We start from the raw sequence: 72,089 nt of genomic DNA on the forward strand, positions 1-72,089 counted from the left end.
TGTTTCTCACTGTTATTGTGTATGATACACTTTTGTAATGATTCTTTACTTTCAGCAATTTTTAAATCTAGGAGAAAAAAACTTTATGGCAAAGAAAGCCAAGAAATTGCTTACGTTTGTGAGTTCTTATTTTTGGGTTGCTTTACTTTTTTGTTTTATTTTATTATTTTTTAAGTTTTTTTTTTTATCGTTGACAGTATTACAGATGTCCCCTATTTCCCCTCACTTCCCCTTCCACCCAACACCTTCCCCCCCCCCCCCCCCCGGCCTTCCCCACACGATTGTCTGTGTCCCTGGGCTGTGCATCTATGCACACAAGTTCTTTGTTAAATGAGGTTGTACTTACTTTTCCATGATCACAACAGAGGGGCTGGCCCTTTCTCTTCTGAATTCATCAATCCTGTTCCCCGAAAGTCTGAATCTGTTCGACACCATGGCCGTGCGCTTGGAGTTTCCATGAAGCTGCTCATCTCACAGCAGGAATTATGCTTTTTCTGAGAAAGACTCTACTCAGCAAAGCTAATGGAAACTTTGATGTCGTGAAGCTCTGAGAGTGTTGGCAATGAAGCGCCTCTCATTTTTAATAACCAAGTGTGCTAGTCTAGCAGTCATTTCCGATGAAGTCCGAAGTGACCACCCCTTCGGTCGACTTCAGAATCTGTTCAGGTGATTTTGAGAGAACGCTTCCCAATCCGAACCAAGTACGCTGTATTCGCAGTGACGACGCAGTGCTAGCGCAACAGCACATCGGCGACCAACATTCTTCAGGTCCAGCTTCTTCACCGATAGTTACAACCGCTCTTTTCACCGTTCTCCTCCGACCCCTTCCCAAGGGAAGTTTTCTCTCGTTAATTCCTTTCCAGTGCAATTCAGTGTTCAAAAACAGGCAGTGAAGCAAACGCTGCTATGATTAGAACTGACCGTTTTCCCTGTCACCCTACCTGTGCAAATGGTGATGAATATTCGTGAAGTTATGGGATGCATTAAGCTAGGGCGTTGAGCTTGACTTTAATGCAGTCACTTAAAATGACTTATAGAAGATGCCATCTTATAATTGTACAAGCTTTAATTTTACTTCCCGTCTGCTGAGCTGTAGGGACCTAGATAAAGGCTAAAGTGTTACCTGGGAGATCAGGAGACCTCTGTTCTTCTTGGAGGAAAGATTTCAAACAAGTGCGCAGGGGGGTGGTGGGGAGGCAGGAGGGACCCTTTTTCTGCCCAGGGCCATTCGGATCTTTATAACATCATCGTGTCATATGCAGAGTTACCAGCTTAAACATGAGCCTGCTGTATTTGGTCAAACATTTAATTAACTCTCCCCAAATGCCTTGGCAGGGCCAGGCCAAAGGATTTTAAGGGCCTTATATGGCCCAAGGGCTGGACCTGCCCAGCCCCTGATCAAGAGACAAAGTGCAGCAAAGTGAGAATGTATCGGCCGCAGCAAAACAATACTCAGGACAGTGAGACAAGGAGGGGCATAGAAGCATCAGGAGAGCGGGCTGGGCTGATGGCTCTCAGGGAGGCAGGCTCAGGGGGGAGCCTGGGACCAGCTGCCGCTGCCCATTGCTCCCCTGGTTGCAGGTCGCCTGGGGCCCCTCAGAGGGAAGGGGGGTGGGGAGAGGGAATGGTGTGTCCCTGCTCCCCTGGGGGAGAGCCCTCACTGGCCCTTCATGCTGAGCGAATTTCTCTCTTGCAGATGTGAATCTTGGGGACCTCTCAGGGGAGGGTCTCAGTAGACTATCCCTCAGCTCCCAGGGGTGCTCTGTCAGGGGCGTGGTCCCCACTGATTGGTCGGCGCCAGGGCAGGGGGTCACTTGTCAGGGCAGCTGGTCCTGAGGCAGCCTTGGGTCACCTGGCTGGTTTTGCTGCTTTTCTGGGCCTGGAGCTGAAGTGCAGCTGAGGCCTCGATGTTATCTCCCGGGAGGAAAGGGCGGGGGGAGGGGGGCATCTTAACTGCATGACGAGGGCATGACGAGGCCACCCCGCATGACCAGGGACATGCTCGGAGGAAGGCACCCTGTGGCGAGGTCCTCGCTTTCCCAGCTCTGCTCCCGCTGGGCACCGGGCCCTCTGCCCTGGGACCTTCTGCACCTGCCCCTCGTCCTTGCTCTGCTCACGGCTGTCTAAGTGCCTATAACAAAAGTTTTGTTTTGGTTTTTTAACAAAAAACGATTTGAAGACTATTTGAAGTGGGCCATACCTTATGTTATAAACAATATAAATATAAATGGGGTGCCTTATCAGAATCCTATCTTCCTTATAAAAATCTGCATTACATTTTTGGATATTAACATATTTTAATTAATTCTGTGTTTCCTTGTGATGAAATGTTGACAACATTTAGACTGAAAAGAAATACGCTCGCGTGTGGTAGAAACATGTTCCCTGCGTTTACTGAGCCATCGTGCATTTCAGGTTTTCTATTCCTCAGGTAAGCCTACTCCTACATTTTAACGGATTAGCCTGAAAGGCACAAGCTGAAAGTTTAACTGTACTTTTCTCTGTGCTGCGGAGGGAGAGGTGATAATTATTTAAAGTCTGTGCAGAGCCCAGGAGCTGGGAGGGCGGCGGGTCAGGGGCGGGAGCTGCGAAGAGTGGGCTGAGCCCAGGGCAGCGTTGATGCCCCCGAAGGCCCTCCCAGCGCTCGCAGGAGAGGCGCTCCCAGGTGGTGTGTGTGGTGTTGCTGTGCCTGGTATTTGTTTGGACCCCAAGTGTTAATTATGAATAAAATCCAAATGTCAGCTAGCGCGTGTCATGGTCAGTCTATATTTAGCCGACCCAGTTTTAAAGAATCGCGTTACTTTTTCATGTTCTTCGTCACACTCACATAAAATGTTGATTCGAAATTTTATATCATCGCAACGCAAGGACAGCACATCGATTGGTGAAGAAGTCTCGAGTCAGGCCTAAAACCGCATCTCTGCCTTCAGAGTGTGGCAGAAAGGCACACCCACCGGGCTGACTTTACGGGGCCCTTACAGTTGTATTGATGGCGTTGCCATTTGCATTTTCACGAGCAAAAGCGCGTCTTCCCGTCCTCCTCCCCGCCTGCCTGCCTGTGGAGGGACACTCACCCCGGAATGCCCGGAGTGGACGTCCTCCCCGCCTGCCTGCCTGTGGAGGGACACTCACCCCGGAATGCCCGGAGTGGATGTCCTCCTCCCCGCCTGCCTGCCTGTGGAGGGACACTCACCCCGGAATGCCCGGAGTGGACGTCCTCCCAGGCTGTCTCGGCATCTCAGTGCCACATCACAGGAGTTACCTGTGCTCTTAATGAACTGTCTGTCTTTGGCGATTGCAAAGTCTCTTCTCATGCACTGAGGTTCATAAGATATAACCGTAAACATCCCCGAGTCGCCGCCGTGTTGTGTTGGAAGGACTGGGTTGCACCCAGGACCCTGGCTCCGCATCCTGTCTCAGTCCCTGTGACTTTCCGTAGTGACCAGCTCTCTTCTCCAGGCGCCTGCGGCTCCCAGAGCCCGGGGCTGGGCCCGGAGTGTCCTTGGTCCCCGTGCACAGTCAGCACAACAGCTGGGCTATCGCAGCCCCGGCTCCAGCCCAAGCACCTCCGTGCAAATCCTGGATCTGTTTCCGCTTCGTCTCTTGGAAACTTGAGGAAAATACTTAACTATACTGTGCCTTATTTATTTATTTTTTAAAATATATTTTGATTGATTTCAGAGAGGAAGGGAGAGGGAGGGAGAGATAGAAACATCAACGATGAGAAAGAATCATTGATCGGCTGCATCCTGCCCCCCCTCCCCCCACCCCGGGGATCAAGCCTGCTACCCGGACTTGTGCTCTTGACTGGGAATTGAACTATGACCTCCTGGTTCTTAGGTCGATGCTCCACCACTGAGCCACACCGGCTGGCGGCTGTGCCTTCTTTTCTGCACTGACGAAAGGAAGATCCTAACATGGAACTCCCCTTCCAAGGCCCCTGTGGGGACGGGCGGAGTTAATGATGTAAACGCTGGGAAGGGAATGAGGTTGTGATGTCAGAGACCCTGTGGAGCTTATGTGGTAAAGCACTTAGAGAGCATTGAGAGGTAGGACACATCAGGTAAGTATTCACCTAAATTTATCTTAGTTCACAGATTTACAGACGATTTTTATTGAAGAATAATGGGCGTATAACGTTATACTAGTTCTTGCTGTACAACGCACTGAGTCAGTATTTGCACATATTGCGAAGTGGTCACAACAGGACGTGAAGGTAATATCTGTTGCCCTCCCTGGTGACAAGCATTTTTTTAAAAATCACAAGTTCAAGAAAGCTCTGTGGGCCTCAGTTCCTTCATCTGCAAAATGGAGACATAATCACCGGGAAAGGGGCTGTGAAGATTGAAAACGATATTTAGCAAACGGAGCGTCTGCCAAGCACGCAGGGTCCCGCCCAGCAAGGGGGTTCGCTTTCCCGATTTGCTTCCCACAGCCCACACCCTCACCCACCGCCTGGCGGGCCGCAGCTTCCTTCCTGCCCTTCCCCGGGCACCCCTCTTCCCACCCAGTCGGACGGGTGACCTGCGCGTGCAAACCCTGGTGGCACAAAGGGCACTGGGTCGTGGTATAACGGAAAGTTGGCGCTCACGGCCTCTCCGCTGTGACTATCGTCACGCCTGGTCCCTGACCATCTGTTTTTCTCTAAATGTTCTCTCACTCCCTTCTCTTGTGTGACCTCAGCTCGCATCTCTCCAGACTCTTGGGCCTGACATTTTCGTCTCCCAGACGCCTTCCCTCACTGTTTTCATAATTGAAATCTTGCAAAATGTTCCAGCTCTTCTGAGGCAGTTTTTATTTCATTGGGTCCCTTCTCTCTAGCCTGGTGGGATAATTTCTGGTGGGAACTTGAGTTAGATCATGCAGTGTTCTTGCAAGTAAGTGCTCTTCATTTTGGGTCAAAACCCTGCCCCTCGCTGTAGATTCTCTTGTTCTCGAACGTCCAAGTTCATGACTGAGGACCTCAATGTCCTCAGTTCCTCCTTATCTACATGGCTTTTCTTTTTCTCTATTCAGCACACACTCATTTCTTCTTTAAATCCCGTTAAAAGTGGAATAATTTTTAAAAATTTATCTTTATTGTTGAGATTATTACAGAGGTTCCCCCCCACCCCCCCCATTGCTCCCCTCCACCCTGTTCCCACCCCGCCCAGGCCCTCACCACCCTATTGTCTGCGTCCATAGGTACTGCATCTACGCATATATTAGTCTTTGTCTAATCTCTTCCTGCACCCCTCCGACACCCCGTTCCCTCTGAGAATCGTCAGTCTGCTACATTTCCATGCCCCTGATTCTATTCCACTCACCAGTTTACTCTGTTTATCAGACTTTTTATTCGTTTGATTTTTAGATTCAATTGCTGATAGACACGGATTTGTTGCCACTTTGTTGTTCATATTTTTTATCTTTACTTTTTCTTCTTCTTCCTCTTCTTAAAGAATACCTGTCAGCATGGGAATAATTCCTAAGTTCATTTAACTATTCATTTTGAATAGTAAGACTATAAATATTATTGTAATTTATATTATTGAATTAATAATATTGTTTTAAAAATCGAGCAATATAAAACCCAACAATTTTTTATTCCTTCCAGTTTAGTAAATTCTAACTTGAGACATAATAATCATTATAACATCATTTTACCATGTCTTAGAAGCTGTTATCAAGTATAAATGTGCATAGACATATTTACAATAATGTGAGAGCCATTGTTGTCAAGCAAAAAGAAGCTATTATTTTAATACACACGAAGAGCCACATATACAGAAGGAAACATGTGTTTCTTTAATTTGCTGGACAAACAGTGGCTGGGAAAGTATCACACGACCTGTGACTCCTTAAAAGTGGGAGTGACCCCAACGTGATGAGACAAGAAAGGGCAGTGGGGAGCGGGGAGGAGGGAAGGTTCAAAAACCTTATTCACGCGGCATCCGTCGCCTTCGCTCATCTCACCGGTCAATGTTGCTGTGGCAGGTCCATAACCGTGTGACATCTGAGCTGGGCTGACCCCAGCTGTTCGGAGGAAAGCGGGTGACTTGTCCTCCGGCCAACATCCCAGCGCACCCATGTGCCCGCCGGGAAGCGGGACCGGCGCCTGGCAGTTACTTGCTTCCTCGTGTTGGCTGCTCGTCAGGAAGGGGCTTAGGGACAGGAGCTGACACCCCTTTGCGAGGGGAGCTCGGAGCCTGAGAGGGGAGGCGCGCGTGCTGTGTCCAAAACTGCTTTCCAGATCGGTGTCCCTGGGTGTCCGTTCCCTTCAGTCTGACCAGCACGTTCTAGTCATGGTGGAGAGTAAGGTCTCGATGCCGCGGGTGCATTTGATTTTTAACCTCATGGTTTTCGTTTCTGAAACATTGTCATGATCGATGTGTAATATCGAACAGCAACGGATATAGGTTTTTTCAATATTTTTCCCCCGTAGTAAGTTTAATGATGATCTAGATGCCAATGACAACTCCAGGCTCCTTACAGCAGGGCTCGGGGTCGAGTTCACATGAACAACCGAGCACAGGGCCTGGTGGAATGATTGACAGCTGTCGCTCTACCAGCAGGTCCAGAAGGGAGCTGACGCCCGAGCAGCTAAATGACCAAGCACTGCTGTTTTCGTTGCTCCTTTATCTCTTCTAAATAGTAAGAAGGAATGTGCGGCACCGTGTTTGAAAGTTAGTTATTTTCAAAATATCCTAGATTATTTTAGACTCTATCAACTTTTCTTTTTATTTTGGCCCCCAAAAGTATTCTTAACTTGCTTTGGAATTATTTCATTTCTGATCTCTCCCTCTTTCTCTCTCTCACCCCCCGCTCTTTCTCTTCCCCTCTCTCTCTGTCCCCCCGCTTTTGTGTTCTTAAACTTTTGGGTAATTATAGGTCCCTTGGAAAAGCTAATGAATGTTATTGACTCTTTCTCCTAAAAAAAAAATGCTGCAAATCATTTCCTGTCCTGAAGCCCATTCATGGTGCGTACATTACGAGTCCTTGCTTCTTCACCTCTTCTTTCTCATCTGTGAACCTAAATGCATCTGAGGAGAAAGAATACTATAAGCCATAGTGTGAGGGGGCGTGGAGATCACGTTCATGGGAATTGACTTGGAAACTGCTTTTTAAGGGCTCTGTTCACAGCCCTGGGGTAAGTTTCACATGTATATTCACACCGTCATGGAGCACAGTACTGGGGGGTAAGGAACAAGGAAAAGAAAGTCTGTTTCCCTTTCTCCAGTTCCAGTACAAGGTTATTGATTTGTGAAATTGGCACTTGCTTCGCGATGGACACCGTGGTGGCGTAACTGCAGAAATAACTCCCTCCCAGCCGCCGCCCTCCATCCTGGGGAGCGTCACACCCACGGCGTAGCTACTTCAGCTACGGGATTTCCTAACTCCTTTCGTTCTTATTCTACACAGCGCTCTGGGTTCTCTCTTTATCTAAATGTTAATTTGTTTGCTGTAGGGATTTCCATGACGCGCTTTTAGAATGACAGTGCTTTGCAGATCTCTTGGCGAATAGCGACCCGGGAGTAGACTGTGATGCTGACCCGGCAGGAACAGTGGCGATGGAGGAGAGGCCGATCGCAGCCGCTCCTGGGAACGTGAGTTCCCGAATGCGGCCCGCACACTGGCCAAGAGCAGAACAGACAGTGAAAACGCCTGCAGTACCTTCCATAAAACGTCACTAAAGCTCTAGATTTTATTCTCTAAGGGAGGCCCAGCGATCCTTCCTTGAGGGGTATTTATGCTTTAAAACACAATTATAACATGCTTATGCTTTTCAAGCTAAATCATATTTTAAAATTATACACGAATAGACTGTAACTTGTAGACTTTGCAAGAGCAGGGGAGAGCAGACCAGTGACCGGTGCTGAAGGCTGGCAGCTGAGAGGAGGCAGACCTGGAGTGGGAGCTGGCGTTGCTGGCGTTGGTGCTGATGAGGCCACCACGCGTGCCTGTGAGGGTGCACGCAACTTATTTTAGTGGTCATCGTTTTTGTTATTCTCACTGAGGATATTTTCCCCCATTGCTTATTAGAGAGAGTGGGAGGGAGGGAGGGAGGTGAGGAGAGAGAGAGAGAGAGAGAGAGAGAGAGAGAGAGAGAGAGAAACATCGATCTGAGAGAGACACATTGATTGGTTGTCTCCTGAATGAGCCCTGACCTGGGCCAAGGATAGAACCTGCAACCCAGGAACGTACCCTTGACTGGGAATTGAACCCTTGGCCCTTTGATGCCTGGCCACACTCTAACCACGAAGCAACACCGGCCAAGGGTGAGCATCACTATTTTTAGCATGTAAAATGTTATTGTTAACATTTAAAATTATATTAAATTTCATAAAAACTTTGAGCCAGTATCACACTGACCACTGTGAACTGATTGTGAAAGGATTTGTGCATGAACTTTTGGCAAACGTTCCCTTATGCATGCATCCACTCCAAGTGCTGTGCAGTTACTGTGTCAGGAAGGGAGGCGCAGATGAACGACACTGTGCAGTGAAGACAGATACCAAACCAGTCACTGCTGAGGTGTAACCACTGACCTCAGACACATGACCTCACTTTCAGGTCCTCGTAGGTAAACCAGGAGTGGCAGGTCCTGCCTGGCAGTGTTATGCATTAAGAGAAAATGAGTTAATATAAAAGAAACTAGAAGCCCAGTGCATGAAATCGCGTGGCCCCGAGTACTCGCACGTGTCCCGCCCACTGCCCCACCGGGCTCACAGCCCTGCCCACCCGCACCGGTCTTTGGTCGTTACAGCGTTAGGATCACTGGGCTTTTATAATATAGATAGCGAAGGAAGAGCTTGGCACATGGGGCCGTCATAAATAATAATTACTGACATAGCATGGAGTGTCCAGCAAAACACATCACACACAGCAGCTGTTTCACAGTCCTCAAACTGTGCATTCACATGCCCTCCCTTCCTAGGGCCACGCTGGATGCTGTAATGACCTTCACTGACCTAGTTCACACACAGTCCTCCATGCTGTTACGCTGGCCTTCTTGCTGAGGAGCAGAAGCAAAGGCGATGAGACGAGTGAAGTGACGTGGCTGAGGTGGAAGGTGACAGCAGCAGGTTTGGGCACTCGCCTTCTGACTCAGAGCCCTGAGCGACTAAGCGTTTTCTATGCCCAGCCCCTCTGCAGCGTCTCCTCACTCTCCCTCCCTCTCCGGTTCATTCCTTTCCTGCTGTTTCCCTTCCTCGCGCACGGTCACTTCTTTCCTTCCGTCTCATTTGCTCCCCAGTTCAGCTCCTGGGAAGCCTCGCACACAGGTTCACAAAGGGACCCCGTGCTGTAAAGCCCCTCTAGCGGAATCAGTGACTTTAAAAACGATATATTTTTACTGATGTCAGAGAGGAAGGGGAGGGAGAGAGAAAGAGAAGAGTAGGTGATGAGAGAGAATCATGGATCGGCTGCCTCCTGCACGCCGCCCACTGGGGATCGAGCCCGCATCCCAGACATGTGCCCTGACCAGGAATCCAATCGTGACCTCCTGGTTCATAGGTCGATGCTCCACCACTGAGCCACGTGGTATCAATGACTTTTATTAGATTTATTAAGATTTTATTCATCTATCAGTTCAACTATTTTTCTGATAGACACACTGAGTTATCTCTTCACAGAAAGCAATCACTCTAAAAAATGCGTCCCATGGATTGGAAAACATGACATGATTATCTGGCCCTTGTTTGTAGTGTAAGTTTCAGAGCTGCCTTATCTGTTTCTTTTCACATGAAAGGGAACAATATGCAATGAATCACATGACGGGCTGTTATCTCCCCTACTTAACTGGTGCTCATCCTCCCCGTGCACTTAAGGAGATTACAGAGAACAACTGTCCAAATCCTCTCTGAGCTGCTTATTCTCGGAAGGAGAATAAATCCTGGAATGCCTTGGGGATCCGGAATGCTAATGAAAGCTTTCATCTATTTTGATTTAAAAAAGGGAAACGAAGAAATCATTTTCTTTTATAGCTCGGCATCTGTGTTTTAATCGTCCTCCCGTTGCTTTTATTTCTCTGTCAGTAAAAAGAAATAACGTTTCCCAGTGCAATGACCCGGCCTTATCCTTGGAGGAATCTAAGTGGCGTCTTCCTTAGGATTCTCGGCTCTAAGTGCCTGTGGTCAGACCTGGCAGGGTTCCTTCAGTCTGACTTACTAACCCCGCTTGGTTGCTGATTTTCCCACATAGTTAGAGATGTGGCTCCTCTCTGAGCCTGCAGCTGCCTCCTTCCTGGAATGTTTGCTTGGACGCATCTCTTTTGGCCGAACACACACAATGCCGGTCTCCCAAACCTTTCCTCCCTCTCACCCCCCGTCTGCGCAAACACCACCTCTTCTTTTAACATATAAGCTGAGCGTGAATGGAACGGCTGTGTAGGTAGAGACCCTGTGTACACTGGGGCCAGGAGAAGGCGCTGATGCCAGAATTCAGAACTGGGCATCCATTTCTAGAACAGTGTGTAGGGAATACCATGGGTGCCACCTTTTTTCTTTTTTAAAATTTATCTTCATTGTTGAAAGCATTACAGATGGCCCCTTCCTTCTACCCTCATTGACTCCCTCTACCCTATTCCAGCCCCCACCCCTGGCCTTCACCCCAATATTGTCTGTGTCCCTGGGTGATGCGCACATGCATACGAGTTCTTTGGTTAGTCTTTTCCCTGCCCCTGCCCCTGCCTTCCTTCCGAGGTTCGGCAGTCTGTCCGATGCTTCCATGTCTCTGGATCTATTCTGTTCAACAGTTTATTGTGTTCGTTAGATTCCACAGATGAGTGAGATCATGTGATACTTGTCTTTCTCTGACGGGCTTATTTCACTCAGCATCATACTCCCCAGGGCCCTCTCTGCTGTCTCAAAGGGTCAGAGATCCGTCTTTTCCACTGCTGCATCGCATTCCATGGTGTAGACGTACCACAGCTTTCTATCCACTCGTCTGCTGATGGGCACCACCTTTTTTTCTTTCAACTTTGATCTGTGCGTCTGTCCCTTTCTGCTAGGAAGGGCTGCTAAGTGTGTAATCTAATCCACTAACACTTACAGACATAACTCAGGAGCGACTGTTAATGAAAAATCCGCACTAACGGGGAGAGGCTACGAAACACGAGAGTTTATCGCAGTACAACTTTCTTGTAATACTTTTGCCCAAGAAGAGGTAGACATCTTGTGGAGCAAGACTAACTCTCAGTTTAAATGCAAAGTCAACCTTCAGCCTTTAAATTAATTATAGACATAAAGATCCCTTCCCTATTCATCAGTTCATATCAAATTTACATAATTGGATCACAATTTCTTTCTTTCCCAGCTGGTGTGGCTCAGTAGTTGAGCATCTACCTATGAACTAGGAGGTCATAGTTGGATTCCTGAACAAGGCACATGCCCAGATTTTGGGCTGGATCCCCAGTGTGGGGCGTGCAGGTGGCAACCGATCCATGATTCTCTCTCATTGTTGATGTTTCTCTCTCTCTCTCTCTCTCTCTCTCTCTCTCTCTCTCTCTCTCCTCTCCCTTCCACTCTGAAATCAATAAAAATATATATATATTTTAAAAAGTCGATCTTGAATGGGTTTCTGAAAAGTGACCTGGGTGGGAATATGAGGAATAGAACGAGTTCTCTGTCGTCATGCATCACTGGATCATGCATCACTCTGAAGCGAGACTTCACATGCCTGGTAGACTAGGGACACGTTGAGTTTTAAGGATGAAAATATTAAAACTAGACCATCTATCTACCCTGCAGTGGTTCTGAGACAGCATCCTGACTCCTTGCCAATTTCGTTCCTTAATCCGGGGAAGCATGTGTTCCTCTTTGATAACGGGGCTGGTGGTTCCTATTGGTTAGTATTGTTATTGTTATGAGAGGGGACTAGTGGTTTAAAGTATAAATCTTCATCCAGGGGGTTTGCCACCTGAGCATCTATTTTGAACGTTTGTGATCCGTAAGTCCCTCTGAAGGGTGGCCTGATAACATCCATGTGAGACTTTGAGACAAGTCTAGGCGTTGAGCCGCCCATGCTTGGCTCCAAGCGACGCTGTCGTGGCCATCCACAGAGGGTAGTCCCTGGACCCGTCGCATCCAGACCACCTGGGAACTTGGTCCAAATGCAAGTTCTCCGGTTTCCCAGACAAGCTGACCCGGGAGCCCTGGGGAGGGGCCTGTGCTCAGGGTCTCACAGGCTGTCCCAGGGATGCGGACGCACACGGCTTTGAGAACCTTTGCTCATCTCATCCATGTCTCTCCACATCTGTGACCCCTTTGGCCGTGTGTTGAAGCCTGTGGATCTTCTGTGAGAATAACATTCTTAAAAATCCACGATGGAATTGCCAAGGAAGCAGGCGATATTTAATTTCAGTTGTCCAAATATTAAAAAAACGCACTTGTGACACAGTAGCACGTGGCCTTCTTTTTAAATCCATTTAACTTACAGGATCCAGGGGGAGTCTAATAACTACCATCGTTATAAAATATTGGCGATCAGGAAAGTTACTTCCAGATCTGGGCCACCAGCACGGTGCCATGTGACTGTGGCTGTGGCTTATGTGTATCGGTGACGAAGTCCCGGATGTTACTAATGCTGCTGTGGCTTGTGCCTACATTCTCCGTTCAAGGAGACCTTGCCCTTCAGCCAGCAGCTAGTGACAATCAAATGATGAGTTTTCTTGGTGCCTAAATTCATGCATCGCTTGAATTCTCCCCACAAGCCCCCGGGGAAAAGGAAGCCTTACCAGATGGGTGATGTCAGCCCACCTGAGAGAGGCTGCTCTTGTCCTCGGATAAATGCGATGCATTGTAACAGCCTGGGAGGCAGGATGTGAATCAGACGCGTTCTGGAAGCCACAGAGTAGCTGGTTCTCCTCAAAGCACTGCGTGGCCGCACACCTGGGACAGTGAGGGGGGCTGACCTAGCCGTTTACTGGAAATGAGCAGCAGGGCTGCTTGTGTTCCTGCTTCATCACCAGCCTTCAGAGCCACGGCCCTGTCACCTCTGTTAACGTGCTTTGCGGATCCTGGCTCCACTTCATCCATTAATGGACGCCTCCGAATGCTTCAGGTCCTCTGAGAAGCACAGCGTTTGCAGCGATTCTCCTTCCGTCCTCACGACTAGCCCCAGTGAGAAGCGGCTCTTCAGAGATCATGTGAAGTCCAGTGGTTCTCAACCTTCTGGCCCTTTCAGTACAGTTCCTCATGTGGTGACCCAACCATAAAATTATGTTCGTTGCTACTTCATCACTGTCATGTTGCTACTGTGATGAGTCGTCATGTAAATATCTGATCTGCAGGATGGTCTTAGGCGACCCCTGTGAAAGGGTCGTTCCACCGCCAAAGGGGTCGCGAGCCCCAGGTTGAGAACCGCTGATAAACAAATGGAAGTCACGGAGCACAACGCGGGGCCGTGACTCCCACTCACGTCCACGGTGCCGGCCTGTGTCCCGGCCGGGGCGGCGGGCGGCAGGGAGCCCGGGGGACCTGGCCTGGCCGCCACCGAGAGGGCTGAGTGGGGATAAAAGTTGAAGGAAAAGAACCAAGCAAACAAAGAAAAGGGTTCTTTCCATTTCAGCCACTGATGGCAAAGGACTCAGACAGGAAATGATGAGCAAATGAAAGGCTGCGTTTGCTGTCATCACGAGACGGAAGCGGCCGGAGACTGTCCCAAACGGAACGCGTCCCTGCTGTGTGGATGGGACACTGTGAACAGGAATTGTGGCCCAGGCGTTGTTTTAAAGCATCTCCGCCTTCCGCTCTTTTCTTTGATTTCTCTCCCCAAACGCTGATTGCCCAGCGGCAGTCGCCGGCCTTCTGCGGGGCTTTCTTACCAGGCGGCTCCTTCTATGTGGCCTCGTTGTGGGGGCCGTTCGATGCTGCTCCTGCCGTCCGACACGGACCCCGATGCCCAGTCTTCACTTTTGTAATTTGGAAAGTGTGACATTGACATCCATTTTCAAAGACTCCATTTTATTGAATCAGGTGCTGATCACATTTGCCCTCCTGATTCAAATACCTATCTCTGTGCAATAGATGAGGGAAGAGGATCAACTTTTTACTGAGCGACTGCTATGTGCCACGCGCTCAGCCTGCAGAGGAAGATGCAGAGCACAGGCAGGAAGGTGACACAGCCACCTGAGCAGGTGGAGTGGAGGGCGTTATGGCTACTCAGGCGTCAGAGGCTGCAGGAGCCACGGGCAGCTCAGTGGGGCGTCGAAAACTGCTAAGGGGAGGAGTAGCAGGAACCAACCCACGGACGTGGGTGGGAGTGAGACCCCGTAATGAACTAGTTATTAACGGCAGGAAAGCAGCAACGGGAAACCCGGCGGCACTTCCATGACTGGACTCGGGGAAATGGCCTTTGGAAACCCAGACGTGGCCTGAGGTAAGAGGAAGAGGGCAAAGCTAGGAGAAAATTGTGAAAGACAAATGGAAGTAGCAGAAATATTTAAGAAGCACATAAAATTATACGATGGAAATATCTGGGTTTTCAGGAGGCCAGAGAAATTCTTTCTAACTGGGGTCTGAGGGAAGAGGATTTACCGGGAATTGTGAAACGACAGAATAGTCACTTTATTACTTCACTGAAAAGGGAAGCAGAGGGTTTCACGTGGTGCTTAAGTGCAGGTAGGTTATCCCAGGGTGTGGTTTTGTCTCTGTGAATCAATTAAATCACTGAAACTATGTGCAAGATCTGCCTCTGGCAACCAGCACTTCGTTTTCCATGTCTATATATTTCTTCTCCTTCATGCCATCCATATGAGGTATGAAGTGAATAGATTTTCTAAATATCAATTTATTCTTGCATTCCTGAAACACATTGTCTTGGTTACAAAAATATCTTTAAATACGCATTGAATTCTGTTTGCCAGTATTTTACTTTAGATTCTTATCTATCAATATTCCCAAGATATTAGTTGTACTTTTTTAATGCAATGTTTGATTGTGAACTTGACATTCTTACTTCATAACAGTACGTTGGAGGGCTGGCTTCTCTAAATACGCTGATTGTATCTCTTGTTTCTTGTCTGATATTTTTGTCCATTGATCCTCGTTGAGGAGGCGCAGGCTCTGCCACCCTGTGTTGTCCAGCTTTCCTGTGGCCCTCTCGCTCCCGCTGTCCACTCAGAGCAGCGGACAGTCACGGGGGCCCTGCTGCCCTTGGGACTTGCGCCCGTTAGCATGACGCGCCCTCTTTTCTCACCTGATACTTTTTCAGGAGACCTACAGTCCCCCTGCCTGGTACTCAGGCCAGCACCATGGCTTTTCCATTTGTTTCTCTGGATTTGCCTGGTATCTTCGGTCTCAGAATCACGCGTATACATTTTTATTGTTGATGGTATTACAGATGTCTTCCATTTCTCCCTCTCCCCTCCTCCCAGACCCGCCCCACCCCCCAGGCCTTCACCCCCCTATTGCCCAAGTCCCTGGGACACACATGTAAGTGTATAAGTGCTTTGGTTCATCTCTTCTCGTGAATCGTGTGTTCAGGTCTGTGTTCTGTGACCTCAAAAAGAGGGCTTTGCTTGGGATCCAACTTGAAAATCTATTAATATGGAAGTGAAGTCCTCTGCTTAGAGGGGCCAGATGTATGACAGTGAATTCTGCCAAATCATTGTTATGTCACTTTTCTTACTGTTGTCCAAAAAGAGTATTTTACGATCCTCCCTTTCTCGGGGACCCACTCGAATCGGGACTTTGTTCCAGCAGCTCCATGGCCACTGTCTTTGTCGGGGTCACGAGTGACACCCACGTTGCCCAGAACAAGGACCTTCCCAGCTTCACTTTGGCTGCGGCCCCGCAGCATGTGACACGGGACGCCATCTGTTTGGAAACATTTCTTTTCCATTTGCTCCTGAGATGACACTCGCGTCTTGGTCTCCTGCCACCACTGACGCCCCACCCTGCCCTCCTTCTCCAGCGTCTGGGCCACATCCCGCCCGAGCGGAGGCCCCGAGTTCCTTCTCCCCCTGGGCGGGTCCACCCAGTTTCGATGTTGCCGATGCTCAGTGTGCTGAGCACGCTCATGGCCACACCTGCCTCCTGGCCTTCAGACTCATGGGCTGAGCAGTCCCTCCCCCATCTCTGCATGGGCACCTGATGGAATCCCAGTCTGGCCAGGCTGGTGTGGCTCAGTGGTTGAGCATTGACCTATGAACCAGGAGTTCATGGTTCAATTCCTGGTCAGGACACATCCCCCGATTGTGGGCTCGATCCCCAGTGGGGGGGGGGGGGGGCGTGCAGTAGGCAGTCGGTCAATGATTCTCTCTCATCATTGATGTTTCTCTCTCTCTCCCTTCCTCTCTGAAATCAATGAAAATATATTTTTTAAAAAAGAATCCAAGTCTTCTATGACTAACACTGATCTCTTGATTTCTCTACCTATCGTGTCCTGTCTCATTCTCTCCCCTATTAATAAACAGTGAGTGTGACTCCATTCTCCTCAACGCTTGAGGAAACAGAAAAACAAAATAAAATAAAATTGAAACCATCCTTGACTCTTACGTTTAGAGCCAATCAGAGAGCACATCCTGTTGACTCCAGCTCCATGCACATCCAGAATCCTTTGCCTTCCCACGACCTTGGTTGGTGTGCTATTTTAAGGCACTGACGTCATCTCTTGCTGAGACAATTGCCATGGCCACCGAGAAGTGCCCTGATCCCACCCTGTTTCCACCCCCGTTTCCACAAGGCGTCCAGCTTTGCCACCATCTAGTGCAGGGGTGGGCAAACTTTTTGACTCGAGGGTCACAATGGGTTCTTGAACTGGACCGGAGGGCCGGAACAAAAGCATGGATGGAGTGTTTCTGTGAACTAATATAAATTCAAAGTAAACATCATTACATAAAAGGGTACGGTCTTTTTTTTTTTTTAGGTTTATTCATTTCAAACGGGCCGGATCTGGCCCTCGGGCCGTAGTTTGCCCACGGCTGCTCTAGTTGGCTCTCCACGTCAGTCAGGGCGAACCTTTCCAAACCACATGGATGTCAGATCACCGCACTCCTCCTGCCCTAAATCCTGCCCTTCCACAGGAAGCAACGAAACCCCCCACCCCCCTTGGCTGTCGGGGCCCTGGGTGTATGGTAACTAGTGACTCTCTGGCCTCATCTCTTTCTGCCCCTTCCTTGCCTGCACCCCACCACCTTCCTGAGGTTCCTCAAACAGTACTGCCTCAGAACCTGTGTCCTCACTGGCCATGGTGCCAGAACGCCTCCCATCCCAAACATCCTCTCAGTTTGCCAGACTGGTGTGGCTCCGTGGTTGAGCATTGGCCTATGAACCAGGAGGTCATGATTCGATTCCAGGTCAGGGCACAGGCCCGGGTTGTGGGCTCCATCCTCAGTGGGGGGGGTGCAGGAGGCAGCCTGCCGGGGTCCAACCCCAGCAGGTCCAGGGGTTCCCAAAGGTGTAGACGGAGTCGGCGAAGACTATCCACCCTCTTCCTACGGTGGAGTCCTATCCATCCTGAGAGTGGGGCTTACCTAGGGGTCCCTGTTCGGGCGCCAGATGCCGGGGTCCAACCCCAGCGGGTCCAGGGGTCCCCAAAGGCATAGACAGAGTTGGCAAAGAAGGAATGACACGGAGACAGCGTTCAGTTGATCAGCAGCCTAGCCAGGATCTCTAGCCAGGATCTCCAGCCAAGTTCTGGTCTGGATCTCCAGCGAAGTTCTGCTTAGGATCTCCAGCCATGTTCTGTGTCCATGTTCTCTTGCTAGGTTCTCCAGCCAGGTTCTGTCCAGGTTCTCCAGCCAGGTTCAGTCACCAGGTTCTAGTCAGGTTCTCTTGCCAATTTCTGTAGTCAGGTTCAGTCCAGGATCTTTTGCCATGTTCTCTCGCTAGGTTCTGTCTCTAGGTTCTGAGGCCAGTTTCTGTCCAGGATCTTTTGCCATGTTCTCTCCAGCAAAGTTCTTCTGTCTCTAGAGAACGTTCTGTGTAGGTTCTGTGCCTAGGTTCTGTCTCTCTCTCTCTGTTCTGTCTTCTTACATCTGTATTTATACCAGTTGATTCCAATCCTATCAATCTCTATTTCAAAGGTTAGGGCGTTTCTTATCTCCATTCCAGGGAGTAAAGATTATGTAGCTTAAGCATGATTGTTCGTAGTTAAAGTGATTAATTACCCACCTGGCACTTAGTTAAGAGGTTTTATTTCCTCCCTAACTTCAGGGGAAAATCCCTACCTGGGGAAACAACCTTTCTCAGAGAGGTGACCTTAGTTAAAACACATAGTGCCAAGAAGGTGAGCAAACATATTAAGAACAGTATGCCATATATGCCAGGTCCCTTGAAACAGCAAGCATGGACCGGCTCCCGGCAGCAGCCATCATGATTCTCTCTCATCATTGATGTTTCTATCTCTCCCCCTCTCCCTTCCTCTTAGAAATCAATAAAAAGCATATTTTAAAAAGAGAATAAAAATGAAAGAAAAAAATATAGACACCCCCTTGATGCTTGAGTTGAAATGAATTGTTTGCTTGCGGGGTGTCTCCTGCTTTTGTTTGCACGGATGCGCAGCCAGAAATGGGGCGTTGGTGACACCCTCTGAGGGGGGCATGATGCAGTTCCTCTGTCACTTACGTGGCGTTCTGGTCACACGCGTGCAGGCGGGGCACACGTTCCCTGTGGGGATGAGGTGAGGTAGAGGCGACTTTCTGTCATCGTAGTTATTCTGTTTGCACCCTTCGCTCCTCGCACGCTGCCGGCTGGGTAGACGTTTCTCCCTGTGGAGCACCATGCTGACAGGCCGTGGGGACCACAGCAAGGAGGGATGTTGATCCCAGGAGGAGTGCCTCTGGGCCAGAGCCTGGGGCGTGTTGAGATGGCCTCCAATTGGAACAGAAGAAACTTTAGTTCGTGCTTGGGAACAACGATGCAGACCTGCTCCTGTGGGCTGTGTCGGACATGACCTGTGCACCTTGAAGTGTAGCTTCTGTGGATTGCAAACAAAGATGGCGCCATGCAAAGCATTCAGTGCAGAAATGTTTGTTTGAAATGACGGTGAAAGATATTGGATTTAAAAATATCTTTCCTCCATTACCAAGCAGTGAATGCGACTCCATTCTCCCCGGGGCTCAAGGAAAAGAATCCCATCGAAGCTGAGCGGTCTCTGTGGGGAGTCCACTCGATCTGCGATGGGCCCCGTGCTGTGCCTTCCACGTGGGTGCGCAAACCCGTGTTGATGGAAATGGATTTGCTAATCTGCTCTGCTCCAAGGCAAGCATGTCGAACTCAAAGGCTAACACGGGCCAAAAAAACCAGGCGTGTGGCCGGCCCGCGGGCCGCAAGTTTGACATGCTTCCTCTAAGGTAACAGTTTAGCTCGATATTGTGAATTCAGTGGCATTTGTTAATATGTAGCACATTCCGTGATATTTCACCACATGACACATCGTCAGAGCTGACGGTGAATATACACACAGGGTAGCATTGGCTCTGCCATTTCAAACTGTTAATGTAAACGAGACCTCGCAGAAACGTCATTGTCTCATCCTGAATGTGGGATGGTAGGTTTATGTAAGCCCTGAGATTAAAACGCTTTTTGGCACGTGCATCATCAGTAACTACAAGAGCCGGACCGGTGTGGCGTCAACCTAGGAATTAGGAGGTCACAGTTCAATTCTCGGTCAGGGCACAGGCCCGGGGTGCAGGCTCGATCCCCAGTGTGGGGTGTGCAGGAGGCAGCCGATCCACGATTCTCTCTCACCACTGATATTTCTGTCTCTCTGTCCCACTCCCTTCCTCTCTGAAATCAATAAAATTATATTTAAAAAAAATAACTACAGGGAATTCCCTGGGTAAAGCAGGGAGAATAGGAGAAATAGCGCCTCCTTGCCTGTTGCGTGTCTGCTACCATAATACAAATGTCTGAGAAAGAAATGATAGTCAGAGTTTTGAAAACAGCCGCCGTAACAAATTTCCTCCCTTTCCTCTGCGTTTGGGTTTTACCTCCCCCCACCCTGTTTTTTCTTTCTCTCCACTTACATTTCGTGAGTAAAATTGGGAAAGACTTTAAAATGGTTAAAGAATGGAAAAGATGGGAAGTGTCACTTCTGGGGCAGCCTCCCGGGCTACCTTTGTTTTGCGCTGTTTTTGGGGAGATTCTACCGCCATGTGAGCGACAGAACGGGTCACGCCACAGACAGTTCCTCCCACGGACAGCAGGTCCCTCCCGCCCAGGGACAGGCAATGGCTCTGGCTCCCGGGTAGAGCTCTTCCCTTCCACTGCCATCATTCCAGGAGTTCTTATCTGCCGGTGCCTGTGTGGAGTTTTCCATCCTCCTCTGATGGTAATAACCTATTGCTGGTTCCTTCATGGACGGTGAATGACGCAAAATATTTGATGTGTTTTCCTTTTATATTTGTGTGAGTCACATATATGCCCTCTTCAAAAAAGTATTTTAAAAGTATTCTCTTCCTTATTTTTCTTTCTGCTTTTCACTACGAAATCACACAATCTCTCTGTATAAAAGGCTCATATGCAAAGTGTCCCCTCGGGAGTTCAGCCGTGAGACCAGGAGTTCGATCACTCGCTATGACGTGCGCTGACCACCAGGGGGCGGTGCAGAACAGGGCGGGTGACCAGCAGCGGCAGTGGGGCGCTGAGGGAACAAGGGAAGGAGGAGGTGGGGAAGGGTGTGGTGTGCAGGTGGTGAGGGAAGGAGGAGGTGGGGAGGCTGGGAGGCGGGGACCCTGATCAGCCCTGATCACCGGCCAGGCCTAGGGACTATACCCTGCACGAACTTCGTGCACTGGGCCTCTAGTGTAATATAATGAAAAAGGAGACAAATCCTTGCTCATTTTCCTCTTTATGGGCATCCTTTCCTCCTCTTTCTTTCTTTCTTTCTTTCTTTCTTTCTTTCTTTCTTTCTTTCCTTATTTCGTCTAGGAAGAAATTTGCATACATTGTAGTTTATTTGGAATTTTCTTATCAAAAAAACCAAATTCGTAACTTTTAAAAATAGAATTTGTGTAGTGATTTATGGGTTTATTGAAGACTTCAAAGAGGGTAATAGAGTTATAGTGAGGGATTCTAAGAAGTATTTCACTGATTGTTGTAAGAATTTTGTTTATAAATTATATTATTCAGTACCACAGTAAACATGAGTGAAAATGATCTTTAACTCATAACTTTAATATTTTCATACAATCAAAATAGAGAGATATACATTAAGTAGGCATAACATGAGTTGTTTTAATTGATCAAATATTTTGGGTATGTTTTACAGATAAAAGAAATGATGGTTTCTATTAGCAGACTAAAACCAAGAGAAAATTAAAATAAGTTCACATTTTAAAAAAGAATTAAGCAATAAATACAGCACTACAGCTACACTAAATTACAGAACGAGTATTTCATGAATAAATTCAGTAGAAAATAGCTTTAGAAAAGAAATGACAGATTAGCCTTTTCAAAAAATTACAATGTGACTTTCACAAGCACTTGCAGAAAAATAGCGGTCTACATTTCAAAAGTTAGAAATTCCCCAAATCATTTTTTAGACACCAAAAAAGTTTACTCTTAAAAATATCAATTATGCCTTTTCTTTATGAGTAAGATGCAAAGGTGATCTTAATTAGCCATTCAGCTTTAGAGAAGACTAATATTTAAAAATATTATCCCTAAAAAAATACAGGTACAAAATTAACACGGGTTAATTGAAAACTGTACAATAGCTAAATCCTGTACATAAAGGAAATCTGATCTAAAGTTAATAAGAGCACAATAAAAAAATACTTGAAAATTGTAGAATAATTCAATATAATACTAGCTGATAATGTGACATTTTCTACTGTCATTTGTAGTTGAGACTGAACCGTTTATCCAGAAGAATGCTGAAATATGCAAACAGGGTCAGCGAAGGGTCTGGATCTGCCTTTGAATTATAAGTAGCTAAAAGTGAGTTAATTCAGAGGAATTTTTTGTGTAATTAAGGCAGCGGTTTGTCCAGCACAGCCCGAGTTCCTTTTCTGAGAGCTTGCTGTGAAATCCACAAACCTGAACTAACTCAATAAAATCTGAACATATGTATGGGCACATTATAAAGACATTGGCCGGACCATGTAATGTGTTCATTCTTACTATTTAGATAATTATCCTGGAACACTTCAAATGATTTCTGAACTCACCGTCATTGACATAGAAAATGTCACATGATCAGCCAGCATTATCTTAACCACCTCGAAAGACTAAGTCACTAGTTTAGTCCTTGTTAAGTGATTGACCCACTGTAGACACACATGACCCAGTGGTGTCTCCTCCCCCAAACAGACTTTCACTGACTGATGCTTTTTGTTTGTCAGCTATTTCAATAAAAAAAAAAATAGAGAAACGGAACCCCACTTAAATGTCCCTTTGATTCATTAGCAACACTTCCCTCCATCTCAATTTAATTATTCCTTAGACACCTGACAGCAATTCCTCCTCATGCTATATTCAAATCTTTCACCGACTTGTGTCATCATCTATCGTAACTCTCTTAAAATATTCATATATTGTATTTGATATACATTGCATTCCTATAGTTTTAAAAATAGCTTGCAACATTTCAAAAGCCATACACCTTCATATAGGATAAGTCAGGGAATTCATATTTTAGTGGGCTTAAACCCACAAGAGCAGTGAACCAGTATTTATTACAGTAGGAGTTGCTTACATTTTCTGGGTTAGAATGCAAGGTCATCGTCAACATAAAAAGAGAAATATGTCAAACATACCTACTAAGGTATAAGACACCAAGTCAATATGTTTAAGAAAACTAGGGTCATGAGTTTGTTTTTAATAAATATCTTCTATCTTATCAATATTTCTGTTGTCAAACTTCTGATGCTGGTATCTGGTTGTCTTTAATACATTTACCAAATATAAAATTCCAGACTCTATTTTATAATAAAATCAGCCCAGACACAGTATCAGATGTTAAATGCATACATCGTGACATCATGTATTCGAGTTGAGGCTATAAAGTAGAATAACAGTATTTACAAGCTCATCTTTCACAACATTGTTTTTATAAACTTCCAAGGAAATAAGAAACCCTTCATTGATATTCTTGATGTAAAATACTTGCTAATTTGGCTACACAGTAGAGATGGAAGGGGCAAGTCTTTATTTACAGATACCGGGAAACCAACTGCCCCCCATTCCTGTGGTCAGATAGGAAAGGAGCAAGACAGCAAAGGAGCTGATGAGGGTTTTGTAGTATCAACCAAGATGTCTCCCTAATGACACCAAAGTAGGGCTGCATGTCATACATACTATCTATGTATCCAGTCTCAAACATGGATATGACACAGGGTATAATGGATGTCACCGCGAATGAGTACCCGATAGGAATTCTGCTTGCTGGGGAAGGAGAGGGAAAGCCGACAGGAACAATGAGCTCTCCATCTGGTCCATGGGAAAGGGCAAATACAGAAAAGACTCGCATACTCTCTGAACAACAAGAAGAGTCAGCATCACCTATGAACAGGGGAGTACAGTGTTTCAATAAACAAATGAAAAGCTAATTTTCCCTCCAAGGCTTAGGCCTTAAGGACGTCTTTTTAGGCAGCAGAAGTGGGCTCGTGCCCAACACGCAGACGAAATGCTACAGTTTCATTCATCTGTGAAGGCACACAGTGTGCTAGGACTGGCCGGTTCCAGCCACAAGAATGGACAGTGGCCACCTTTTCCTAACGCCGTGTTCAGTGATGTCAGGGTGGCAGCTTGAAACCAGCCACAGTAGGACTATGACACCACAGAAGCTGGCAGACATTACTAACCAGGGCTCCTCCCACCCCCATAGAGCTAGTTGTTAAACACTGATCAACAAGTGCCTGAAGCCCCGCTGGCGTGGCTCAGTGGTTGAGCATCGACCCAGGAACCAGGAGGTCACAGTTCGATTCCCAGTCAGGGCACATGCCTGGGTTGTGGGCTCGATCCCCAGTGTGGGGCGTGCAGGAGGCAGCCCATCCATGATTCTCTCTCATCATTAATGTTTCTGTCTCTTTCTCCCTCTACCTTCCTCTCTGAAATATATATATATATAAAACAAAAACCGAGTGACCGAATTCATAGGAGGGTTCTTTGTGGCAATCAAGAAATCCACTTAATATGGACGTCTTCTGCTTATAAAGTCGTGGATCTAAGTCCTTGAGCATAGAGTGGCACACTGTGGTTGAACAGTCCTGCCCCTATTGTAAGATGTAATCATTTAACTTCTCCGGCTTCAGGACGACATTCTCAATGTCCTGGATGCTCTTCCCATTGGAGTGCTCGCTGGAGAAGTCGTGGCTGTAGGCCGTGCCGTCACTGATGGTCGACACCGTGTAGGACGCGCTGCGGAGGGCGTCCGAGTGCGAAAAGCTGCTTCCAAACTGGATCTTGTATTGATTCCAGTTTCTTCTTAGAATTGCTTGAACCTGTCGATCAAGAGGAAACAGAAAGGACAAGAGCAGTCCACATTTTGAAATGAAGATATTGTGTAATATCCTAAGTTATATAGAAAGGCTTTCTTAAAAAGAAGGGCATTAATATTAGTGAATAATAATACCTTTTTCCTTTCTTTTTTAAAAAATTATCTTTATTGTTGAAATAATTGCAGATGTTCCATCTTCGTTCCCCATTGACCCCTCTACCTCCCACCCGCCCCCCGCCCCCCCAGGCCCTCACCACACTATTGCCTGTGTCCATGGGTCATGATTAGAGGCATGTAAGTTCTTCGGGTAATCTCTCTCCACCCACACACCCAACCCCACTTTTTAAACTTAATTCAAAAAATTAAATTGAGTGAACCATCTTTATGTTAGGGAATCATTGCTCTTACTCTGCACTTGTAGATTCCATTAATATTTTCCTTTCCATGCCTTATTTTTGAAGCTTTCATAATGAATATGAATGCATTGTTGTAAAACAAATAGCCAATACAGATGCCATTACAAACCTGTGTGTGCAACTTTGACGTTTACAACAATATCTTTAGAAACAGAATGAGATGATGAATGAGAGTATAAAAGAAGAGGAACAAGAGATAAAAGAAATAGGAGTACAGGGAATATAAATCATCATCATCATTATCATTATCATCACCATCTGCTTTATCACCATCATCTCCAGCAGCAGCAACAACCTTTTACTGAGTGATTAGCATACGCCAGGGGTTGCGCTACATTCTGGGGGGAAAAAAGAGCAGGGCTCCTGTCCACATGGAGCTCACTCCCCGGGGGGGAAAACGTCCCCAACAGAAAATTGCAGATGAGATGAGGATTGAGAAAAACTAGACAGGCCATACCATGGTGACTTTGGTTTTAACTGAGCATACGACACTGGTGTGATTTTCTTCAGACTGAGTCAGCGAGGGCCACTGACTCACCTCCCCCTTGACACCCTGGGCCTCTCCAGGTGTCTGAGGAGAGAGGAGACGGGCTTGGGGGCCATCTGTTTCTTGTTATACGTCTCTAAGCCACATTCCAGCGACCGGATCTGTGTCTTTTCAAAGCATGCGCAGCTTTGAACAGTCTCCCTTGCCCAGCCTGGCCTGGCTCAGGGGCTGAGCATCCACCTACCAACCAGGAGGTCACCGTTCCATTCCTGGTCAGGGCACAGGCCTGGGTTGTGGGCTTCATCCCCAGCGTGGGGCGTGCAGGAGGCAGCCCATCAACAATTCTCTCTCGTCATGGATGTTTCTCTCTCCCCCTCCCTCTCCCTTCCTCTCTGATATATTTATTCATTCTTCCTCAAGCTCCCCTATTCCTTGGCCCTTTGATTTCTGCCTCAAAGAGAGTTTGAGCATCTGATTTTCATGCTAATTCAAGATCCCTCCCTGTGTTTGTTACTAAGGACGGGCTGACTGAAGACAGTCATTATATAGTTTCTGAGTGGAAGGAAGTAGAATGCAACTGAGTACAAAATATTCTACTGAATGTCACTAAGACACTGACAGGAAGTCGTACCTTAGCTGTGAATGTAGGACTAAGAGTCTGAAAAAGGAAAGCTTAACCTCTAAAAGCCGAAATGGTTCCTGAACTGACTCTTTGCTCTTGAACTGCCTTGATTAAGATCAGCACCCTGGCTCCTATCAGCAAACACACACACACACACCATGGAAGTGAACAAGGAGCCTAATTAAAACCTATCGACCCTTAGGCATCTGTTTGTGCGTATTATTCTCCATAAAGGTGTGATGGTTTTCATTTGCCTCATTTAATACAATTTCAAAGTTATCTGGGTCATCACAATACTTGAGAGTAGTTATTCCACTTGGTTCTGGATGGGTACCTTCAACAGGACGTTAAAGTGGCCACTTTTAATAAACTTTAAATAAGAAAAATTTAATAGGGAAAGGTAACAAGGAAAATCGCCATTGGATGGGAAGATAGCCTGATGTTATTAAAGATGTTAAAATGTTTTTCATTGTTTTACATGTGTGTTATATAAATAGCTAGGCCAACTGTCTAGAATATTATATTACAACTCTATATACCCCTTAGCAGCTGATAAGGAACCAATGCTACACTCAACCTAAATCAATGAAAAGATATTTAATAAAGCTTCATAAAGAATTCTACCCAGCTCTCATTACAGAACATGGGTCCTGTTGTTCTCAACACAATTTTATTGACTTTGTAAAAATAACTGCTCTCAAGCATTGTGATTCTTCACTGGCCAGGGCCCTGCTGACGACTAGAGTTCCTGGTTTATGCAAACAGCGCACATTTTTGTCCGCATGGACAAGAGATGAGATGAGAGAATGTCGCCCGAGCACTTGTCAGGCCACAGTTATTTCACTAGTGAGAAATGCAAATGGACATTTTGCCTAAAAAATAAAGTGCACAGCATGGGAGAGTAAAACAAGAGCAGAGATACTGAGCCAAAGCAAGCGATTCCACCTAACGGGGGACAGGAGAGGGAAACAGGTCCTCTGAGGATGGTTGTTAGAAGCGCATGACGTCGTTGGGCCCACACACCATGAATCCGGAAGCTGCGTTTCGATGTTGTGAGCATGTGAGAGGCGGAGAGAGAGACAATAAAGGCGGATGATGGTGTTTCTCAAGAGGAGAATGAATCAGGCACAAGCAGGGTTACATCTTAAGAGACGAAGAGCAGGGGACAGAAGTTGCAGATGGGAGGAACTGAAAGATTTGGCAACGGCTTGTCTCACGGGTTTTGTAAGATTGAAACTTTTCACTGCCAAAGGGTTCGCAATGTGAGGACGTGGCAGAAGATCAAAGCTGCGCCCCGCTTGCTTACTCAGACGGAGTGCAACTCGGTGCTGCCAGGAGTAAGCCGGTCCCTGGGCGCCTTTTCTAAATTAAAGGGCCAATTTGAGATTTCACTCCAATATGATTAATTTTCCCCTTTTTAAAATGTATTTTTGAAAATGGGCGACCTGACAAATCTAGTAAGGAATCTAGCATGTACCGAGGGTGCACCACAGTGCTAAAACTTTATGTTCCTCTCTTCCACTCATCCTCGCGGGCCCCGTGTGAGGAACTCGCTGCTATTTTTCTTTAGGGTTAGAGCATTGGCCAAGGGACCCATCCAGAACCAAGTGGGATCTTTGGGGTTTCAATGCATTGCCACAGCCGTGCTTTTATTCTATGCTGCCTCCTATCACCACATATTTCATTAGTGATTACGTTTTGTACCTTTTCAATTGACCCTTTACAAAAGCCACACGTGTGTCTGCCGATGCAGAGGTGCCTATTTATACTTAACACGTTCTTTGCATGTTGTCCATACCCCTCTCATCTAAGTTTAATTATAAAATCCCATGTAAGCAGCAAACAGGATTGTCTAATTCAGCTTAAGTTTGTAGTGGTCCATAACAATTGCTACTTGAATGTTATTATCAGAAATGATTTATCTATTTTTCTTGGTTGGGTGTTCTGTCTCTACTTCTCCCTGACTTTAGAAAACAGCAGCTGGCCCTCTAGAGAGAAGAATCCGGGAAGCACCACTTGGTGATATGAAAGGTGGTCTCTACTGCCGGACAGTTCTACAGCCATTAGGAGTAAGCCGCTATATACAGCAGATGCCTCTGCTCACAAATTAAAACATGTCAATTTTAATTTAAAACTTAAACTTGAAGTTTTACGCTTTGCTAAGAGAAAGAAGTAAAAAGCGATATCTAGTTGTTTCTAAGACGCACACGATTGCCAACATGGACTTGTCTGGTGGGAACGGTTCTCTAAGGTCACGCTAACTGCTTCCATCTGTTCTCCGTCTGAAGCTCCGCGATAAGCTCACAGTGAGCGAGTGTCCCCGGCTCGCTCAGCTGCTGCCTGGGTTTCTAAACTTGGTCGCATGTTGCCAGAACCCTCCAGCAGGTTAAAATTTGTCAAGTGGATTAAACACATACAGAGCTAGGCCAATGGAGCGCAAATGACTGCGCGTCACGCCGCGCGTGGGCATGAGAAATCGAGCACCCCCAGATTCTAGAACTCCTGAAACTCCTCCGTTAGCGCAGACTTGGACGGAAATGTTGAAATGTCCAGGACTACATGGCTGTGTCTCAAATCACAGCGCGCCAGGCTCTCGCTGTCCGATCCACTGCAGCTCCTCCTTATATAACCGAGAGTCTAATTTTTAGAAATGCTCTTGTATCTACCATACAGCTGTTGCCAAACAACACATGTGGGCCAGGCAGGGGAAAAACAAACAGACAAAACACAGAGAAAAGGGGGAAATAAAATGAGCCCATTCTCCTTCCTCTGAGAGGCTGTGCAGGTCCTGTGGGGTCCGGGAGGGGCTGGCCCGCACAGGTCAGCGTCCGGAGGAACAGGTCACTTCCAAAGGCAGGTCCCAGGCTCCGTCAGTAAGAGCCCCGGACGGAGTATCTCAACGTGAGGCCACTCTGTCCCTGGCCTTGACTTCCCCAAATGGCCTGAGGCCACTCTGTCCCTGGCCTTGACTTCCCCAAATGGCCTGAGAAGAGACTCCATGGTGCTCTGTCCCGAGGGAAACACTATTGGAAACAGTTGTTCCTGGGGAATCCATAATTCTGCCTCATGGGGTTTTTTTGTTTGTGATTTTTAAAGAAAAAAAAAAATGTGGTTCCTATGAACACATCAAAGGAATACCATCAACCACCATACCTCTCCGTTAAAGAAGCAGAAGATTGTGGAGACCAGAAGGCCCTGTAGGAGAAAAACAGCAATCTGATTCCAAGCCGAAAAGATATGGTCCATGATTTAAAACCCGCTCACGGCCCGGGTGGTCAGTGAAACCTGTGGGTACAGTCATACCACAGCCTCCAGGTGCCCCCCAACCAGGGTGCACCCACCTGGGAACCCTCCTACTGCCCAGGTGGCCGCACCTCCGCGCCCCCCCCCCACGCTGCCCTCCCCTCCGCCCCTCCCCCCCGGCCCCCGCCGCCCCGCAGGCCGCCCACCTGGTAGTGCATGAGGATGTTCATGACGTAGTCGTACACCTCCTCCACGGGCCTGCCCTCGGGGCGCCACGGGAGCAGCACAAACTGGATGCCCAGCAGCGGCACGAGGATGAGTGTGGCCCGCACGGCCTTCATGTAGAGGTGGGACTCCGCCTGGTGCGTGACCTTCAGCTTCGTGATGAGCACACGCACGATGTTCAGCAGGAAGAAGAGGTTCACCTGGGAGAGAGCAGCACAGCCCATGGGAATTCCCTCGTGTTTAAATAGCCACACACAAGCTCCCAGATTTATACGTTAGAACGTGTGTTCTCTTTAGCTTCAAAATGGAACTTGAAGTTTTACTTTTAATAAATCTTTATTGTTGAAAGTATTACATAAGCTCCCTTTCCCCCCAAGCCCTCACCACCCTCCATCTGTGTCCATGGGCCATGCACTTACGCACATGAGTTCTTTGGTTGTTCTCTCCCCACCCCACCCTCCCCTGCCTTCCCTCTGAGGTTTGACTGTCTGATCGATGTCTCCATGTCTCTGGCTCTATTTTTATTCATTAGTTTATGTTGTTCATGATATTCCATAAATGAGTGAGATCACGTGATATTTATCTTTCTCCGAGTGGCTTATTTCACTTAGCATAATGCTCTCCAGGTCCCTCCATGCTGTTGCAAATGGTAAGGGTTCTTTCTTTTTTACAGCAGCATAGTACTCCATGGTGTAGATGTACCACTCATCTGCTGATGGGCACTTGGGCTGTTTCCAGATCTTAGCTATGGTAAATTGCGCTGCTATGAACCTAGGGGTGCATATGTTCTTTCTGATGGGTGTTTCTGAATTCTTGGGATCTAGTCCTAGAAGTGGGATCACCAAAATCCAACACTCTTTTGATAAAAACTCTCAGCAAAGTGAGAATAAAGGGCTCGAACTTGATGTTTGATCACATGCTAAGAGAAGGAAGTGAACTATAATGTAAGCAAAAGAGAGAGATCTCTCATCATTTCCAAGATGCACATGGTTCCAATGTGGACATTTGGCGGGAGAAGCGGGGTGAAGGGTCTTGATGTTGTAACTGTTAGAGTATTTTCAGTGTCTGAGAATAGGACATTTGTATTTCCGGAAGGTTGATTTATTAATTTAACAAGTACCTCGACTTTAAAGGACGTAAGTTTGAGAGAAGTAAAATGATGGTAGAGTGATTGTGGAGCACATTTCGTGGAGGGATAGTGGAGTGTTTTTCTCAGTTCATTTTCTTAGGCAATTTTTTTTTCAAAGTTTTATTTTGGTTCAAAAACTCAAGCTTTTAAATATTCTCAACTCAAACAATGGAAAGACTTATTTTTAACAAGTTCTAGTTTTCATGTGTCTCTTCTGTATCAGTGTATCAGTAGGTACGTTCCAAATATATATTGCACCATAACAGCCATTTTCATCTTCTTGGTTGATCCTTTCTGTCTTTTTTTATTTTTATATTTTTGTGATAATCCTCACACCTCCTCCAAAATAGAACTGTAATCCTTTTTATCTTTAGACTAGACTGAATCCCACATTTAAACTAGTTGATATTCAATCTACGTCATCCTAGAGATTTTTTTTAAAAAATGGCATCCAGAGGGCTTTCTGTTATGTTAGTCACTTTCGGTAATTACATATTTACTGTGCGTTAATTTTCCCCAAGAGAAAACATTTTCGTTGAAAGGGAGACGTAAAACTTCAAAAATATAGTGTGGCTAATTTTCCCAGGAAATGGGCAGTTCTGCTGAAACATGCCCCCGCCCCCTGAGTATCACTTTCTCTCTCTCCTATTCTGAGCCAAGTCCTATCTTCCCTTTAATATGTTTTCTCTGCCCACTCCCGCCTCCAGGGGCCACGGCATGAACTCTGTGCCCACTCCCGCCTCCAGGGGCCATGGCCATGAACTCTGTGCCCACTCCTGTCTCCAGGGGCCACGGCCATGAACTCTGTACCCACTCCCGCCTCCAGGGGCCACGGCATGAACTCGAGGAGCCCGGGGCTCTGGTGCTGCTAGTGTGCTCTCCTCTGTCCCGTGTCCTCCCCTGAATTCAGCACCTGCGCTTGTCTTTTACAACCCGGACATTCTCCAATCGCATGCCCATGTGTAATCGCTATCTGCACACTTAATACAAAACGTAACGGTGGCACCTCACTTCCTGTAGAAAACAGCAAACAAGTAACAGACATTGGCAGACTGAAGGCATGTGTTAGGAAAATAGCCGGGCATAAAAATATCCCACTCCTATCCTTAGCAAATCCAGGGGGACACGTGCTGCGGAAGGTACGGCTCCCTGTCATCCTGAGGGAGACGTGTCCGTGAGGAGCGAGCGGCTGCGGACCCAGGACTGTTCCTGCCGATGACAATCCCGAGTGAGCCGCCAGCAGCTGTGAGGGTGACGGCTCAGCTGTTCGTCCCCCAGCCCCCAGGCCCTTCCCAGCACTCACGGCCGTTTTTAAGGTTCTGACCAAGTAGACATGACTACCAGCCCACAGAGACGAGAATGCTGCCCCTCGTCTGCTTATGGATGCAGAATTGCAGAATCGTCCCATGCGAGGTCAGAAACGACAGGCCAGCAGAAATGCTGCCACTTGGATGCCCATCGCAAGGACACTGCTAAATGCAAATGCCTCTCCAGGGCGGTAAGTCTGGTTTCAAGTGTGAAACTAGAAACTAAAAGTCATCCCACTTCACTTCCTGCCAACACATCCGCTTATTCTAAATAACAACTAGAACAAGACTTGCACCTTGCGTGAGCTGTACCCGACTCTCCTCTCTCTCGGAGCAACGCGGGTGAAGAGGAGAGACCTGCCACCCATCACTCATCCTGGCCCCTCATCTGCAGGCACAACGGGCGTTTGCCTGCCACCTGCCCCCTGGGGGCATGACAGGAAGGCAGGAAGTGGGGCGACTCAGCTGGGGGTGGCAGGAGGGTGCCTAGAAGCCACTGCTGCCCGGAACAGCCGGCGATCACTGAACTGTGCACCCCAGTGGCCTCAGTGTGTCTCGCTGACCCAAATTCGGTGCATCTCCCGCAGCCTCCCTGGCGCGTCTCAGAAATGCCGAGCCACCCCACCCCCACCCGCTCCGGAGGCCGTGTGACAGCGGGAGGCGGAAAGGAGGCTGCTGGTGGTTGAAATCTTATTTATAAAAAACCAAACACACACACACACACTCAATCACACACACACTCACACACACACACTCACACACTCACATACACACATACACACATGCACACACACACATACACACACTCACACACTCACATACACACACACTCACATACACACTCACACACACGCACACACACTCACACATACACACACTCACTCACACATACACACACACACACCTCATAGACACAGACAACGTAGGGTCCTCAGCAGAGGGGAAGAGGGTAGGGGAGGCAGAAGGGGTGCAGGGGGCATAAATGGTGATGGACAGAGACACGGCTTGGGTGGCAAGCGCACGGGACACTGTACAGATGCGATTACAGACCTGTGCTCCTGGAACCTGTGTGATTCTATTAACCAAGCCACTTTGATAAGCGCAGCTTTAAAACGCTGTGTAAAGACACGTGACCATGTGGACAATAGTGAGAGCCCCTCCCTAGACCTGGGACTTGACCTGGGCGTGTGCGGGCGCGGAGCCTAACGGAACAGAGAGACCGGTCCGGTAGAGAGACAGGCTCCCACTGCTCCTCGGCCCAGAAGAGGAGCAACGTTTCATGCAAAGGGTGCGGGCTCTCTCCCTTTTCACCGAGAAGCTTGGCTGGTCCTGGACGGCCCCCCCGCGCCTCCCTCTGGGGTGCAGCCGGCCTCCCAGGGCGGTGACTGGCGGCTGACCTGCCGCTGGGCCTGCGAGGGGCTCCCCTGCTCCCCAGCCTCCCTTCCACCCTGAATCTCAGGGCCTGGCACAGGCGGTCCCCGGGCCCCCCATCCGGCGGCTGGGGGCTCCTGTGTCAGCCCTGCGTGCGGCCCCCTGCGCGCTCCCCACAGTCAGAGCGTCAGGCAGACATTCGGTCCAGGAGCTTCCTAAGCGTCTGTGAGCTTCTGTGACGTTCCGGGCGCCCTGCTCCTCGCTCACTGCGACGCCTCTCATTTAACCCGACCCAGCCTGTGCGGGTCCTCCTTCCCCCTGACCCAGCCTGTGCGGGTCCTCCTTCCCCCTGACCCAGCCTGTGAGGGTCCTCCTTCCCCCTGACCCAGCCTGTGCGGGTCCTCCTTCCCCCCGCCCCCCCCCCCCAGCCTGTGAGGTCCTTCCCCCCCTCCCCCACCCCCCGCCCCCCGCTGCGAGGCTACAGCCCGGACACGGACACGCGTGAGAGCAGGGGAGCCGCTACCCACCAGCAGGGCGGCGCAGATGGGGCCGTGGATGATGTAGAGCAGGTGCGTGTCGGAGCTGATCCAGCACCTGCGGGCGAACAGAGAGGGAAAGGGGTGAAGGTTTTGCTCCGCTTCGTCCCCAGAGAAGCCAGGAAGGGGCGCTGCCTTACTTGTCGTTGTAGTACAGGCTCCTGCCCACGGCGTGCGTGCAGGCGGGGATCAGCGGGAACCCTGTCGGCGACAAAGACACAGGCGGGTAGGCAACCTGGCCGAGGGGGCGCCTCCGTGTGGCGCGGCCTGCGGGCCCAGGGGGCTCTCCCGCACCATCACGCCGCGCGTTTAGGGGTGAATGTGACGTCTGTGCTCAGGCAGTAAGCGTGCTAACCGTCAGCTACTTCCGGTTCCCAGGTGGAGGGTGAGTTACTTTCCAACATGTGCCATTTGGGTCCACGGACCGGAGCCTAGCGCCCGAACGCGCTGCTGCCCACGCCCAGGCCAGAGCTCAGGCCCGCAGCCCTGCGTTTTCCGTGGGAAGGGAGTGGCCGGTCGTGGGCAGGGTTTCGTGTGTGGGGACAGCGGGGACTGATTGACTAACTGCACAGAGAAAAGAGGAAGAGGAAGGAGAGGCTGCACGTTCCAGGAGTTTGCGTGGTGCGGGCATCCTAGATCAGATCTCCAAAGAGAGGTTTTAAAGGGTGACCCGCATGCGCCAAAGCCGCGTGTGCGCCTACACAGCTGCATCCGTCCGTCTATTGTCTGGGTGCGTAGGGAGATGAACAGAGAAGCAGATAGACAGGTAGGTAGGAAGGTAGGTAGAGAGATAACGTGCCATTTCAGTTGTGTTTCTGGAAACTAGTCCTATTGACTTTATTTTCAGCATTTCGTATTTCACATCTTTCCTGTTATTCTTTTTAAATGCTAGAAGCCTGTCACTGTCTGCTTGGTGAGTGACACCGTGTCAGGGGATTGTGTGGGGAAAAAGACATTTTGCACGCTCGGATTCAAGAACGGATCCCCATACTCAGATAAAATGGCGATGTTGTTGTTTTTAGGTAAACGTTTTAAAAATGGAAGGTCTAAGCTAGCTAAGCCCAGTGTTCTTATGTTGCACATGAGGGGAGAGGAGACTCAGAGAAGTACAAGCACTGGGTCCCAATTCATTGCCCTAATTCCATTGCTTTAGTGCCCGTGCGGCTAGCCAAGGTCCACACTGGAATATTAAACGGGAAGAGAAGCTGTGCCTTTGCAGTTGTCTGGGGCCTCCGCACACAGTGAGCCAGCGCTGTTTTCTTCAAATATCTGACTTCACCGCCCTCAGCACAGGGTAGTCACCTGGACGTACTTAAAACGATGCATGATGAGTATGTTCAGATGACAAAGGAGCTACACCCTCTAAAGCAAGCATGGCAAACTCAAAGGCTGACACGAGCCGAACAAACGAGGCCCTTGGCCCGCGGGCTGTGACTTTGACACGCTTGCTCTACGGGACGCATGAGGCAGGCGAGTGGGCAGCTGCGGGTCTTACCCCAGCCCAGGACGTGGTACCACAGGAGGCGCTGCTTCTCGGCGAACACGGCCACCACGATGAGCGTGTGCAGGTACACGCCTTCGCAGAGCATCCAGAAGTAGTTGCAGCCCATCAGGTAGAGGTGCAGGAACTGGGACACCTTGCAGCCCACCTGAGGGGGGGGGGGCGGAGACAGCAGCGGCGTGGGTGGTTGTGAGTTCACAGGGCGAGTCCCGCAGAGCTCGGTCATACAGGAACACGGGACGCCCTTCTCTACCCAAACCGCACACGCAAATCATCCAGGTTTTCACAACGCCGCCTTCATGCTCATCGAACGGCGCCTCTGGGGTCTTACCTTGACCCTAACGGGCGCGATGGTGAGCTGCACGGAGAGGTGCACTTCCCGGTGTGTTTTATTGCTTCTTTTTAAATCTTTATTGTTGAAAGGATTACAATGTCCCCTTTTCCCCCATTGAACTCTCCCAACCTCCACCCCAGGCCTCATCACCCTATTGTCTGTGTCCATGGGTTATGCATACATGCGTATGCGTTCCAATGTGTTTTAGTTATTATGTCATTTTAAGTGTAAAAGTTTCACATGCGAATGACTTCACACCTATTTTTGTCTTAATTATGTCTATGAACTCCTGGATTGTGGTAGTCTGTCGGGAAAAAAATCTTAATAATTATAAAGCAATTCATAAGAAGTGCCAAACACTCGGGAGTCCTGTACATTACGTGCGAGCAGTGCGGATGCTCATCGAGCAGGGGGCTACGGAGCCTAGACGCTGTCTTTCCAAACATGGGGCCCGAGGGCTTCGTGTCGGAAAAGAAGGAAGAGTGCTTTCCTGCCTCTATCTCGGGGTCTCCATGTTCTCGGCTCTTAAAGAGGCAGGAAGAGGAGGGTCAGGTAGAGGGTGAAGAAAACACGGAGCAGTAGCAGATACAGGACTCTCGTAACCAGGGAAATGAATGAAAAGCTCTCCCAGAAACACAGGGCCAGTTACTCCCATCAGCTCCAACTTCCAATCTGGAACTCAATAGATATTTAGTGGCAATGGTCCCCATTCTTGAAATAAATATTTTTTTCACTAAAATAAAGTCAGAAATGAAATACACTGGAAAATAAATATTGGGTTCTCATAGAATAGTAATAGTAACATTTGCATATGATTTAGCTAAAATGTTTTAATGTATATTATTTTAATTAATCTTTAAAGTGATTCTGAGGCATGGATTATTATTGATCACATATGCCATAGATTAAAACTGCACTAAAAAAAGTTAAATGATTTCCTGATATTCGTACATCAATCAAAGCCACAGTCTGAAGACAAGTCCTACAATTCCAATTTTGTTTCCATGACTATACACAGTGCCTTCTGCCTCAGGACATTTATAAAACCTACTCTTTCATTCAACATATTTTCAGGTTGCATGACACTAAATTTTAAATAACATCCCTTGATGTCAAACGTAACACCATATTAGCCAAGTTCGCTCAAAGGTAAGAATGAGTTGTTCCACTCGGCTACACAGAAAAGGTAGCCTTCCGCTTCCAATTCTTATCCATATACCAGTAGTTCTCAGATACTCCTAACTGAGTTTTTAATTCCTAAGTTCATTAACCAAATTAATCCATAAACTGTTACAATAAAAACAGCTTAAAGCGTGCTTCAGGAAACTAGCTGAGCATTGGTGAAAAAAAAAACAACAGACAACAAATGTTATATGTTCACACACGTCCATGCAGTTTGTAGTCTGCGTGTGAAGCAGAAGTCCTTGCACAGGACGTCGGTCTGAATCCCTCGCTGCGCAGCTGGGACGGGACTCCGAGCTCTGAGCTCAGAGAAACCCACCCGGAGGGGGCAGGGCGCTGGCTGGGAGCCAGGGGCTAATCGCCGTGCGCTTCCTGTCTCCTCTGGCTCTAGAGGGAACATACGCAGGACTAAGCCCCCCGATGCACGCGGGCAAGCAATGCAGGGGCTTGAGGGTTTTGGAAATTTCCCTGAAAATACACCGAGCAGTGTGGATTGACCCACTGAGTACAAATTCCCCCCTCCCCTGCCTTCAGTAACTAGATAACTTAATCCCTAAAAACCCCACTTGCCAAATGCAGATATACACACCCTCCAAAACTCCATATCGAGCTGTAGCAGAGATATTTGTAAACGTGGTGAAAAATAGGATTTAAAAAACGTGAATGCTTTTTATTTATGCAGATATTTTAATTTAAATGTGGCTTACCTAGACATACAGTTTACAAAAAATGTAAGTTTCCGCTTACGGTGTAAACACATGGCTTTATGTTGCGACTGCCTCTGCGCTTACCGTTGTGTATCTCTCGGTAGCCGCCCTACAAACTCGCCTTCCAAAGGAATTGCAAGGAAATGTCTCATAAATGTTTGCTGACATGTGGGGACTTGGAAGAGCCCTTCAGAAATTTTGTGATGATAAAGTTTAACATTATACAGGGGATGTAGAATTTATTTTTCTCTGTTTTTGTTAACTTTTACAGTCAGCTGGATACCAAAAATATAATTTAAATGTTCCATTTGCAAGCACTGTCTTTTTTCCCTAATGACACAGTGAGTTGATTGATGTTTTAATTCTTTTGAGCAAAGGCTATATAGTCATAAACGCTTACGTCCTACCAGTAGCAGGACTCCAATCATAAGTTGAGGAGAAGGTATGTGTAACATTTATAAATAATGGAAGCAAAAAAAAAAAGTATTCTTCCTTTTAATACTGGATCATTTTAACTTGAGGAATATTGAGATATAGGGTGTCCCCAAAAGTGTATACACACATTTTGAATAACTAAAGGCAGTGTTTATTAAAATACATTTCATTTTCCAAATGGAGCTCTCCGCTGTTAAAGCATATACACATTTTTTGGGACCCCCTGCATTTACCTCTTTATATGCTCTCTATATGTTCTCTGTATGTCAGACCTTATAATACATCACACACACGAGCACCTAATTACACGCCCAGCACATGTAGCAGGACCGCCCGCTCTGGCACAGCTTCCCTACCAGCCCTTCGAGCCCGCGGTCACACTGGCTTTACTTACGGGGTCCGTGGCCACCAAGGACTGGTTGTTGGCCACGGCCGTGAGATGAATGATCGTGATGACAGAGTTACAAACGAAGGAGAAGAACAGGTTTTTGTGCAAAGTAATCCTTTGGCAACTTAGGCTCCTAAAAGGCGAGAGAAAACAAGGTGTGATGACATCATACAATGCTCCCACCTTTTTCATGAATAATCACTCAAATAAGACACATTCGTCGTACCTAACAGCTGCTCCAAACAGGGAAGAATGGTTTCCTCCCCCCAAGATTCACTCATGATGAAATCTTAACGAGGGGAAGCCTGAAGTCTTAAAACACAGAGACCAACACGTTGCCTCAGGAGCAGGAGACAGACAGAGGGACCGGAAATGAGTCTAAACCAGGCCGCTACATAAACTTTTGTTAACCTCTCAGGATGATTAGTATTTTAATTCAGAAACTGAGATTTTCAGTGAAATTGATAAAAAGTGCAGCTAATTAGCCCGGCTGGCGTGGCTCAGTGGTTGAGTATCAACCCATGAACCAGGAGGTCAGGTTCAATTCCTGGTCAGGACACAGGCCCGGGTTGTGGGCTTGATCCCCAGTGTGGGGCCTGCAGGAGGCAGCCGATCCATGATTCTCTTTCATCATTGAAGTTTCCATCTCTCTTCTTCCCTCTACTTTCTGAAATCAATTAAAAAAAGAAGAAAAAAAGTGCAGCTAATTAATTTTGAAAATTTTGGATTTGTCAGCTTCCCATACAGATCAGGGTCTTTTTAACCCCCTGGGGTAGTCCAGGAGGTTGTTCTGTACCCCCTCTGTGTGATGCTGGTGGGGGGGTGAGTACGCAGGCCAAGCATGACACAGCTAGCATTGTATTGAGAACAGTGAATTGACAAAAATACAGACTTAGCAACTGATGAAGTCTGTTCAGCTTTCCTGAATTTCTCTCATTGGTCCAATCATAGTTAAGACATTAGGATTTTACCACCTTTACTGGAGGCCTCATGTGTAAAACAGAATAAAAGGACTGGCTCGATGGGATTCCTATGGAAATGGGTTTCAGGAAAAGTTGTCCTTAATGGCAGGTTGCGTTCACGTCCACTCGACGGGACGCCCATACGTGACTGACCGTGTGCCTCCGCTCAAAGGCCGACTCCAGTACCTCCAATCTGAAGCTCTTATGTGAAGGCTGATTGTGGGTAAAGTTTTAAAATAAAACAGCAGTTCTCAACCTGTGGGTCGCGACCCCTTTGAGGGTCGAGCGAGCCTTTCACGGGGGTCGCTAGAGGCTGGAAGGCAAACAGCATTTACAGCGCAGGTGCTGGTGCTACAGTCCCCATGGGAGGAGGCGGAGGATGGGAAAGTGAGGTCCTGCCCATGGTCGCTGGAAGGCATCTCTCTGAGCGTCTGTTTCTATGCCTCTCAGGCTCCTTCCCTTCTGCTGGCTGCGCTCCCCCCTCCCTGTGGCTCAGCAGGGAGGGCTTAGAAAGGAGCTGCTGTGGGGGAGGGCAGGTGCAGGGGGAGGAGGGGCGACCCAGGAGAAGTCAATGGGGAAAAGCAGAAATATGTAATATTTTCTACAATAAAGAATTTTTTTTTTAAAAAAAGAGCTGCGGCCGCCTCCTCTCCTCCGAAGCGGTGGTCTCTGTGCGCACAGTCCCCAGAGAGGCTGTCCCCCTCCTCGGTTAAAAAAAGGGAGTTTCCCGACACAAACAAGGCCATGCGACAGCCACACTTTAAAACGATGGACGAAAAGCCTGTCTTCATGAGTTATTTAATGCCAGAACCAAGCGGATGCTTAAGAGCGCTCATGAAATCAGGGCATTCTGTGTGTTTTTTAACACAAAATTATCCCAATAATACAGTCAACCTAAATGATTCGCCCTCTATAAACTCCTCTACAAACACTGTGTTTGTAATGAGCTGTACCACTGCCAAGCCATTCCCCTCATGGTGTGAGGGCGCCCAGCACATGGGGGGCCTGTGGCTGTGGCTGTGGGTGTGGGTGTGGGTGTGGCTGTGGCTGTGGCTGTGGCTGTGGCTGTGGCCTTGACTGTGGCTGTGGCCTTGGCTGTGGCCGTGGCTTCTGCCCTCTCTCCCTCCGGGTTCTGTGTGACTTCCATGCAGACAGACACCCTCTGACGTGTGCTTCCCACCAATGCCTGGCGGTAGAACGCCTCCGATCTTTCCAGAAACACATATTGTTGTCTTCTCAGCACACTCATTACCACATGTAAGCACATTCGTACCAATAAAATCTACTTGTAAAGCAAACCAAACATGCGTGTGGAACACACACTGGCTTGTTCTAATGAAACCCTAAAAGCATTCCAGATCTTTCCCATGTTAACCTACAGCCAATTTCACCTACTCTGAATTTTTAAATGTGCTTCTTCTACTCAAAATATTTTTTGAAAAATGGTTTTATAGGCTTAGAGAATATTTTACCACAAACCCGCTCTCCTGTGTCTAAAGGTTACAATCTCCCTTTCTATCTCCGTGGAACCTACAGAATAAAAAATGTAGTTGGTGGGTCTGTATTGTGTTCATCTCATGTTCTCTCCACATAATTATTTTAGAAATTATTTCAATATGCACGTTCGACACGCGGAGTTCCAGAGGCAGTTGGCATAAATGTGTCGACAAAGCCATTACATGTCATGTGTGATGTATGTGATGTATGTGATGCTGTGCATTCAGTCGTCTTGTGGGGCAATTAGAAGCAGGTGCCTGAGTCGGTGCACGTGGATCAGAGGGCTTTGAAAGCTGGCCTGGGAGGGAGCCTGGACGGTGCCACCGGCGTACAGTACGACTTGCACAAGTTACTTACAAACCCCAGTCCTCAGTTTCCCCATCTGTCACAAGGGGGTAACATAGGGCTCCCAGGACTGGCGGGAGGTTGAGTGGGGTGGGTCGTGTCTCGTGCACAGCGTGTTATCCCACACGTGGTGAGCACGCAGTCTTCTCTAACATAGCTACCGTGTGTCTGCTTTCAATTAGCTTCTCTGGTCTCCTTTCCCCACAAATAATAAAATAGCATCAAAGCTCACCTCAGGGACACAAAACCGCCCATTCTCAGTCAGACCATGAAACCGCGAATCGCCATTTAGTTATAAAACACGAGTGGAAAACCAGATTGCAAGATATATTACAACTTTGAGGAGAAAGAAAAAGTCGTATTATTTATGTTTTGTATTTCCAATGACAAAGTTTTAATCCATTTAAATGAGTACCTAGTTTTTATACCAAACAATGGATCCTTAGGTATCTTAAATGATTCATCATTTTATTCCCAGGAAAACGTAGTTATGCTTAAGTGGCATTTATGTTTCAACTGCTCAAGCAAAATAGATAAAATATACTTCTATCAACAGAAATATATGATCTTTAATAACGTTACAGCTTTTAATAACAAATTTACTGTTTAAAATGAGTCCAAATTTCTTAATTCATTTGCTTTATATTTCCATTCCTGGGGCTCTTTGCCATTAACCAATAATAGCAATTACATTATGGCAGAACTGGGTCTTGTTGGTGTAAATCCATTACTTCTTTGCTTTTTCAATAGATTTTTAGTGAGAGAGGAAGGGAAAGGGAAAGAGAAAGAGAAAGACGGACATGAGAGGGAGCATCCATCAGGTGCCTCCCGCACACCCTCAACCGGGGATCCAGCCTACAACCTGGGCCTGTGCCGGGACCTGGAATCGAACCAGCAGCCTTTGGGCGCCTGGGACGATGCCCAGCCAGCTGAGCCGCAGCGGCCGGAGCGACCATGACTTCCTGCACTGCTCTGCCCTGGCTCGGATCCGATGCTCTAATGTGGAAAGGCAGCGCTTTCCTTACGTGATGACCGCGGGCGCATTTACAGAGCTTTCCAACTGAGACTTGCGCTACGAGTAGGAATGTTCCAGCCCTCACCGGCCCTGTGAGAAGGAGATGGATTTTCACCACATTGATTAACATTCATAAATTTGGAAAAAGACCTAATAAGTGTAATCTGATAAAATAATACATGGAAAAATATGGTTAGTTAAGTAATATCCAGTGTTAAGCTGGAGGAAACCATGCAACAGAACGGGAACTCTCTCAGCACCCCGGGCACACCACACTTTACAGGAATGAAAGGTACCACGGGAGCTGAGGGCGCAGGGCTGGTCTGCACAGGCCTGAGAGTGTCACTCAGGGGCCAGGGAGACTACTTCTGAACTCGGCCTCTCAAACCTCTGACGCGGCCAATTTGCCAGATTAAAAAAAACACACCAAACTTGTGAAAGTTCTGATTTGCCAAAACAGGGCCATCATGGCGTAATCTATAGAGTAAGATTGTTTTCTAGGTTTCAATGCAGAATTTCTTTAAATAGTCAGCTTTCCTTAAAATGGATTTAGAGATTGAATCATGAACAGTTTCAGGAGAAAAATTCTACCTTAAAGAAGAAAACTGTAATTGTTCTAATTCAAGAGCTAAATGAAGACACTGGAAATGAGAACAAAGTTCACAATATTGATGGACTATATTCAGATAAGATCTAAGAAAAAAGGGGAGAGTTTGGATCACTTGTCCTGAAAAAAAAATAGATAAGCATCGAAGGGGTATTTTATTATGTTAAGAAAACTTGGGCCTCCTAATCGGATGCAGCTTTGTGTGTGTGTGTGTGTGTGTGTGTGTGTGTGTGTGTGCTGAGTTTCATTTAGGAACTTTTCTCGACCAGCCAGAAACAATATCATTGTCGATATCGTTGTAAATATGCAACTTGGCTTTTGAATTGTTTGGTATCCGAGCCTGAAATGCCAGCAAAATGAAGATGGTGAGTAACAGAACCGCTCTCCTCACACAGGTCAGATGTTGCGCACGCCCTCGCCTGTGCGAGGAGACAGAGCCCGTTGAAAGAGAGAGCAAGATGGGCCATGCTCAGATTTTAAACAGCGATTAAAGAATAATTTATAGCTAATTCCGGTAAAGTTTATTTGTTTTCTTTTTTCATCCAAAGGGTTCTGTTTTGTTTTTCCAAGGATCGTTATGCGCTGGAGTCACTGTCTCTCAGGACTTGGCAAGCCCCGAAGGTCTGTCTCTCTGGTCCCCTCCCTTTCGTTTCATCTCTGCGCTGCCTCTTCCTTTAATGGGCTATAATATCAAACTGAAGTCTATCTGGGAACGAGTGTTTCATGTTCTGTTTCTAATTTAAAGCGTGGATGAGGAGTGTGCGTTCCTTTCTCTAAAGGAAACATAAGCCGTATCCTCAACCAACGCTGTGTGTGGCTCCTGGTTTTGATTAGGATGGATCAATGACCCTCCATTAACAAATGGGGAAAAAGTGTTACCTGGACCGAAGGCGAGGCCAGAACGGCACAGGATGGAGAGCTGGGGTAGGAGCAGAGAGGAGCTGGTGACAGGTTTTCTGTTTCACACACAGCGATTTTATGTGAACCACCAGCTCCTCTAGGAATTAGTTGGAAGAAAACTAAATTTTTTATTGCTCTTGACATGTGAACATGCTTCATGAGCCACCCAAGCTGGCCTTTCCCAGGTGGCCGCGGCCTCCCTTTAATCCAGACGCAGCCTCTCACGTTGTGCCGCACAGATGCTCCCGCAGATGAGGGTTTTAGGGAGTCCTGGTGCTGGTGGAGACAGACCGACCGGACAGACGCAAGGGACTTGGCCAAGGTCACGAGAGGTCATGGGAAAGTCAGTCGTACAAATAAGCTTCCAAGCCCATTCATGTCTTCATTTCTCAAAAATTGATTAAGATTTATGGAAAGACTTATTAAAAACTCATTAAAACGTATTGCTGGCTATGTGCAAAGTCCTGTGCTAACCATGGGGCGCACACAGAAGCCAAGCAGAGGCCCCTCCTGCTCCTACCACGCTAACGTTGGGACTTTCTTTGCATGATTTCCCATTAGTGGGCGGCTGTTTGTAGTACAGGGTGGCTTGTGCTGTTTGAGTAGACAGCTCTGGGGAGTAGCCATTAGAAGTGCCTTAACATCAAAGACTGTGATTCTTTAATATGATCCAAGTACTGAATAAGCTGTATGGAATCTTGTGGGCATAAAAATAGTTTTTATTATTTTTGACTAGCTTGCTTTCTGATATAAATATACTACTAAGTTGGTTTGTAACATTTTTTGTTCATTATTTAACCACTAGAGGCCCAGCGCTTGAAATCGTGCGAGGGTGGGGTCCCTAGACCTAGCCTGCGAACAGGGCCATCTTCTGCCCGCTCGCCAGTCCCCAGTCCCACCCCGCCACCACCCACGCGGTTCCCCGTTCGCCATGCTGTGATTGGAGCCTGCAGGCCGGGGGGAGGGGGAGGACTGAGAGGTGGTCAATGCACCTCACAGAGACCGGTCGAGCAGTCGTTCCGGTCATTACGGTCGCTGGGCTTTTATTCTATAGGATTTTTCTATATGAACATTATAGCAACTTCTTTGTCAATGTGGCACCTATGCAACTAGCAACGTGCTCTTTTTCAAAGAGCCTAGTGGTTTCTGTGCCTGTCAGGGCTAAATGTTTATCTAGAAACCTTTGAAGGAACGAACAAGAAGGAGTGATAACTATGCCAGTCCCAGACTATGTTTTCCAAGCTGGACACTTGGCTTCATGCTGCAGGTGTGTCTCAGTCCTTCTACCACATCTAGGATGCAGATACGAGCAGTGTCTGCATTTGAAAGGTGTGAAATTGAGGCTTCGGAAACAACAGAATTGTTGCCTGCTGTGCAGCAGGTGACAGGTGAGAGGTGTTCTGTTTGGCCTGTGCCTTCACCTCTCTCCTGTAATGAAGAATGTCCACACATTTAAAGATGTATTGAGTGCTCGACGGGGTCCTACTTGAAGAGGGTTTCTCGTGTTTTACCGAAAGCCCAAGAACAGATAGTAAGAAAGAAACATTCATTGGTAGCCTTGCTTCTTTTTGTTCAAATTCTCCATTTTTAAAGGACAATGAAAGTCCAATAAAATGACGAGGCCACACAGGGAGGGTGCGGGTTGGGAGGAACCTGCAGAGCTCAGTTAACCACTGAGAACCCTCGTGAGACCGAGCACCAGAGTACAGCATCTCTGCCTCTCGCACGGTCTACACGTGACAGTGTCTGCCTGTGGGACGTCTCCCCATCCTTCAACACCGGCTTCCGTGAGATCCTCACCTCCGGGGTCTTCTGATCCTGAGAATCGGCATGAGTCCCCCTCCCCGGCCCCTGCTCCCGCCCCTGCTTTCCCAGCGCTCTCTGGAACTCTGCAGTAACTTTGTTTAACCTTGTATTGCTATCATACAGAGGCGACGTTAGATGATGACATAGTGAGATCTGTGCGGCCACTTGATTGCTAGAGTCTAATAATAACCTAATGGTCCAGTTTGCCCACCAGGTATTGACAGATTCCTGTACGCCAGCTACCATCTGCGTCGTCTTTGCTCCGTATTTTAAACAGTATTATGACCATTTGTAAAGAGACTGAAGCTTCTAAAAATCGGAATCCGGCTGAGTCCACGCCATCCGTTAAATGGTGATGGCAAGATTAGAGTGTATTCCACATTTTATATCACTGCATGGCATACCCATTAGAATTGAGTGGCGCCTGAAATTGAGTCCACTCCTGTTATGCTAACTCACCATTACAGGGCTTGTTTTTTAGGTCACTATGGTGAATGAACAGTTAGTTGTCCATTCAGTATGATCTTTAAGTATAAGCAATGTAATCACTTGAACACTTTCATTTTAATTTCATACATCAGCAAGACACTCATTGGGTTTAATTCAGTTTTGCCTCTGTAGCGTGCTAGCCATCTTTTTGTTTTTAAAGCATGGAATTTAGCACAGAGATACAGGTACTTACTGCATATAGCACTCTTGATTTTTTTTAGAAATTGCTCTTTGAAAAAATAGGCCTATTAACATGTGAAACATGAGAGAAATATTTGGGGGAAAGACGGAATTTCTAGCTTCCCTTTTAAAATGAGATATGAGTCTGCAGGTTGTATCATAATGACACTAGTGAGGAAGATGCAGTGACATATAGCTCCTCATTCTTCACATAGAATTCTATAGTTACTGGTGGTGATCAAAATTATGAAAACCATGTTAATGCATAAAACAATATATATGTGTTTGGGAATTTACTTTCCTATTAATTAAAAAAAATCACTTGTTGTCTCAAGAAACTGGAGCTGAGTCTCCATCTCCCCCAAATAACTGTTATTTCAAGTAAAATTCAGTGTATAATTTAATAATTTCAATAATGATCCCCTACATAAAAAATAAACCATACTGCATTGATATAATTATTTTTAATAATACATATTAAATGCTATTGCTATCATTCACACAAAATATCAGTTCCTATAATGTACCATGTATCCTGATATTAAAATTGACCAATAAGCTGAAAATTCAACTAAGACAGCCTATAGTATGCGACATTTTCCAAACAGCTGGAAACAGTCACATACGACTTCATTCTTATATGACTTCATTCTCATATTTCCACTAATTTTGTAAAGTTGGGATTTAAGGTAAAGTTGACATATTATATTTCAAGTTATTTCAAACATCCTATTTATTTGAAACATTATGAATCATCTACATTTCATATATTTTATCGGCACATAACATGCCAGCTACATGGCACGACATTCACCAAAGACAACTGGTAAATTTAACACTATGTTACATGTACTTACTTGAAATAAAAGAATATGCCAAGTGAGATGAGCAACGATGCAATAGACAATCCATGTCCAATTATAGCCAGGTAGAACAAATTCAGTGCCGTCTGTAATTTATAATAAAAAAGAAATGTAAGGCTTATGTCAATCCCACAATCCCACACGTGTAGAAGATGAAATTCAAAGGGATGCACTATATGTTCACAAACATGTGATCTATGGCCTTCTCATTTAGTCTGCAAACCAACAAATGCCTGAACACATCTGGAATGAGGGGTATTTACGCAATTTATCCAGTGACATCAACATTTATCACTCGTATGCCCTTCGTATTTAAGAATTAGATGTCCTATATCAGCGGTTCTCAACCTGTGGGTTGTGACCCCTTTGGGGGTTGAACGACCCTTTCATGTGGGTCGCCTAAGATCATCGGAAAACACATATATAATTACATATTGTTTTTGTGATTAATAACTATGCTTTAATTATGTTCATTTTGTAACAATGAAAATACATCCTGCATATCAGATATTTACATTACGATTCATAACAGTAGCAATATGACAGTTATTAAGTAGCAATGAAAATAATTTTATGGTTGGGTCACAACATGAGGAACTGTATTAAAGGGTCGTGGCATTAGGAAGGTTGAGAACCACTGCCCTATATTAAGTAGACGCAAGGATACTGTTATTGTCGAGGCCGTGTACCAGGTGAAACCAGCATTTTCCGTCTTGGAGGACAGGGCCAGTGTTCGCCGCTCTCTCTGTGCACCTGAAACCAATGCTGTTGGGTGATTTTGTCTTGTTCTTTACGTGGATGTCGTAGGAGGTGTTCCTTCCCCACTGGGCTTCTGTTCTCTGACAAGACTGAGGCAGAGACGCACCTCAAGACGTAACGTAGGATCTGCACAAATCCCTTCTAACGTCCTCCTGGTCTTGACATGTTCTCTTTGGTGGTCTGTCTGTAATTCATTTATTTGTAACTTACCGCTTTATTGTGCATTTTTAAAATTTCTTCAAACTCTTCTCTGCACAAGCAAAGGAGAGATGACTTATAATGATAAAGACAGCGGGCGGCTGTCAGGGCTGTCTTACACGCTCCTTTCCTTCCCGAGTGTTTCCCTGTGGCCAGTCCATCCTTAGGAACCCCCGAGGGTGGGTTTATTGTGGTCCCTGCTTATTACACGGAGGCCGAGAGAGGTCATGGCTCGCTGCAGGTCACCCAGCTGGTCGGGTGCCTGGACGGAAGTCATAGCAGGACTCAGTGTCCATCACTGGGACAACTGTCCCTTTCTCGCCATACACACACCTGCAGATGGACCAGGCACCACCAAAGCTTGATTCCGTGACAGACACCGATGACCTGGACTCATGGATGGTGTGAACAGCAGGAGCGGGGGGGAGGGCCCTGCTGGCCGGTCAGAGGAGGCTTCTGCTGAGGGACAGAGGCCTGTTGTCACCGCAGGACGGCCATGTCCGCTTGAGCCCGATCTCTCCGTGGCATTCTAGAAATCCACCGCCACCACAAAGCTCCCCTCCATGCCCTCGTGTGTGCTCTCTGGAGAGCTGGCAGCTCGGGCCTGCACGCAGCGTGTCACACACCGTCCCCTGCAGAGCGGCGTCCTCAGCGCGATGCAGGCTCGACGGGCGTTATTCCTACAGATCGTCTTCCTGCTGCCCTTCTCCCGGCCATGGCGGACAGGCTTCCCGGAGGCCGGGCGCCGGCTAGCTTTCTCCAACGTGCCTTTCGGTCACGCTGTGCGGTAGCGAGTGCAGATCCAGTTCCCTTCACACAAGGACGACCTACCTGCAGGCGCTCGTGCGTGTTGGTGTTGCAGCGGGTGTAGTCGGTCCACGTTCGGTTGCTGTCGGGGTGTCTGAACCAGTGTCCGTCCTGGTCACAGATCTTCGTAACCTTTTCTTTAAGATGAAAAAGGGAAAAGGAGAACAATCTCGTGAGCCTAAGGTTTACTGACGGGGTGTCCAGGGGAGGGCGTGCCAGTGGCACCGGTACCTGAGGGGTCGAAGTCCTGGAAGTAGTCCGGGCAGTGCTGCACTGACTCGGTGCCCGCCAGCACGTAGTTCCAGCACAGCCAGCCGTCCCAGGTCCGGTTGCAGTACAGGCCTGGGGAGGAAGGCGGGAGTGACCAACTCCAGCAGGTGTCCGTGAGGACAGACTCTTAAAATATACATATACTTATTGATCTCAGAGAGGAAGGGAGAGGGAGAGAGAGAGAAACATCCATCAGCTGCCTCCTGCACCCCCCCCACTGGGGATGTGCCCGCAACCAAGGTACATGCCCTTGACCGGAATCGAACCTGGGGCCCTTCAGTCTGCAGGCCGACGCTCTAGCTACTGAGCCAAACTGGTCAGGGCTGTCTGACTTACTTTAAAGATATTTTTTAACTGGATAAATATCTTCTAATAAGAATGTTCAAGCAGAGGTACCCAAGTACTTCTCCAAAGATAAACAAATTACGTTGTTTACTTATATATTAAAATTTTAAAAGTTGACCAATGTGAAAAAAAACACACTTTTTTTTCTCTTTCTCACAAGCGAGTACATCTTGACAGTTACAAATGTTAATAACAACCTACTTTTAACACTTTATTTATATAAATATATAAATATAAATAATATATAAATATATCAAATATTTCAAAACATTTTAAGATCTTTGTTTCCACTGATAGTTTAAAAATCTAGGAATAGCTAAAGTCTTTTGCTTTGTTGTATTGTGAGTTTGCATTTTATATTTGAAGAAAACCATGTTGTTAAGGCTGCCAGATAAAATACAGGTGTTATTTTCTATTATTATTATTATTATTATTATTATTATTATTATTATTTTGCTAAGTCTGGCCACTCCACTGGTGTTACTCATCTTTACTTCTTCAGAATTGGGGCCAATAAGGCATTTAGGAGACTCTCAGTAAATGCCTCAGACATATCTGAAGACTAACAATGGGAGCAGAAGCACTTATACTTCATTAACTTTGCGACCAAATGTACTATTCAAAGCATAAGTTATAGAAAAAAAATCGTTAGTCATTTTATTATGCAAACTCCTATTCAGCAGCTCGTTAAAAACAATTACATAAACTGAAGATCAACTTATTTAATTCAAAACACATACTTAATTGGATATTTTAAATATTTTTATACCATAATAATTGCTACTAACAATATCCCTGTTGCACATATTCTGATTAGAATTTTGTAGGAGAGAGAAATTATGTCATAAAGTGTTCTTCATAAAGTAATTAGAACTGTTCAGATACCAGAAAAATTAGCAACTAAGCCATTTTTAATAAGGGACCTACGACACCCGTATGAAGGAATGGGGTGGTTTTCTCTTAGAAATATATCAGTGCATTGAAAATTAAATAGTCATGCTTACCTTCAGTGTGTTGAATGGGGTCTTGTATAATTTTCTGGTAACATTCATATTGAGCCGTCATAATTTTATTTCTGGTAACACTCAGCTTCCTAGATTCATTATGGCTCTGTTCTGATTCTGCTACGACAGGAATCTAAGGAATTAAAAAGAAAATTTCAGAATCGTGCAAGTGTCAACCATAGGCAGTGGGTTCCGGCAGGAAACAGTCAGGGCGGAGCTTGGTCACTGACTGTGGGGGGAGTCCCTGCTAGGTCACACCTGCCCGTTTCCACAGTGAATGTCTCCTGTGTCGTGTCCTATTTCAAGTGATGAGCAAGGCGGGTCCAGGGCAGACTAGTCTGTGCCTGGCCGTCGAGTCCTGCGGGGTTGATCCAGGACGCGCTGTGGGTGCAGACAGGGCCGCGGGCACCCCCTGCCCCTTCCCACCTGCTCCCTGAGCGCAGGCCAGAGGGTCCGCCCCAGCCCAGCCTCCGCTGTCTTCTGTAAACGAAGGTCACGGCATCTGTGGCCCCGATAATACTCGGAATTGTTGTCGTTTCTATAATTCTGCTTCGATCATCAAAATCGTGACAAGCTCGTTTGTGACGTTGGTAAATAGAGTTTTTATTCCGTGCACATCAATGAAGCTTTTAGAGAAGGTCTGTGTTTCTGTTCTTCCAGTTTAGTAGGACCATGTCAAGCCTCACTTCCATTTTAATGTTTGCATGACTTTTTCTCTGTTTTGTAATGTAAAATCCGTATAAACCTCTCTTCAACCTTATTTCTTTTTTTAAATACAGATTTTTAAATTTCTGTATTCTTGATGGTATTACAGATGTTTCCAGTTCCCTCCCTTTATCCCCCTCTGCCGAGCCCCTACCTGCCCCCCCCCCAGGTCTTCACCCTCCTATTGCCCGTGTCCATGGGCCGTGCATATACATGTATAAGTTCTGTGGTTTCTCTCTGCTCGTCCGCCCACCCCCACATCGAGGCATGTCCGTCTGCTCCACGCCCCCCTGCTTCAGGTCTTATTTTGTTGGTCAATTTGTTTGTTCATTAGATCCCACACGTGAGTGAGATTATGTGATGCTTGTCTTTCTCCGATTGGCAGCCTCATGCTCCATTTTGCGTTATTTGTGTCGACTATTTCCATAAGCACTTGTTCTCTTCTTTTGTCCCCTGGTTCTTGGTGTTTCTGTTTTCTCGCAGGAGGTTGAGTTCAGGGAGGTCGGAACAGTCACCCTCCCTGGGTGTGGCGCCCCCGCCTCCCCATCGATGGCCACCATTGAACAGGACCGCTCCCAGCCTCCGACTTGTCTCAGTTTCCTAGTAAACACGCAGGCAGCAGGCTCGCTGCACGAGCAGAAATGGAAACGCATTACAACATCAAGAAAATGCATAATTGTTCTCCTGCTCTCAGGAAGTTTATAGAGTTGCATAGAACCAGCATCATTTTTATCCTTACTTAAAATAAAAGCTCAATCCTAGCTGGTTTGGCTCAGTGGATAGAGTGTTGGCCTGCGGACTGAAGGGTCCTGGGTTCGATTCCAGTCAAGGGCACATGCCTGGGTTTCTGGTGTGATCCCCAGTAGGGGGTGTGCAGGAAGCAGCTGATCAGTGATTCTCTCTCATCATTGATGTTTCCATCTCTCCTCCCTCTCCCTTCCTCTCTGAAATTAATAGCAATATATTAAGAAGTAAATAAAAGCTCAGGTTTGCACACACTGTCTGAGAAATGGTCACAGTTTCTTAAATCGCGATGATCCGGTTGGTAATCCGTGCGGGACGTCTCTGCCAGCCCAGCGCTGGCGTGGGCAGCTCTCGGCCACGCTCGGTGGCGGTGGGACTGAAGCCGGGCCCGGGGCCTGAGTCCTGGTCCGTTTCCCGCAATGGCGTGTGAGCAGGGCAGGGTGCCCCCCGCTCCTGGCCCGGGAGTGTTTTCCAACGCTCATGCGGACAGGAATGCGGCCTTGCTTTCCTTCAGGTTCAGTTTTCTGTGTTTTTGTTGAGTTTCTTTGTTTGCGTCTTCGTGGGGTTTGCTTGGAAAGCCACAGGCGAAGTATTTGCTGGCACAGGACCGGAGGAGATCATGTCCCCCAGCTTCTCATCGGAGCGTGAGCTGGGAGCCCCGCCACGGTTTTAGCGGGAGACACGCCGGGCGGGCTGGCGTGGGGACTGCACCTTCCCACGGGCATGGCTTTCTGCCTCGGGGGCTCCATTGGAATCTTTGCAAGAAAAATTCCAATTAATACGGTCAGCTTTTAATGTGAGACAGAGAGAAACATAAGCAAAATATTGCTGTAAAGAAACATAAAATCTGCCCTGGCTGGTCTGGCTCAGTGGATAGAGCGTTGGCCTGCGGACTGAAGGGTCCCAAGTTTGATTCTCGGACAGGGCACAGGCCCGGGTTGCGGGCTCGATCCCCAGTGTGGGGCGTGCAGGAGGCAGCTGATCCATGATTCTCTCGCATCATTGATGTTTCTATCTCTCCCTCCCTCTCCCTTCTTCTCTGAGGTCAATAAAAATATATTTTAAAAACAGAAACATAACATTAAATGTGTGGGGCCCATGACCGTCCAGGGTAGCAGTTGCTTTTTCGTCCCCTGGTCCTCCCTCCCCTCCCAGCCCCGCATCCCCTGCAGAGACGGCAGAGCCACTGCACACACTGGCGTACACACCTGCCCCGCGCTGGCAGCCGGGCCTGCCCGGACACGGCACAATGCTTATCTGAGAGAGGGTGAGGACGTGAACTCAAAACCCAGCGCACGATTCCAAATTGCGTTTTAATCGACGTAAGCCAGTCAGCTGGCAGGATGGGAGGAAGGCCAGCAGGTTAGCGTCTGCTGTCTCAGACCCATGGCCCGGCTGAAGCAGCTGACCTACTGCGCGCGGCGGGCTGTGAGCCATCCTGTGCTTGCTTTCAAACTGAGCGGCACTTTCCTCTGGGGTCTCGCAGCGTGTGTCCATGTACTTGTCTCACTCTGACGTGTCCCCACCCAACTGCGCCACCGTCCCCCCGTCCTGCTCCGGGACAAAGGCCTTAAAGTGCACACGGAGCGGGAGCACGTCGTTGCTGTGCTGACCGGTGTAAACACGTCCTCGGTTTGTGCAGGGAATCATGGCATGTCCTTTCGCGGCGATGCATCTTTGTCAGCGATAGATGCATGGGCAGGTAGAAAAGCAATAATCATAGCGAGGCAGATGTATCAGAAAAAGTATGCTCACCATAAGGAAAGGCAGGAGGTACAGGAAACACAGCACACGCCTGTTCTCCATCATCAAGGCCCCAATAAAATATGTGTGTGATATAATCAAACTGCAATAGAGAATGAAAAAAATATAATTCATCAGCATTTATGCAATACATATACCTGGTTCTCAGCAGAAAATTTCTTTCAAATGACAATAACTTTGCTTTAAGGACTTGAGGAATAGTCTTATGTATTACAAAGTTAAGAGCATTATGGCTTAAAATGCTAATGAGCTTAATTAAATACATTTCAATTTAATTTAATTAGTATTACAAACAGGGAAGCTTCTGGCATATACATTTTTAGTAATTAGAAAACATCTTGTTTTCTTTTCCTTAACCAAAATTGGGATAAAATAATTAAAGTATCAAAGTAAACATAAAAGCACCACTTTTGATGGCATATTTATTATAAAACGTATCTTTATTTCCTATAAATGTTAATCTCATTTTTAATTTTCTGAGTTTTCAATACATTAAAGGGACAAATTGCTCTTGGGCCAATTTCTTGAGAATCAACATTCATATTTCATTAAAATGGCCTTACAATTTTATAGAAATGGCCTTATAATTTTATAGAAGTTATTCTTCACAGTTGTGGGGTTTTTTTGTTTTTGTTTTTTTTAACCAGGGAATAAACAATTCCCTAAGTCATGGACATTTTTAAGATTTGGTTGCAGAAGATAGACATACCAAACAAAAGCATTGCTGGTCAGCATTTCTAATAGATAGAATCCTGAAAAATTAAAAATGGTCCCTAACCACCACCCTGAGCTAAGAGCACTGCGGGGTGAGGTGTGCGACGCTTACCCCCTGTGAGGTGCCCGAGACACCTCCCCGACAGCCTTTTATGAGGTACAGACTGTCCTGGTAGCATCATAAAATATGACGATAAATGTGTAAAACCTGTTTTTCAAAGGAGATAAAAAACTTTCAACCCACGGCTGTTTGCCAGTGAAGTGTAACCTTCGATTTCACTTTGTTAGGAAAGTTGTCATGCTTTTGACTATAGGGCGAGGGTGAGAGTAGGAATTCCAGAAGCCTTGCCCACGTGCTCTGTGTATTGTTTTATCATCAGGTGCCATGGAGCGCGCCAGGAACTGGCAAATAGAACCTGTGCCATTGCTTCCTTCGCCGACGACTCACCTGGAAGCAGTTTATAAAAAGTGGTAGCAGTCTCCCACAGAAGCCTTCTCTCCTCTCTGCTATGCTGGGCTTTATTATTAACTGACCTTAAGAAAAACATACCCAAAACTATTAGACACATTGTATTAATTTTAGATATGAAAAACCATGCATGTTGTAACAGAAGGAAAACATTAATCAAGCTTTTACAATTCAGTAATTAATGAGCTGATATTTTACCTTTTATTACATTGACATGAGAAAAATCTAATTTTCTAATACTTACATGCACAGCTGTCTCCAGACTCAAATCAAATTTTCTCTTGGATCATGTTCAACACTGTCTTGAAGAACTTCTTAAATGCTGGGGTCATGACCTAAAATATTGAGTGAGATAGTAATGAATATCATTTTAATGGGCCAAAATTATTTCCATGATAAATTGAAATTCTCAAAACAAAGACCACTATGAAAATGATATTTTATTAAACTATTCCAATTTTTAAAAGTCTCTGTTGCTTACATTATATTTGAGATTTGTCACACATATATGTTGCTTTTCCATTAGATAGAGAAGCATCAATTTTCATTTATCCAGGATACCTGGGATATTGAAAAATCTAACAATATTTTATCCAAGTAAACTTCAAAGAACTCTAATATGATAAGTAGATTTTAAAATTAAACTCGAGTTTAATCTTCCGTTGAATAACTTGCTTTGTCTAATCTTCGTTTGGGATGTGGTGGTGTCAGTTTCATGGGTCTCTCTTTCCCTTGCTGGTATGGTTTCCCAGAGCCAGAAGCCATTTCTTCTTTTAAAAAACACACACTTTTATTGATTTCAGAGAGGAAGGGAGGGAGAGAGATAGAAACATCAATGATGAGAGAGAAACATGCACTTTCGGATTTTAAACTTAAAAACAAGAACAGTAATCATAACTATTGGTGGTCATTTATTTTACTAATTCTTTCATAAATGCCTTTCAGAAGGCTTTACAGAGTGCTGGAATCTGTACTGACAATAGAAATTGGGGGGGAGGGAGGGAGCGGGGTTCTTTTAGCAGCATGTTTAGTTTCTTACACAATAAAGTCCTGAAACTAATCAGATTTCAAGTTCTGTGGTTGGTTGGACATTGAACAAACTGTAGTTTAGTATACTGACTTGAAAATCCTGGCAATTAAGCCAAAATTAAAAGAGTATTTCATATTTTTCTGTAGCGAATATATATAATACCAAAATATACAAATATAAATGTAAATAAATATTATTCTATTTGGAAATCAGATAGGTTTTTATGAAACAATTCCTTGATGACTTACACATGAGCAAGTATTAAATTACCTTTAATAAATGAAGGGTAAAGTCCTTCAAAAACAAGTTTGGAGTTTTTCCTGAAACCAACATATTTGAAAAATATTTCACCCAACACTCACAGTTATTTTTGTTGCTTATCTGGTGGGCTTGGAGATCAAAGCCCCAAAAGGTATCCTAGTGAAACAGCCCTTGGTGTGACCACATCATTCTGGCACTTGAGATATTTTAAGAGGATGTTGTTCAACTCACAAAATATTTATCCTTGCAAGTCATTTCACTTTCATAGCTTTCCTTCCCAAGTCCCGGCGAGCTGGAGCGTGGGCCCCTGGGAATGAGGCTGTGCTTTGCGCTGCGTACACGTGTAGCACCCCTAATGAAGGGGGCGGGTCTGTGGGCCCTGGGTTTCTCAGGGGCAGCAGCGAGTGTGGGTGGCCGTCTTTCAGACACACGGGGAGCACCTGCCCATTGTACCTGGGGATCCATTCACTTGAGTCGTCTACTCTACAGAGGACCAATCCAATTTCCTCGCCAGGGGACACTTGGCGGTGAGAAGTGGTTCTGGAGGAATCCCCCCTCTCACCAAGAGTTCTCTAGCGCAACAACAGATGCATCGTGCAGGTAACGCCATGCAGATGCATCTGAAGGTCCATTGAAATCGAGTCCCATATCGGTATAGATGTAATGGCATGGTTGCTATCAGGAGATGTATGCTGAATTGTATTCCTCGGTTTAGCTCTTGGTTCTTGGCATACTGCCTTTAACATGTTCATTCAGCAAGTGGTTCTCTCTTTTTAATTTTATTATTTTTTAAAAATACATTTTTATTGATTTCAGAGACGAAGGGAGAGGGAGAGAGAGATAGACACATCAATGATAACAGAGAATCATTGATCGGCTGCCTCCTGCACGCCCCACACTGGGGATGGAGCCCACCAGCTGGGCATGTGCCCTGATTGGGAATCAAACCGTGACCTCCTGGTTCATAGGTGGATGCTCAACCCCTGAGCCACACCGGCTGGGCCAGCAAGTGGTTCTCTCTCCAGGATTTACCTTATTCTAAATTTATCTGTCCTGAAATACATCTGATAGTAACTGCCCAGAGCTGTCGAGCAAATCATTGTAAATCTCTTTCAGATCTTGTTAACTTCTTTGTGAAATGTAGCCGCGCTTACACAGTTTTGAGAAGAGATGAAGTATTTAGCTAGACGAGGTCAAGTTGGATGACTGACTCTACTGCGGTTTCTTTTCAATGCGCGTAGGGTTGTTTGGTGAGAAAAGCACTTCATCACAACGGAGAGCACTCAGTTTAAACTCTCCAGTGGCTTTGTCATCACAATGGTACGGGCAGCAGTTACTGGCAATTTCTCTTTCTAACCGCTAGCTCCCTGCTTCCCACCAGAACTATTCTATGTTCACTTCTCAAAATTAAACAAACTGGGAGATTTGGTGCTACGATTAGAAACAAAATAATTTCTTTACTGTACACATGGGATGAAGAATCGCTTATTTCTAAACAGACGGTGCCTCTTGTCCAAAGAATCACCAGCAGAAAATAAAAATTATTTATTTCATCACGGAAAGAACTTGGAGAGAGAGAGACTGTCTTACGATCTCAGATAACATCCTGGTCTCTCGGGTCTTTATGGAATGTTAGTCTGGCTTCACTGTTTTAAACGGTCGTAGATCTCACCACAAGGCACGTTTCACAGGTCTTAATGCTGAAATCACAAATTCTAACCCATCTTCTTGACTTATTTCCATGTAAAAGCATGTTTTATTCTACATAAAAATTATAAATAGAAGGGACAATTATGATTTATCAAACACAAATATATAAACCCTACAAATGCATACATGCCTTGCAATCCTGCTTCTTCCCCCCTATTTTTATTATTCTTGTGTATACTATTAATTTCCTTTTCTTTATAATAAGTCTTATTTTTAGTTGAATTGCCTAAGCCTAATACTAAAAGTATATGTTCAACCCAAGATTAAGGGGGGAAAAATACAACTTGCATCTTCCACTCCTCCATTTCCAAAATGTCTTTGATTTTTGTGGGCCTGAAGCCATATCATTTCTCCGTTATTCATCCGGTCTCTATAAAGTTGGCTAAGAAGCATTCCCCACGTGTGGCTGATCTGCCATCAGGTATCCTGAACCGGCGTGGGAGCAAAGCGAGGCATTTGCTATCTGTACGCGCCTCCGTGGATGGTGCATGACACACGCTACACATCCCCTGAACCCAAACAGGACTCAGCCCGTCTCCCTCCCACACCCCCAGCTGCCTGGCAACCGGCCCCTCCTGTCACTCGGCGCCTGTGGCAGAGACGGTGCCGCTGCCAACAGCGCCAAGTGCGCCATCCTCACCGCCTTCTACCCTCTCCTCGCTCTTCTTGTCTTTTTCTTTTGTGGCAAAATCGAAGTCTTACAATTATTCTTGCGAAGAACTGTCTTTCCTTCCAGCAGAACCTTCTTAGAAAGAGATACCCGTGTAGATTTTCATCTCCCACCCCCAGCATGGCCCGGTGTCCCCAACACTTTCAAGATACGAAGGGGTAAGAAAGACAGACTATAGAGAGGCCTCCTCTCCCCGCGGCTCTCTCACCGCCGCAAGAGCCTCAGACTCGCACCCTTTTGTGCACGTCGCCTGGAGCTCGGGTTATGTGTTAGGCTCTGGAGTGAGCAGGTGCCCAGTCACTGACAGCAGGATCCAGTGTCCCTCAAAGGGGGACCCCACGCGCCCCGCCCTCAGCGTCCCGAGCATGGGGGGCCCCACCTGACGCTCTGAGCCCCAACCTCTGGGGGAGGAGCTGGAGCCTGCACGCTCAGTGAACACAGGGAAGCTCTTGGCCTGTGAACTTGGGGAAATACAATAGGAAGACAGCACCTCCCCGGCCTCCTGACCCCCGACACTCTTCACTCCTCTGCCTCTGGGTCCTGGCCAGTCGTAAAAAGACCTATCAAGCGTAAATGAAGAAAAGTGTGCAAACGCCTCCAGGCACAATGAACGCCTGGGACGTGCAGGGTGAGTGGCTCAGGGCGGTGAGAGCTGCGTGGAGCGCGGATGCCCCGCAGGCAGGAGCACAGGGCAGGAGTGGGACGCGCACCACGCCCGCGGCTCCCGCCCTGCAGAGAGGCCGCACGGAAAGTGCGTGTTGAGCAAGTCACTTACAGGATGGATTTGATCAAGGAAGAAAGATCGTGGCCCGGATTCTACTCCCGGGAATTTAGATTCCGTTCCTCTGACGGGCCCAGGGTGAGGTCCAGGAGATGAAGGTGGCCCTCAAGCTCACAGCTGGCGGGGAGAGGGGGTTCAGCTCTACAGCCGAGAGGAACTGAATTCTGCCAACAACCCGAGTGAGTCCGGAAGAGGCTTCCCCCCCAGAACCCCCAGAGAGAGCACAGCTTGCCAGCGCCGTGGCTATGGCCTGGGGGCCTTGAACACTAAACAAGCTCACGGGACTCCTGGCCCATAGAGCCGGGAGACGGTCATTGTGTGTCGTGAGCTACTGCATTTGTGGCGATTTGTTACAGCTGGACTAGAAAACGAGTACAAATCCTTAGCTATGAAAAGTTATACTTTCCCATCAAACCTAAGGGCTTACTTAAGTTCTGCTTCCCGCCTGGGCAGTCATTCCTCTGACAGCACACTCCCTGTGGCACCTGGCGAGCCCCCCCGCTGGCAGGGTTTCCTGCCCGCCCTCCCCAACTGGCTGTGAGATTTTGACAAAATGAATACAACTCTTTGCTGCTTGGTTTACCCAACTAGGAAACAAGTAGTGACCTTGATCTTTTTTATTTTATTGCTTAATTTATCTTTATTGTTGAGTGTATTATAGATGCCCCCCCTTTTTTGTTTTTTGTTTTTTCCCATTGACCCCCTCCACCCGCATCCCCCTCCCAGGCCTTCACCACTCTATTGTCCGTGTCCTGGCTGTGCATATATGCACATAAGTTCCCCAGTGAGTCTGTCCCCACCGCCACTTGCCTCTGAAACTCATAGGTCTGAGCGTGAGCTTTAACCTCGTCTCCTCTTGCACTCCTGGTAGGAGACAGACGCCGGAGTCAGAGAAACATGGCTTCACACGCCATTTGTTGCAACACGTAAACTCATTAAACCTACACCCTAGCCTGAAAGTGGGGGCGTGGCTCAATCAATACCGCCTAGAATTTCTATAACTCACCTCGTCGGATTGTTTTGTGTTAAATTACCTGATAGATAGAAGCCCATTTCATAATAGATACCTAGAAATCATTAGCAAATGCTATGATCTTTATTCATCTAGGATTCTATGATTTGCAGCAATGATAACCTCAACTGAATGAACCAAGGAAGTCCAACATACTTGGCAGAGGTCATACAAGATGCTAAGGGCTGACCCCAAGCTAAGAACTCAGATCCTCTGACCCTAAATCTGGGCTGCTTTGCCCCTATACCATATCGACTCAGAGGACTGAGTCATTTATTTAGATGACGAAGGCTTGAAAAGTACAGAATAGATTTCTATGTTGCTTATTCACTTATTTTGCATAACCATCCAGTTTTCACATTTCATTTATCTTTTATTTATCAAACACATTTATATATTTTTTCTCACACAGTTTCCTGTATTAATTCCTGCTCTTAGTAATGTTCAATTTGATGTATGTATGCATGTATGTATGTGTCTTCCATTAGGAAATGGCTTGTCAACTCCAACTTGCCATTCTGGTAAGGTACTAAGGTACCAAAAAGTCAGTATGTACCATCTCACATTCAAGCACTTCCAAATGCATTCTAAATTAAGAAATACATCCAGACATTCAATCAGTCCTCTTACCCTTTTTATTGAGCATCTACTTTCACCAAGCTATGTAGGGAGATAGAAGGGAATATACGTTAAGGCTTCTGCCCTCAACGAAAATAGTTATCAAGTTAGAGGACAGTGATGCTATGTTTAGGGGCTTCATTCATCATTTTCAACACAGTCCATAGGAACCATTCATGAGATTCTAGGGAAGGTGCTGTCCCCAACATTAGAGACGAGAAGTTAGTCCTGGGCTTGCCACTGCTCTGCCCATGAGCTTGAACACATTACCTACCTTCCCTGGAGTCTCATTTGTAAAACAAGGGGGTAGGACAAGATAACGCTAAGCCTTGGGCAAACGTTCAAAATTTATATAAAAAGAAAAACATGGTTAGTATAGGAACAGTTTTGTTCAGAGAATCCCAAATCCAAAGAGCCCTGAAGCCCAGTCGCTCCGGCTGCTGTTTGTTCTGGCTCCGCGAGGACTTCCCAGCTCTCCTACTATCAGTTTCGTTGGAACCTGAGGCATGGAAAGTGGGCCATTTGGCGGGATGGTGGTTCTTTTGTTCCATGGACTCCAGGAAAAGGCATCCAGGCCAAAAACCCCACATCTCAGTCCCACCTCTTCCTCTACTGCCTTGTCTTAGAGCTCTTCTCACTTTTGAAAGGCCATTTGGGGGAAGTCCATTCTCCCTTCTCCGCGGCGGAATCTAGAATTAGGAAAGTGGAAACACTTCTTCACCAGCCGTGCAGACTTCTGGGAATAGAATCTGGTCAGTTCCTCTGGGCCAAGCCCAACTCCTCATCGTCGTTGCCGTCGTTACTGAAAGGACTCGGTGCGCCTGGGATTGGAAACTAACCATTTGAATTTGGGCCACACAGGCTTTTTGTCTCTTTTGCATGTAACAGACAGTAAGCCAGGTAACAATTTACAAATTACAGAGTCCCAGAAATTACAGGACATGTTAAAAAAATGACTCAACAATGCAGAAAGCCAATAAGGTAATCAACAAAATAGCTTATTCCATTTCACTCCTCAGAGCCGTAGGGATGGCCTAGTATATAAAAGTACATGTGATAGTCAATTTAAAAAAGTCAATTAAAACTCTCATTGAACCTTTCACAAAGTGTTTTATTTTTGAAGAGACCCCTGAATTCAATGGTCACTGTTAAATCACACATGCTAAGAAAATACATTGTCAATATTGTCCTATGACTAATGGTACAGTTTTCCTTCTCCCAGAGGTATATTGGCATAAGTAGATGGCACCCCGCTGACATGGAATAGCATGACAGAGGAGCAATGTGTGATACCCACTCCAAGCAGGGGCAGCGTTTGCACTGGTTACACATAGGAGTTAGACTTCCTGGTTTTTAACACCAACTCAGCCTCATACTTATAAGTTAAACAATCTCTGTAAAAATAGCTTTCTCCATTGCAAAGCAGTCCCTAAGCCAGAAGGCTAGATGAAATCATGTACATGCGCTTCTAGTCCTCAGTAAATGTTAGCTATTATTATTATGTCACCTTAAAATATTTAGAGATGTAGATAAGCTGACACATGTTTTAAATTATTTGCCTCACGTCCAATAACATTGTAAGTAACATGAACCCTCCATTCAAGGTAGGGGTCATATGCATCTTGAGTGTTTTTATTCTGCAGAAATAACGATTGTTTTTATTGTCATTTGAGTTAGTTATGAAAATGTCAAGCAAAGCAAATGATCACAAGTGTCTTTCCAAATATGATGTCAATCAAGTTAGTATAACTGCATCTTAGTGCTGAGCTTATATAAACTGCAGCTCTAGCACACTGTTTGCAAAAATTATAATAAAACAGTCACAAATGACTATCACATGCTAATCCAATTCAAATCAAGATATAAAAGCTTCCAAACTTGACTTTAATTTTGGGTTGACTTTTAGCCTCACTAACAATGGATTGGAAACAACAAAAAGAATATACTGACTCTGTGCTTGCTGGCTTATCTAATGAACATTCCAGGTTGAATAGTTGAATAACTATTAAAGAGAGATAATATTGTGATTAAGTTTGGGACTTGATTTTACACTCTGAAGCACTTACGGAAATAATTTTCCCATTGTGGGCATAATTAACCATTTTCCGGTAATTTCGGTCACCCTCTTTATATGTGAAAGAGGCAAGTGGCCAAATCTCAGCCCAATTAGTAAAAGGTGGGAGGGAGCCGGAGGAAGAAAATAAAGGCTTTGTGCTTAATGGAGATCTAATGTGGAAAGTGTCCCCTGCTCAGAGCTAGAAACAAAAGTCATCTTTCCAGCTCTGTGGACTCAGAGCGTGACACCTATTTCCTCTCCATCAAGTCAGGAGTCAAGTTCTCTGTGAAATCAGGTTTTCTCTCACAGACAACAAAATCAGAAGAGACATCATTCTGCTGGAACTTTACCTTACACAACCTGGTGGTAGCCCATCATCGAAGTTACGGCATTTTTGTTATTTGGAGCTTTCCATCTTTCTCAAAAATGTTATGCAGCACCTCCCGCACACTCAGCATTTGGGAAGCGCGGGACCTTGCAATGCAGCTGACAAAGTGCAACTCCTCTCTCCCCCAAAATGAACCTCTCTTTCCAACAGAGTCTGTTCCCTCTGGTGCAAGTGAGGCTGCCCTGGGCACTGAGGTCGGAGGGGAGGGAGTCTGGTCAAACAAGCACAGTCCTCTCATGGGGGCTGGCGCTGGCATGGACACGGGGCCCAGGCTCCAGCCTCAGGATACTCCCTGGGCATTGCTGTTTGGGCATTTTCTCAGGGGAAACGTTCTCTTGCTGCAGAGCAAGTAGGGCCTGAGGGTCCGGCCACCCCTGATCCTCTCTGCCACACGGAGGACACCTTTTCCTTTAAAATATTATTTTCAATTGATGTCAGAGAGGAAGGGAGAGGGAGAGAGAGAGGACCATCCATGAGGAGAGGGAATCACGGATCGGCTGCCTCCTGCACGCCCCACACTGGGGATCCAGCCCACAACCGGGCCTGTGTCCTGGCGGGGAATCAAACCGTGGTGACCTCCTGGTTCATAGGTTGATGCTCAACCCCTGAACCATGCCAGCCAGGCAGGAGGGCACCTATTTTTTTAAAAAAATATATTTCATTGATTTTTTACAGAGCGGAAGGGAGAGGGATAGAGAGTTAGAAACATCGATGAGAGAGAAACATCGATCAGCTGCTTCTTGCACACCTCCTACTGGGGATGTGCCCGCAACCCAGGTACATGCCCTTAGCAGGAATCGAACCCGGGACCTTTCAGTCTGCAGGCCGACGCTCTATCCACTGAGCCAAACCTGTTAGGGCGAGGACACCTATTTTTAAAGAAATGAAGCCAAGCAGAGGCCACCAGCTCAGAGCCGGGGATTGGTGTATGTAAGGGAAGATTTTTTTCTGAGGAGAACACCCAGTTTTTTCTCTCTCCTTTGTCAACAGGCAAATAGCGTTCACATTGTAAAACAAAACAGATTGACCCACCACTTGCTCGCTTACAGAGCATCCCGTGGATGCAAACTCTGAAAGGGTCCTCGATGGGAGGCATTACCTCCTCGTCAATAACAATGAAGAGTAAATGAATTCTGTTTTGCACGTCTGGGACAGTTTTGATTTGTAAGGAAAAGTATGTTTTCATTGACATTTTACTTCACAACCTACTTTTTAATTCATACTGAAAAGTATTACATTTCCTTTGAGAAATAAATTTTAGTTTATAAAAAAATAAACATTATGTATAGTTGAGGCCAAAGATATGGTGACATAGAAAATGTCCCTCAGGTTTAAATAGGTTCTCTTTCTTTTCCTGACAGGGTTTTGTTTTTGTTTGTTTTTTTCATCTTTACAGTCTTTCATTTTATTTTTATTTTTTATAGAAGTGGAAAATTGACAATTTATATTCAAAAAGTAAATATTTTCATTCTATTTGTGACATATGGCAATTGTGTTATTATAAACAATAACAACAAGAAACAAGAGGGGAATATTATCAAGAATGTGAAGAGAAGTTATTGAGCTTTAGTTTATTTCTGACAATGTACCAGGGTTAACAATCCTACATCCCAACTCTTTCCCTTGTGTGGAGTTATTACTAGATAAAGGGAAATGAAGGGAGGATGGAGAGGAGAAAGCGATGAAGGTGGGAAGGAAGGAAGGAAGGAAGGAAGGAAGGAAGGAAGGAAGGAAAGAAAATCCGATGCATGTGTCTCAGGTAAATGCCACACTTCATATAAAATTAACTCTATTTTCCATTATTTTTAAGAGAAGTAAACAGAGTATTGATGGTACTGAAATGTGTTTCTTTACAGGGCTTCTGTGTTTATAGCCTTAAGCAGGATTCCATCTTAGTATTTCAATAGATTTATGATTGACTCACTGAAGCATATTTATTTAAAACCAAACACATCCCCAAAGCTACGTTAAGTACCTGGACCCGGAAAGGCAGGCTTTCCGCTGTCGGAGCGGGAGCCCAGGGGCATAGGATGGACATGGGGAGGGGGGGTCAGGACCCAGGCTCAGTGTCCCATCCTCCAGGTAGAACGACGAGCTGGCAAGCTGCCCTCCTCTGTCCCCTCCAAACCTGGCTTATTTCTCCTTAGTTCCTCCTGGGACCGGTCTGGATTGTGGCTTAGAAATAGACTTTCCCGTGCAGAGCGCCTGTCCTGGGCGCTGGGACCCGGGGCTGCAGGGCCGCCTGCCCGGGGAGGTGGCCGCCCCGCCAGCAGCCTCGCCGAGAGCTATTATCAACGCGATGTATGTTTTTTCCTGTTTCACAAACATGTCCCCAGAGGGCTTCTAAAATAGCTCTCTTTCCTGCGAAACCGTGGGCCCAGCACTTTTGCTGCCCAGCCCCCACGGGCCAGGAAGTGATGGAGGAGGAAAGGCGCCCCGTGGTGCCCAGTGCTGGGCCTGCTCCCCGGGGACCTCCAGCCCGGCCTCTCCCGCCTCGGGCACCCGCCCTGGCAATGCCAGGCCCCAGGGATATCTGAGCACCCGCTCCCCCAGCCCCCTGTGGGGGCCTGACCTGCCACAGGCCTGGGATGAGGCGCATTTGCGTGGAAGTGGCCGCGGCACCGTCTCCAAACCACCGTTATCAGACTCCTAAGTAATTCCTTAGGTTGTAAAATTGCACGTTTCGCTTTAGCTCTTGCTGTTTTATAAAGATTATTTGCAAGAAAGCGTGCTTTAAAAAGGGGGAATACATTCTGTAACGAGGGAAGATGCACAGAGCATTCAGTTAAAATTTTTCTGTTACATATTTTATGAAGGAAATCTTCGGAAGACTCTGCCCCGTGTGATAGATGATACCAGTTGCTTTAAAAAGGGAGAAAGAAAGAAAGAGAAAGAGAAAGAAAGAAAGGAAGAAAGAAAGAAAGAAAGAAAGAAAGAAAGAAAGAAAGAAAGAAAGGAAGAAAGAAAGGAAGGAAGAAAAGGGAGAAAAAAGAAGAGGACGTATTGGGGAACCTAACATTGTTTGTTTGCTTGTTGGTACCTTTGATCTTGGAAACCAAGCTTCGCTTGTAATGCTGTGGTTGGTACTTAAAACAAGAGGTTAATGAGTATATGGAAAAAGGAGGGATTTGCAGGTGTGTGTGTGTGTGTGTGTGTACATGCATGTACATGCATGCACATGGGCACGTGTGCTTATATGTGTGAGCGAGAGACCAATGGAAGACAGAAGGGCAGGTTTCCCTAATTTATTTCCTATTCAGGGAAGGACTATTGGTGTCAACATCATTAAACATCAGATGTAAGAAGAGCCGAATTTTGGGGAAAATAGAATGACTTGGCCACAGTGCTTCTGAGGGATCCGATTCCTGCCTCTTCAGGACCTGTTTGGGGTCCTCCCATCCTCAGGCGACCCTCTCTGAGCTCCTTAAGCCTCAGTCTCCCCTGCATGTTAGGCCTACACCCCAGAGAGGCTGAAGTCATCGGACTTGTTGGGTCTCTGCTCTACCTTCCGCACTGGATGCGGGTGCCACGGGGGGTGGGCGGTGGGGGGCGCTGCCTGGTGTGTCCGAAAGCTTTTAATACATTAAGGGAATGACTATCCATTACAAAATATGCGGCCGTGGTCATAAAAATCGACATCGTTTTAATGATTTACAAAGACTAGGCACAGCGAAGTTAGGGTGTATATAGGAGTGAAAGACGAGGTCAAAGGGTCCGTCTTGTATTTGTAAACTAAAGAAAAGAACGTAAATGCATCACAAAGTGTTTCCTGGTGTGATAGGCAGCTAGACAGGCGCAGGCAGAGCGAGGACGGCGGGCGGGTGCAGAAGGTCCCCACGTGGAAGCGCCCAGGCCTGGAAGGGGCAGAGCTGGGAAAGCCAGGACCTCGCCACAGGGTGACCTTCCTCCCTGAGCACATCGCTGCCATGCGGTTTGGGCCCCTGCCCTTTCCTCCCGGGAGATAACATCGAGGCCTCGGCTGCACTTCAGCTCCAGGCCCAGAAAAGCAGCAAAACCAGCCAGGTGACCCGAGGCTGCCTCAGGACCAGCTGCCCTGACGAGTGACCCCCTGCCCTGGCGCCAACCAATCAGTGGGGACCACGCCCCTGACAGAGCACCCCTGGGAGCTGGTGGATGTTCTACGGAGACCCTCCCCTGAGGGATCCCCACGATTCCCACTTGAGAGAGAGAAATTCGCTCAGCATGAAGGACCAGTGAGGGCTCTCCCCCAGGGGAGCAGAGACACACCATTCCCTCCCCCAATCCCTTCCCTCTGAGGGGCCCCAGGCGACCTGCAACCAGGGGAGCAATGGGCAGTGGCAGCTCGTCCCAGGCTCCCCCCTGAGCCTGCCTCCAAGGCCCCCTTTTCCCTGACTCCCCGAGAACCAGAGCCGCCCAGCGCGCTCTCCTGCTGCTTCTGTGCCCTCCTTGTCTCACTGTCCTGAGTGTGTTTGCTGCAACCAATACATTCTTGCTCACTTTCCTACATGTTATCTCTTGACTGAAACCTTTCCTTCCAGAAGATAAGATCCCAGGTCTCGTCGTCTCCCTGGTAACACTAATACTTTTGCGGAAAACGTTTAAAAGATTGGTAGGTGACACTATGGCAACTAAAATGGGCAAGTTGTGAACATTTTCAAATGAGCTAAGTTCTTCTACAGTGCGTAGTCAGCATTTTATTGTTGCCTGCTCATGTTAGAGATCTGTGCTAACCTTGACTTTTATGTTCTAAGAGAAAAAAATCCAAATTTAAAAATAAAATACAGCCGAAACCGGTTTGGCTCAGTGGATAGAGTGTCGGCTTGCGGACTGAAAGGTCCCAGGTTCGATTCCGGTCAAGGGCATGTTACCTGGGTTGTGGGCACATCCCCAGTGGGAGATGTGCAGGAGGCAGCTGATCGATGTTTCTCTCTCATCGATGTTTCTAACTCTCTATCTCTCTCCCTTCCTCTCTGTAAAAAAATCAATAAAATATATAAAAATAAAATAAAATAAAATACGGAGACGTCTTTGGGCATAAAGCAAGGACTGAGGCCCAGGGAGACAGCTGTGTGCCGTTTGACACGAAAGCTTTCTTTAGCAGTCAGCATGTCTGTAGCTAAAAGGTGGCCTTTTAAAAATGCCAGTGTCATGAGGCTGAAGATGAGTAACTCCAGGATTTTAATTGAACCGAACCTGGGACCACAGGACCCTCCGGCCGGACCCGCAGCCGGATCCAGGCATCGCGCCCACCCTCCGTACGTTTCCTGATAGTCCCGCCTCCGGGCTGTCCTGGTGCCTCCCTCAGCACGTTTATAGAATCCGAGCAAAACCACTGAACTTTCGTGGTCTTGCTTTTCATTTTAGTCTCTCTTCCTCCATGTTCTACACAGCGTATAGTTCAAACATTTCCCGGGAATATAGGATTTGCTTTTCCCCAAAAATTAAGTGGTGATTACATTTTGCAGAGGGCACAAGTGAAGCAGCTCAGAGCACACGAAATGGTTGCGATCACTTGGGTGAAATGTCCCAAGTCTTCTTTTTCCTCCTTTTCTCCACCCTCAGCTTTCTCCCAGGCCTTATTCACCCTGTGACTGGCGTGTGGGCACCTGCGATTTATGTAAACCTGTGATTTATGTCTCAGCAAATATTTAAAAAACCAGAGGGAAACCTAGCGTAGCTGCGTGCACATTGTATCGTGGGAGAACTGAGAAATGTTCTTTTTCCTGGGGTTAGTCACTGGTTGAGTCTGGTTTAGACTGATACTGTCTATGCATCTATGTAAGTTAGGCAATTGCTTTATCCCTCTTATCGGGATATCCATATAAAGTGGGAATGATTATATCATTCTAGGGCTGATGTAGCACAGGACAAATCAGTAGGTAGGGAGCTCAGAGCATTTCCCGGACCATTGTAAGCACTGAAACGCCAGGTATGAGGATGATGCACGGTTCTCGTGGAGGAAGATCACTGTCACCCAGCAGGAGGAATGGGAAGCCCATCAGGTGGGACATCAGACAGCAAATGTTTTATTTAGGTGAACATTTAGCTTGTGGAGGAGCGGCCTGTATTTTACCAGGTTTTATTAGGGTGTGAGCATGGGAAAGCCGTGCAACTGCAGTTGCCAAAAAGAGCCAATTTGCATTTTTGTGCAAGGAAGTTTTTGAATTCGTCAAGGCTAGTCAGCAATGACTCATCCTTAAATAGAAAAGTAACTGGAAATAATAACGTCCTAAGCGGATAACCACATTTTAACCCCCTGCTCACATAGCACCGTGGGCAGCAGCCTGTCCCCAGGGACTCATGTACAATCCACTCTGCATTAAGAGAGGTCATGATGGTCAGGGGCCAACCCTGTGAGAGGCTGAGCACACAAAGAGTAAATAATCCCCAAACTCAGCGTACTATGTGCCCTGGCTAAAAAGGGCATCCGACTGGCAGCCTGTGCACTCCATGCCTCTGCTACCTGTGCACTCCATGCCCTCTACTACCTGTGCACTCCATGCCCTCTGCTACCTGTGCACTCCATGCCCTCTGCTACCTGTGTGCCAGCGACCCATGGCATGCCCAGGTGAGGACAGACCCAGGGAAACACCGGCCCTTAAGACAGGTTTTCCCGGGACAGGGAGACGTATGAGCTCCTGTCGAGCTGGACTCAGAATCCAGTGCCCACCCAGTAGGCAGAGAGTCCACACACTTCCATCAATAGATGCAAAACTCAAATGCATACAGTTGCTCAGTTGTCCAACAAATAGTTTGTGTGTCATGTAATCATGGTAACGAGAAATTCCAAAGTTCAACTGGGAACAAACAAACAAATGGACCCTAGAATCCAAACTAATTTTGTTAATTAAATTTAGTAGATATAACAGTTTGCCTAAGTTTTAAATCAATGCTAGAAATGATGACCTACTTCATGAAAAGCGTCCGTCAGTTCTGGGGGAAAACTTATATCTGAGATTCAGTTTTAGTTGGATTAAGATTTAAATGCGAAAACGGACCTATTAAATTATTAGAAAGTGACAAGTTAATATTTTTACTCTCTTGGAGCCAGAAAGACTTTCCAGTGAGGTTATCAAACTTCAGTGATACCTTGAGATCCTTCTATTGTCAGAATCCAATTTAGCCAGAAAGATTGTCCGTATTTATTTTCCCCGCCTCTTACCCATTCGCCAAGCCCCAGAGCCTATGGGAAAATTGTGCAAATAAAGCCGTGCGGACACATGCCAAGTCGGAGGAACTGAGGCATTGCAAACCTCACTAGCCGCTACGAGGAACTCCAGGGGAGGTGCATTTCTGGCTCCCGTCTTCACGGAGAGCCGTGGCCATGAGAGGTGCGGAGCCCGAGAGCTTGAAGGGGCTGGGGGCGTCTCACAGGCCCAGCGGCTCACCTCGCAGACCTACAGGCAGAGTCAGGAGCGGGCTGTGGTTGCCCCACGTCCCACACAGGCTGAGAGGGGAGAGGAGCTGAGACCGGGAGTCCCCTTCCCTAGGCCTCAGACCTGTGCCCCTTTCACGAAGTTAAAATTAAACCACAGGCGAGTCAAACTACTGTGATGGCGGACGCAGCCCCGCCCAGCCTTGGGTCTGTCTCCCCAGATAACTTCTCAGCCTCTTTCTTGCTGGGACTGGTCGCGCACATGTCCGCCTTACAGCTGGCTTCTTAGAAATACAGTTTTTAAATCACAAAATGGGCAATTGACATCTCACCAAAAATAGATATGTTATTGATTTTACATATTTTAAGAACTATATATTAATTTTTCATATTTTAAGCAGGACGTCTTACCATTACCCTGACAGTCAGAGGTCAATCTAAGACAAAGACGCAGTTTAAAGTTGGATCTTTTCTTTTTAAGCCACTTCCCGTGTATCTCCTTCACACTAGTCACTACATACCAGCATCTGTGACTTGGAAAGACCCTTTACAAGTACTGTGTGGTCCTCGGAGTGTCCCCACATAATGGCGGGGCAGGCAGGGAGGCCAGAGCAGGGAGGCTGGGGCAGGGAGTGAGGCCAGGCCCTAGCTCTGCCCTCTTTAGGGAGAGGGAGCCTGACATGGGGCTGGGCTGGCGGGCGCACAGGAGAGCCAGCTGTCAGAGGGGAGCGCCCAGAGGGTCACAGGGCTGCAATGGGCAGAGGAAGCTGCCACAGGAGCGGACAGGACAAGGATGCCGACGGGAGGACTCGAGGGCGGACAGTCAGGACCGAGGCTCTGTGCTCGGTCCGACGGAATGATCGGGGGGGGGGGGGGATTTAAAATCAGAAAGGACGTCACTCGGCTTCGCATGTAAGATGAACTAGTTTAGCGCCTTTGATTCTCATTAAGGCGGTCACAGCGTCTGTGGGGGATGCATGATGGAATTGCTAATACTCAGGCGTCTGAAAATAACGGGACAGGAAGCCGCTTGACTTCTGTAGGAAAGGGAGCCACGAGGCACCATAATAATGGAACAGATAATGCTTAGCTGGCGTGGAGCTGCAGCACCAGTGAGACATAAATGAGAGTCGCCCCCCGCTGCGCCGGGCATCCCTCTGGAGGCACCACTGTCCTGGCGCTGGTAGTGAGGGCCCGGGATGAAATGCAGGCCGCTGCACTGGGAGCTCTAACATAGTCCCTAGAGCAGCGGTTCTCAACCTCCCTAACGCCGCGACCCTTTCATACGGTTCCTCTTGTTGTGGTGACCCCCAATTTCATTGTTACACATTGAACATAATGAAAGCACAGTGATTAATCACAAAAACAATATGTAATTATATATGTGTTTCCTGATGGTCTTAGGCGACCCCTGTGAAAGGGTCGTTCGACCCCCAAAGAGGGTGTGACCCACAGGTTGAGAACCGCTGCCCTAGAGCCACTTATGTCTTCAAAGGCGCTCACCCCCTTCCTGCTCC

The 72,089-nt window shown here is 46.9% G+C and overlaps 1 protein-coding gene across 1 annotated transcript; it reads right to left on the reverse strand.

Moving 5' to 3' along the window:
• Positions 1–21,084: 21,084 nt before the first annotated feature.
• CALCRL (calcitonin receptor like receptor) lies at positions 21,085–53,580 on the reverse strand. The gene is made up of 12 exons (XM_081095176.1): positions 53,498–53,580; positions 50,294–50,426; positions 48,906–49,016; positions 48,699–48,811; positions 46,905–46,996; positions 38,253–38,379; positions 35,195–35,348; positions 33,840–33,900; positions 33,691–33,757; positions 29,338–29,556; positions 29,042–29,083; positions 21,085–24,367 (listed from the first exon to the last, which is right to left on the reverse strand). The coding sequence occupies exons 1-12, from the start codon at positions 53,549–53,551 to the stop codon at positions 24,140–24,142; spliced, it is 1,401 nt and encodes a 466-aa protein (XP_080951302.1). The 5' UTR covers positions 53,552–53,580; the 3' UTR covers positions 21,085–24,139.
• Positions 53,581–72,089: the final 18,509 nt, after the last annotated feature.

The sequence above is a fragment of the Myotis nattereri genome (assembly GCF_964212035.1).
Source record: "Myotis nattereri genome assembly, chromosome: 7".
NCBI classification, from domain to species: Eukaryota; Metazoa; Chordata; class Mammalia; order Chiroptera; family Vespertilionidae; genus Myotis; species Myotis nattereri.

Bases quoted from the DNA above. Each gene is read 5' to 3' on its own strand.
- CALCRL (XM_081095176.1), bottom strand. From the start codon at position 53,551: ATGATGGAGAACAGGCGTGTGCTGTGTTTCCTGTACCTCCTGCCTTTC. The intron at 33,901-35,194 runs GTAAGACCCGCA...TGTCGCCGACAG, and splicing joins GTACCACGTCCTGGGCTGGG to GGTTCCCGCTGATCCCCGCC. The intron at 29,557-33,690 runs GTGGGTAGCGGC...GCTCTCTCCCAG, and splicing joins CCATCTGCGCCGCCCTGCTG to GTGAACCTCTTCTTCCTGCT.